The sequence below is a fragment of the Phaseolus vulgaris genome, unplaced genomic scaffold (assembly GCF_000499845.2).
Source record: "Phaseolus vulgaris cultivar G19833 unplaced genomic scaffold, P. vulgaris v2.0 scaffold_20, whole genome shotgun sequence".
Taxonomy (NCBI): domain Eukaryota; kingdom Viridiplantae; phylum Streptophyta; class Magnoliopsida; order Fabales; family Fabaceae; genus Phaseolus; species Phaseolus vulgaris.
Window position 1 is genome coordinate 195,400 of NW_027174089.1, and position 70,475 is coordinate 265,874.

The 70,475-nt window shown below is 48.1% G+C and overlaps 4 protein-coding genes across 4 annotated transcripts; 2 read left to right on the forward strand and 2 right to left on the reverse strand.

Annotated features, from left to right (window-relative positions):
• The first annotated feature begins 9,135 nt into the window (after positions 1-9,135).
• Positions 9,136-9,699, forward strand: LOC137817199 (uncharacterized). Its single transcript, XM_068620444.1, has one exon. It carries the CDS (start codon positions 9,136-9,138, stop codon positions 9,697-9,699), a length of 564 nt encoding a protein of 187 aa, XP_068476545.1.
• Positions 9,700-9,808: 109 nt separating this feature from the next.
• LOC137817200 (uncharacterized) lies at positions 9,809-16,278 on the reverse strand. Its single transcript, XM_068620445.1, has 3 exons — positions 15,946-16,278; positions 12,644-12,984; positions 9,809-9,818 (listed from the first exon to the last, which is right to left on the reverse strand). Exons 1-3 carry the CDS (start codon positions 16,276-16,278, stop codon positions 9,809-9,811), a joined length of 684 nt encoding a protein of 227 aa, XP_068476546.1.
• An 11,421-nt stretch (positions 16,279-27,699) lies between these two features.
• Positions 27,700-28,419, reverse strand: LOC137817201 (uncharacterized). The gene has a single exon (XM_068620446.1). The coding sequence runs from the start codon at positions 28,417-28,419 to the stop codon at positions 27,700-27,702; it is 720 nt and encodes a 239-aa protein (XP_068476547.1).
• Positions 28,420-58,901: 30,482 nt separating this feature from the next.
• Positions 58,902-59,897, forward strand: LOC137817202 (uncharacterized). Its single transcript, XM_068620447.1, has one exon. The coding sequence runs from the start codon at positions 58,902-58,904 to the stop codon at positions 59,895-59,897; it is 996 nt and encodes a 331-aa protein (XP_068476548.1).
• Positions 59,898-70,475: the final 10,578 nt, after the last annotated feature.

Below are 70,475 nucleotides of genomic sequence, written 5' to 3' on the forward strand. Positions count from 1 at the left end.
CTGGCGATGGACAACATGGTGAGACCGGTGCGACAAAGGAGAAGGAAATTCAACGAAGAGAGGAGGCAGGCGATCAGGGACGAAACACAGAAACTCCTCGCTGCAGACCACATTAGGGAAGTCCAGTACCCTGAATGGTTGGCAAATGTCGTACTGGTGAAGAAGAGTAACGGGAAATGGCGCATGTGCGTCGACTTCACCGATCTGAACAAAGCTTGCCCAAAGGATTCGTATCCTTTACCAAGCATTGATGCCCTGGTTGATAGTGCTGCAGGGTGCAAGCTGCTGAGTTTCCTGGATGCCTTCTCGGGCTATAATCAGATCAAGATGCATCCCATGGATGAAGAAAAAACAGCCTTCATGACGGAGAGGTCGTGCTACTGCTATAAGGTGATGCCGTTTGGGCTGAAGAACGCGGGGGCCACGTACCAGAGGTTGATGGATCGAGTACTTGCACCGATGCTGGGAAGGAACGTGCAAGCCTACGTCGATGACATGGTCGTGACCTCGCAGGAGAAAAGCAAGCACGTTGCAGACTTGGAAGAATTGTTCACGACGATCGCCGAGTTCAAGTTAATGCTCAACCCGGAGAAATGCATTTTCGGCGTGGAGGCTGGAAAGTTTTTGGGTTTTCTCTTGACTGAAAGGGGGATAGAAGCTAACCCAGACAAGTGCGCCGCCATCTTGGCGATGAGAAGCCCGGCTACAGTGAAAGAAGTCCAACAGCTGATAGGTCGAATGGCAGCCCTATCTCGCTTCGTGTCAGCTAGCGGAGAAAAGGGGCATCCCTATTTCCAATGCCTGCGGCGCAATAACAAGTTCGCTTGGACGAAAGAATGCGAGGAAGCTTTCGTCAAGCTAAAAGAGTATCTGGCGAGCCCGCCGGTTCTGTGCAAACCGCTGGCGGGAATCCCTCTCAGGTTGTATTTCGCTGTAACTGAGAGGGCGGTGAGTGCGGTGCTCGCCCAGGATCAAGATCAGGCTCAGAAGCCTATTTATTTTGTGAGCAAAGTATTGCAGGGCCCAGAAACGAGATATCAGGCCCTGGAGAAGGCTGCGCTAGCTGTGGTGTTTTCGGCGAGGAGGTTGCGCCACTACTTCCACAGTTTCACAATACTGGTGATGACTGACCTGCCCATCCAGAAGGTCTTGAAGAAACCTGACGTTGCGGGAAGAATGGTGAAGTGGGCAGTGGAGTTGTCAGAGTTTGACATTAAATATGAGCCCCGAGGCCCGATCAAGGGGCAAATCTTTGCGGATTTTGTGGTCGAGCTCTCATCAGAGGCGACGCGGGTTGAAGGAGACGGTTTCCGTTGGGTACTCTCGGTGGATGGATCGTCGAACCAGCAGGGTAGCGGTGCTGGAGTCATACTGGAAGGGCCCAACGGCGTGCTGATTGAGCAATCCTTGAGGTTTGCCTTTAAAGCCAGCAACAATCAAGCAGAGTATGAGGTGCTGATCGCCGGGATTTTGCTGGCCAAGGAAATGGGAGCTAGGGTGCTGATGGCTAAGAGTGACTCGCTGCTAGTCACAGGGCAAGTAACAGGCGAGTTCCAGGCTAAAGATCCACAAATGGCGGCTTACTTGGCGTATGTGCAGGAATTGAAGAGTTCCTTCGCCTCTTTTGAAGTAGTGCATGTGCCCCGAGAGCAGAATGCCCGAGCTGACTTGCTTTCTAAGCTCGCCAGCTCAGGCAAGGGGGGTAGGCAGAGGACGGTGATTCAAGAAACTCTAAAGACGCCAAGAGCATTTGTAGCAGATCACCTGGTCCTCCAGATAAGCAAGTCGACGGAGAGAACGGCGAGAAGCCATAAGTCTTTGACGCAAGAAACCCTGAGATCGCCGAGAGTTAGAGCATGTCGAGGAGAGGAGGTGGACGTGATGCAGGTCTGCGCCGCTCATGAGCCAGACACTTGGATAACACAGTACAAGCGGTGCTTGGCAGATGGCCTCCTCCCGCTAGATCCAACAGAAGCTAGGAAGGTAAAGAAAAATTCCAGCAAGTATACATTGATTGATGGCGATCTGTACAGGTTTGGGTTCACTCACCCGCTCCTAGAATGTATACACGGCGAGAAGTGCACGAGAGTTATGGCAGAGCTCCACGAAGGTATATGTGGAAGCCACGTCGGGGGTCGAGCTCTGGCCGCGAGGACTCTCCGTGCAGGCTACTATTGGCCATCTATGAGAGAAGATTGCAAGAAGTATGCCCAGTGCTGCAAACAATGCCAGCAGCACGCCGATTGGCATAAGGCACCTCCCGAGGAGTTGAAGTCGATCTATAGCCCTTGGCCGTTTCATACTTGGGGAATCGACATCCTGGGACCTTTCCCGCTGGCGATCAGGAAAATGAAGTACTTGGTGGTGGCGATTGAGTACTTCACCAAGTGGATTGAAGCAGAACCAGTGGCCCAGATCACCGCACACAAGATCGAAGGTTTTGTATGGAAGAACATCGTGTGCCGGTTTGGAGTGCCTAAGCGCCTGGTGTCAGATAATGGGACGCAGTTTGCAAGCCACCTGCTGAAGAAGCTTTGCGAAGGGGTGGGAATTCAACAAGTGTTTGCATCCGTCGAGCACCCTCAAACAAATGGCCAGGTGGAATCAGCTAATCGGGTGTTGTTGAGAGGTTTGAAGAGAAGGCTTGAGAAAGCCAAGGGAAGTTGGGCTGAGGAGGTGCCCCGTATAGTTTGGGCGTACCACACCACCGAGCAGTCAGGGACCCATGAGACCCCGTTTAGCTTGGTCTATGGGTGTGACGCCATGATTCCGGTGGAGATCCAGGAGAGCTCGCCGAGATTCCAGAACTTTGTAGAGGAAGACTCGAATGAAGAAAGAAGGCTGAACCTGGATCTGCTGGATGAAGTCAGGGAAGAGGCGAGGCTGAAGGCTGAGGCGGTGAAAAGGAGGATCGAGCGAAGATACAACTTAAAGGTGATGCCAAGGCAGTTTAGAGAAGGCGATCTGGTGATGAGGAAGGCCCACCAGTACGAGATGGAGAATAAACTATCACCCAAGTGGACTGGACCGTTCAGAATAACCGAGGCGCTCGGGAACGGAGCCTACCGCTTAGAGACGCTGGAAGGAGGGGCGATTCCCCGCACCTGGAACGCCACACACCTGAAGTTGTACTATAGTTAAGAGCTTTGTAAGTAAAGACAAACACAATGTTATATTACAATGTCTCTGTTAAAACAGTTTGAAGGGGGCGCTCTTTTTTCCCTAAGGAGGGTTTTTAATGAGGCCACCCAATAAAAGAAGAGTTTTCGAAGTATAAGGTGTTTTCAGATTGCATGTGTGCTATTTTCAAAAGTTTTGAAGAAAGACCTTGTCATTTGTACATGATTTAAGGCAAGAAAAGATATGTCGCGTGTTTTCTAAAAAGTTTTAAGTCCTCATCGTTTTTCGGCGATTAGAGGCACCAGTTAAGTTTTAATGTCCTCATCGTTTTTCGGCGATTAGAGGCACCAGTTAAGTTTTAAGTCCTCATCGTTTTCGGCGATTAGAGGCACCAGTTAAGTTTTAATGTCCTCATCGTTTTTCGGTGATTAGAGGCACTAGTTAAGTTTTAAGTCCTCATCGTTTTTCGGCGATTAGAGGCACCAGTTAAGTTTTAAGTCCTCATCGTTTTTCGGCGATCGGAGGCACCAGATGAAAGACCTCAACGCCCTCGCGCGTCCTGAGGCAAGTAAAAAACCTCCTCGCCGTCGAGCGAGTGCAAGCGAGAAAGAGGAAAAGTCCTCCGTGTTTCTGGGAGCGAGAAGATGTAACTCCCGGGGCAACGTAGAGGCAAGTTAAAGACCTCCTCGCCGTCGAGCGGGTGCAGGCGAGAAAGGTCCTCAGTGCATCCAGGGGGGAGGAGATGTACACCCTGGGCAAGTTGAGGCACCGGATAAAGTCCTTATCGCCGTTGTGCGAGCCAAGGCCAGTTAAAGACCTCCTCGCCGTTGAGCGAGTGCAGGCGAGAGAAAGAAAAGGTCCTCAGTGCATCCAGGGGGGAGGAGATGTACACCCTGGGCAAGTTGAGGCACCAAATAAAGTCCTTCTCGCCGTTGAGCGAGCTCAGGCGAGTTAAAGACCTTCTCGCTTATGTGCGAGCATAGGCAAGATAAAATCCTTCTCGTCTTGAACGAGTTCAGGTATGGCGAAGAGGGTGGAAGAAGCTTGAAAGGTGGCTAAGGTAGGTTCGAAGAGAACGCCTAGCCAGCCGGTCTTTAGCTCTGAAGTTCAGGGGGGCAAAGGAAGATCAAATGGCGTTTCTGCCCCAGATAAAGAAACGATTGCCAAAGCATGAGGCTAGGAAAAGCGGGTGTTACCAAGAGGTCTTGGCGATCGCGAAAAGTTCAAACACGGCGAGAAGATTGAAAGACTTGTTTGATAAAGCAGGTCGAGTGGGACGTCGTTTGAGCCAATGATTGAGTTACAGTTCGTTGCTTGGAAGGTATTCTTATGATAAGGTTAGTGCCTCAAGAGTACAAGTTGTTTAAAGTGGTTATTGCTTAAATTTGAAGTGGTTCGAAGCAGTTACAGTCAAAAGGTTGTGTTTGCGAAATTGTTAAGTTAAACTCGACAAAGTTAAACATACAAAGAAGGTGAAAGCGCTCGAAAGGAGTCAGAAGAAAGAATATCCAAGTTTTGCGATTGAAATAAGTAACTGTTCAAAACACATATGCACGAGTTTTGTTACAAGGTATATACAAGCAGAATTATAAAGTAGCAGATGAGGTGGAGTTGGTTGAGTCTTCGGCGGGAACGACCTTTCCATCTACTACTTCGTTGTTTAACGACACCATACTGAGGTCGAGATCAGGGAATAGGCATGCGAATTGTTCCCGAGCGGCTTCGAATCCAGCAACCAGAATCTGAGCAGAGCTTAACTTAAGTTCTTCAATTTGCCCTTGAAGTTCTTCAACCTGTTTCTTGAGCTCCTTGTTCTGCTGCTCCAGCTCTTCGACCTGTTTTCGGAGTTGTTCGTTGGTCTTTTGAGCATGGAGAAGGTCATCAGCAACCTTCTTGGATTCCGTTTGAGCTTGGGTCAACTCGGCAGCCATCTTCCCTTTTTCCTTGTTTGCCTCGGCGAGATCAGCCATGGCGTCGTCCCTCGCTTTCTCTACTTGCCCAAGTAGCTTCTCGCGATCGATTGACCTTTGCTCCAGTTTTTGTACCTTATCGGCATTAGCTTGAATGTGAGCCTCCAGGTCGCTCGCCTTGGTGCGCAGAGGCACGATTTTTCTTTCTAGCTCAACTTTCTCTTGGGCAAGATCATGAATTTTGCAGCGAAGGTCAGTGGCCTCTTGACGCGCCAATCTGAGCTCGGTGCTCATCGCGTCTTCTACTCGGGAGTGTTCCATCTCCGCGAGCGTCAGATTGGCAGACAATTTCTCCACCTCGAGCCTCATGGTGCTGTTGTCAGTCCTGAGGTTGAAGAGATCATCTTGAAGCCTCCTGGTGGAGCTCTCCACAGCCCTTGTTATAATCGATGGGATATCCTCTGCGATGGTTTTCAGTTTAGCAGTCAGAGGTTCCCACATCCTTGTGACCTCGAGGGAAAGGTTTGCGGCTTGGAGAGGCGCCAGGGGGGCTTGTTGAGGGTTCTCGTCGCCACCTTCCTTAGCAACATTTTCAGTGGTTGCTTCCTGGCGTGGCGACGCAATCGGGGATTCGGTGATTAGGATTGGAGAGGTGTGAGCGACCTCATCCCCGATTGGAACGATTCCTGCAGCTGAAGTGTTTGAAGGGGGGCCCCCTCCTGCTGACATATGTGGCGTAGAGGCGCTCGGGGGGTCCTCCAAGAAATTCGGCTCTTGGGCCTCAGTTGCAGGTGGCGCAGTGGCCAATGGAACTGCTTGGACTGGTGATGAAGGGGCTTGTGGTGTTGGCGATGAGGGAGGAGGAGCAGGTGTTGATGGTGGTGTTGAGGTTGGAAGAGGGGGTGGAGCAGGTGGGGAAGATGGTGCCACCCTCTTCCTTTTCGTGACAAGGCCATCCTCTGTGACCTCGTCGTCCTCTTCTTCCTCTTGGACGACTTGGGGGGCTTTCCGCTTAGGCCTCTTAAGGACCAGCTTCTTGCGTTGGGTGGGCTCCTTGGGCGGTGATCGCCCATGAATGATGGCCTTCTCGACCGCCGAGTTGGGCACCGTCTGGGAACCGGTCGCCAACCCGTGGTTTCGGGCGAGCGCCTTTAAGTCGGCGAGCATGTTCTTACCCAACATGGTGTCTGCATGAAACGAAAGTGCATGAGTTATCTCAAAGAAGAAAAGGATAAGTGTATGAGGTAATGAAACAGCAAAACAGGCATATGCAGAAAAGATAAAACCAAAGTCCTGTGCGTATCGCACAAGACGCCCAGAAACAGTATCAGAAGCAATATCAAGACAAGAGTGTAGCGTCCTAACCTATTTGGAATTCCAACTGGTCCTCAAAGAACTCGAAGGAGATCAGGGTGGGGGTCAGGAATGTTATGTTGGCATCTGCCACCCTCTTCCAGAATAGACAGAGGTCTCGGTCCAAAGCTCCCATGCTATCAGGACTTCTGGGCCTCCTGAAGCAGCTCTTGGACTCCTTTTTCCCCTTGTCCACCCAGTACAAGGGGAAGCCGTCGAGAAGGGAAGTGTCTTTATCGTTTGCGCGTATTTGGATGAACTTCCCCTTCCAATCTTTGTACGACTGCTGGAAGATGGTGAAAATGGATCTCCCAGCAATGGCATTCAGGCTGACCCACAGGCGGTCTCCTGGGTGTTTGGCCTCAAACAGGAACAAAAACACGTCCACCGACGCGGGCAACCCCAGGTGGGCGCACGTTATTTCGAAGGCTCGAACAAACGCCCAGCTGTTGGGGTGAAGCTGGGCGGCAGCGATGTTGAGCTCGGTCAGGAGTTCCCTCTCGAATCGAGTGAGAGGGAACCTGAGCTTGACCTTCTTGAAGAAAGTGGTGTAGACGAAGCAGAAGGGCCCATCGGCGCTCACTTTGTCATCGGCACACACTGGCAGAGCGGCGGGGCAAGGCAGCACCATCATTCTCTCGTCGTGCTCCTTGTGAAACGATTGATGGGCCTCGTCCCCATTAGTCAACCGCAGAACCGCTCCCGCAGTGTTCACCGACGAGGTCTCCTTTAGAAGGGTTGGGTTAGCCCATGGGTATAGAGTCTTGAAGTCTGGCAGAGGGATGGGGGCTCCTCCAGTGTTAGATGGAGTCGCCTGAGCCAGGGCAGTTTGGGAAGACGCAGGCCTCTCAGCCTGCGAAGAGGAAGCACCACGAACTTGTGTTGGGTCGTGTGCTTGAGAAGAAAGGTTTCGTGCTGAAGGAGGGGGGTTCGGGGTGATCTTTGTGCGAGTCATGATAGCAACTGCAAAGGAAGAAGAAAGAAAAAACGATCAGGGGATTACAGAGGCTGACTCGATCACAGACGGAAGGTGAAAAATGAACGAATGTATGTTCGTCGCAACGATCGACAAAGCCCTAAGTTACGCAGAAGGAGAAATGGAAAAACAACCCACAGCGTATGCACCAGGCAGTTATAGGATGATGCAAATCGGTGAAAATGCAAGGAAACCCAGCAGATGAAGGAAAGTAGTTACCTTTCGATGATCAGGAGAACGTTGAAGGGAGATGGTGATCTAGAGCGTCGAGGAACGTCGAGAGCTTTCGCAGAAGGAAGTGAGAGCGTATGCAAGTGTGAAGAAAGTGATGGAACAGTAGGAGCGTAAGGGGTTTAAGGGTTTTCGAAATAAGTTTTGGAAGCGCTAACGGCAGATGAAGAGAGCCGTTGATGAAGCCACGTGTCGAGCGATGGGTGAAGGGTTTGGTGGAGCGTCAGAGCAGCAGAAAGTACAATCGCTTGGAATTCTGCGTCAGTGCCACGTAGATCGGTGTTGACGAGGGCTCTTTCAGTCTTTTCGCTAGACAAGTCTTCGCTTAAGACTGGGGGGCTTGTGTACCGCCCTGGTGGACGGGTGTGATGACGTGGCATCCTGCTACAGTGTAGGCATGTTGACAAGGCGCCAGGTTGGCAGATAGGAAGGAAGTCGGGAGGCACGTGTGGTCGCCGATTGTTAAGTTGGCGTGTTCCGATTTCCAGTTTACCAGAATAGGCGATCGCCAGGTTGAAGATGAAGTCGCCAGATGTAGACTCAGGCGACCAAGCAGTCGGAGATCGCCAGAATAAGCACATCGCCGAAGACGAAGGAGAAGCAGATTATGAAGGCGGCCGGCGAGACCACAGGGAAGGTGTATGAAGGCCCTAACTCGCCAGTTTCAGTAGAGATCGCACTCCTAAGTTAGCTATGCACTGGGCAGTACCATGCATAAGTAACTTAGCCAAAATAAGAGTAGAAGCAGCGCCAAGTCAGGGAGCCTCCAGATGATGGCACGTGTACAGTTGGATGCGAGCCACGTGTCCAAGTCTGTAACTGCCAGGAGAGTGAAAACCACCAGGTATATAAGAGTTCTTAACAGACTTTCTGAGGTACGCACGTTCAGTTCATACACTTTACGCTTGCGAGTGAAAGAGGATTTGCACGGTTCTCGTTCTTAGTATTTGGTGATACCGTCACTGACTTGAGCGTCGGAGTGCGATCGGCCGCAGCGGCGCCGTATCCTTTCTTTGCAGGTTCTTGAGATAGATCCAGAGGAGGAGCGGAGGTGAGAAGCGGTGCGCACGTCGATCCTTTGACGAGGCATTCTCCAGCGCTCCGGTCAACAGGCAGGATCAGTATTTGTGGGAGCCACGTGGGAGGAAGATCCTTGGCATCCAAGGTAATACGTGCAGGGTTTTTCTGGCCAACAGTAAGAGAGGATTGCGTTCGATACGCCCAGCATTGCAAGCAGTGTCAGATGCACGCTGATTGGCATAAGGCGCTGCCAGAAGAACTAAGATCCATATATAACCCATGGCCTTTTCATACTTAGGGAATTGATATCTTAGGCCCGTTCCCGTTGGCGATAAGGCAGATGAAGTACTTGATCGTCGCCATCGAGTACTTCACCAAGTGGATAGAGGCCGAACCAGTGGCATAGATCACGGCGCACAAGGTACAACACTTTGTTTGGAAGAACATAGTGTGTCGTTTTGGGGTGTCAAGGCGTCTCATTTCAGACAATGGCACCCAGTTCGCGAGCCCACAATTGGGGAAGCTATGTACAGAAGTAGGAATCAAGCAAGTGTTTGCATCAGTCGAACACCCCCAGACAAATGGGTAGGTCGAGTCAGTAAACAGAGTTTTGTTGAGGGTTTGAAACGCAAATTAGATAAGGCTAAAGGGGCGTGGGCAGAAGAAGTACCAAGGATTGTATGGGCCTACCACACCACGCCTCAATCCTCCACCATGGAGACGCCTTTCATCCTGGTGTATGGATCGGACGCCATGATCCCAGTGGAGATCCACGAGAGTTCTCCCCGTTTCCTAGGTTTCGTGGCAGAAGAGTCCAACGAAGAAAGGAGGGTGAACATGGACCTAATAGATGAAGCCAGAGAAGACGCGAAAATTAAGGCTGAGGCTGTAAAGAGAAGAGTGGAGCGTCAGTACAGCTCTAAGGTGAAGCTACGACAGTTCCAGGTTGGTGATTTGGTCATGAGGAAGGCTCACCCGTACGAGTTAGAAAACAAGTTGTCTCCCAAGTGGACTGGACCATTCAGAGTAACAAAAGCTAAGGGGAATGGTTCGTACAAGTTAGAGATTCTAGAAGGAGGCGGAATTTAAAGTTTTATTTCAGTTGAAATTTTGTAAATGGAACACTCTTTTTCCCTCCTAAGGGTTTTTTAACGAGGTCACCCAAATAAAGAAAAGAAAAGTTTAAGATATCCTTGCCTTAGTTTTCCCTTTCATGTAAGATCAAAGATCAAAGAAACAAAAACAAAGACGAGGCGTCGCCAAGAGGAGGCGTCGCCAAGGTAAGGCGTCGCCAAGAGTAGGTACCGCCAAATAAAGAAGCGGAGGTCAGACACAATGATGTGATTCCACTAGCCATATAGAGAATGATTCTTGACATTCTTAGGAATCACCTTGAGTAGGACATTATAGAGGCACTTTTCTTAGAGTTGGATCATTGTTCTAAGACAAGAACTCACCAAAAACTAGTACCAAATCCCAAACTCATTTGGATGCTCCACATATTGTCAAATTGAATCAACAAAGAGAGGTAAAATTGAAAGGACTGAACAGAATTGAATTAGCAAACATATGAACCGAACAAAAGTGTAATTAAAAGACAAGAACAGAACATAGGTGCTGGAAAAAAATAGAAAAGCCGAACCAAACAACTCAAGAACACAAGACAACATGAACAATTGAAAGAGAAGGAAGGAAGGAGAAGAGAGTGCTCATGAAGATGGAAGAATGTTGGATGATCTCGCCACTAGAAGTGTGGAATGCTCCTAGATGAGAGTGATGCTGCCACTTGAGGACTCCAATGATCCATCAAGATAAGACTAGAGAAGAAGGCTCCAAAAGCTCTCCAAAGTTCACTCAAAATTTGAGTAGAGTTTTCTTAGATTAATTCCAATCTGAAAAATACAAAGAGAGCACCTCTATTTATAGCCTAAGGTGCTGAAATATAAGCTACACAAATTCAAAAACTCCCTCCCAAAAAGCTTCTAGAATTTGCGCCTAAAACAAAGCATGATGAAGGTGTGACCTCTTCCTTCACTTTGGCACCTCCTTTTCTACTCCTACACCTATCTACTAACACACCCCCCCTAAGACTCCTAACTAAAGACTAAAAGATGCTAAAACAAAAGAGGTTTCTAATGTTTCCCTCTAAGCACCTTCAACTAAAGAAATTACAAAAAGAGAAAATAAATGTCCTCTAGCTCCCAAAGCTTTGAACATGCTTCTTGTAATCCTTTGAGGTGGACTTTGACCTCCATGGGCGTCTTCTATTTGTGCCTCGACCTCCTCTTGATCTTGTTGATTGGCCCTACAATCCGAACACATTCGCCATGTGCCATCCTTTTTTGGCACTAAGATGATAGGCATAGCACAAGGACTCATGCTATCTTGCACCCACCCTTTCTCAATCAAAGCCTCAACTTGTTGGCGAATTTCCTTGGTTTCACTTGGATTGGTCCTATATGCTGGACAGTTTGGTATAGAAGAGCCCGGTATCAAATCAATTTGGTGCTCAATCCCTCTCAAAGGTGGAAGTCCATTTGGAGGATCTTGAAACACATCTTGGAACTCTTCTACCAAATTTTCCAAGCAATGAGGACTATCAACAAGTGATTCTACTCTAAGAGTTCTAGGGATGGCTAAGAAAAGAGGATGATGAGCCACTATTTCCCTTTCAATGTCACGCCTAGACACAAGGAGTGTAGGCTTAGAACTCTTATCTTTTTTATCTTTTTCACTCTCCCTCTTTTTCTTCATAATAACTTGGTCCTCATGAACTTCTCTTGGAGAGAGAGATTTTAAAGTAACCTTGTGACCATGGAATTCAAAAGATAGTTTGTTGGTAAAGCCATCATGTAAAACTTTTCTATCAAATTGCCAAGGCCTTCCCAAAAGAACATGAGTGGCTTCCATGGGCACAACATCACATAATACCTCATCTTTGTATTTTCCAATGGAGAAATGGATGAGGACTTGTTTATTAACAATTATTTCTCCTACTTCACTAAGCCATTGTAATTTGTAGGGCTTTGTATGAGAGATAGTAGGCAATCCAAGCTTATCTACTACTCTTGTACTAGCCACATTTGCACAACTACCCCCATCCACTATCAAGGAACAAATGTTGTTTTGAATAAGACATATTGTATGGAAAATATTTTCCCTTTGACTTTCATCAAAAGGTTGTGAAACTTGTCCAAGAAGTCTTCTCACAACTAACAAGTCCCCTTCAAGTGGACATTCGTTCTCTTCCTCACTAGATGCATGAGAATGCAATGAATGCTTAGGAGAATCCGAATCATGCTCACTAACTACAATGCCCTCATGCATGTACATACTTCGTTTGGAAGGACAATTTGCAGCAATATGACCATAACCCATACATTTAAAGCATTTAGTATTAGACGTTCTAGTGGGAGATTTAGGCCTAGAAGTAGATGGCTTAGATTCCTTGGGTTTGAAAGAAAAATCTTTGGAAGGATGTTTAGAAAAAGAAGTTTTGTTTCTCCAAGACTTGGAGTAGTATCCATCATTGGAAGCATTTTTAAAAGAGTTTTTCTTAGCAAGTTGGGCTTCCACCTTCATTGCAAGATGAACTAAAGAGCCCAATGATGTATACTCTTGTAACTCAACAATGTCTTGAATATCCTTCCTAAGACCACTTACAAACCTAGCAACCATGGCTTCTTCACTTTCTTCTAATTCAATTTTAAGCACAAGCGTCTCAAGCTCCTTATAATATTCATCCACATTTAGCGTGCCTTGTTGAAACCGTTGGAGTCTCAACATGAGGTCTTTCCTAAAATGTGGGGGCACAAACCTAGCGCGCATATGATCCTTTAAAGAGTTCCAAGAGTCCACGGGAGGACCCTTGTGATAGATAATGTCCTTTACAATTCCATGCCACCATTTCATGGCATAATCACTAATCTCTAGGGTGGCTAGCTTGAGCTTATGCTCATCTTGGATCTCATGGATCTCAAAAATTTGTTCACACTTAGCCTCCCAATCTAAATATACATTTGGATAACTAGAACCATTAAAACAAGGTAGCTTGACCGAAGGAAGCTTGGACTTTGCATCATGATAGAAGCCATTGCCGTAGTGAATTCTTTCCCCTTGGTGATGATGTCTTTGTCCATGGACTTGGGGTGGAGGTCTCCTTCTCCTATGCTCATCTTCACGACCAACATCATTTGAAGAAGCTCTTGAAGATGGTCTATGAGAATGATGTCCATCATGGATAGAAGGAGATGGTCTAGCTTGTTGGACCTCCATCTTTTGCATTTTCTCCTCCAACCGTCTAATTGTTCTTTGAGCTTCATGTAATTCACCAAGAATTGAAGCTTTGGAAGGAGAATTCTGCTTGTAGGATGCATCACTTGAAAATCCAGCCATTTGGAATTAAAAACAGCAAACACACAAAACAGCAAACAAGTTAAAAAAAATTAGCAAAAACAGTGAGCTTGGCAATTGAAACTGCCGAAGTGAAATGAGGTAGAAAAAGAGGTCACTCTCAAAGAAATAATGTTCTTGCACCAATCTGATCTTGAGGCCTTGGAATCCTCAAATGAAAGATGTCAAAGCAAGCACACCAATCTCAAAAGCAACCACCACAAAACCAATGAAACAATAAAGACAAACAAGAAAAGGTATAAGCAAGGAAAGGTAATTGCAAAAGGAATACTATATGTAAGACAAACTCAAAGAGTAAGAATGAAAGACAATCAAGAAAATAAAGAACTCAATGAGAAAAGTAGGCACACAAAAGAAAACTTAAGGAAAAGCTCTAGAGTAGATGAAGAAAACAAAAAATTAGCTACTGGAAATTTTTTTTTTTAAAAAGCAAACTGTGCTTGATATTCACTGATTTAACTGGAATGATGTAGAGCGAACTGGATTATGAAAATTAAACCACAGAAACTTCAAGATGTTAACTCAATAATGGCACTGGAATCAATTAAAAACAGTAAGCCAATTAATTGAGATAAATTTTTTAAAATCGCTGCCAAATTACCGTATTCTTTTCGGCAGAATTGTACACTTTTTTTATTTTATTTATCATTTTTTGTGTACTTTGAATTTTTGAATGATTCTTTTTTCTATTCTTTTATAAAACTTTGAATATCACAAATCCAGAATTTCAGAATTTTCCAGTGAGTAAATCAATTGCAATAAGGAAAAACAGTAAGCACTTTTTTTTCAGAAACAGAGGAATCCTAATAGGAATAAAAAACAGGATTATGAACTAGCAAAGACATAATAGAAAATGATGTATTGGAACTTGTATAGGTCTAGAATACAAGTATGAATTCAATTCTAAAAAGAAAAAAATGCACAAAGGATCAATATCAATTCAGAAAATAATAGACACTAAAGCAAGAAACAATCAAAACAAGAAAAGTACTACTAGAAGTAATGACAATTATGGAATAACATGACTTAGACAAAACTTGACATGATTACAAAATTAAAAGACACATCACAAATTTTAACAACAAGTGAAAGGAAGCTTAAGGTAAACTCTAGGAAGGATAATGCCATTCCAAAAGAGCAACAATACTCATAAGAAGAATGAGTGCCATAAACCTTTTCACAAGCACTTGGTGTAAAAGAAAAACAGCAAGAATACTCAAGTAAAATTCTAAAACAGAAACTTAAATTGCAAGAAATTAAAGAGCTCTTGAAATAAAGTGCACACAACTCAACAATTAAACAAGAATGAACCTAAGACTCATGATACCACATGATGTGATTCCACTAGCCATATAGAGAATGATTCTTGACATTCTTAGGAATCACCTTGAGCTGGACATTATAAAGGCACTTTTCTTAGAGTTGGATCATTGTTCTAAGACAAGAACTCACCAAAAACTAGTACCAAATCCCAAACTCATTTGGATGCTCCACATATTGTCAAATTGAATCAACAAAGAGAAGTAAAATTGAAAGGACCGAACAGAATTGAATTAGCAAACATATGAACCGAACAAAAGTGTAATTAAAAGACAAGAACAGAACATAGGTGCTGGAAAAATATAGAAAAGCCGAACCAAACAACTCAAGAACACAAGACAACATGAACAATTGAAAGAGAATGAAGGAAGGAGAAGAGAGTGCTCATGAAGATGGAAGAATGTTGGATGATCTCGCCACTAGAAGTGTGGAATGCTCCTAGATGAGAGTGATGCTGCCACTTGAGGACTCCAATGATCCATCAAGATAAGACTAGAGAAGAAGGCTCCAAAAGCTCTCCAAAGTTCACTCAAAATTTGAGTAGAGTTTTCTTAAATTAATTCCAATCTGAAAAATACAAAGAGAGCACCTCTATTTATAGCCTAAGGTGCTGAAATATAAGCTACACAAATTCAAAAACTCCCTCCAAAAAGCTTCTAGAATTTGCGCTTAAAACAAAGCATGAGGAAGGTGTGACCTCTTCCTTCACTTTGGCACCTCCTTTTCTACTCCTACACCTATCTACTAACACACCCCCCCTAAGACTCCTAACTAAAGACTAAAAGATGCTAAAACAAAAGAGGTTTCTAATGTTTCCCTCTAAGCACCTTCAACTAAAGAAATTATAAAAAGAGAAAATAAATGTCCTCTAGCTCCCAAAGCTTTGAACATGCTTCTTGTAATCCTTTGAGGTGGACTTTGACCTCCATGGGCGTCTTCTATTTGTGCCTCGACCTCCTCTTGATCTTGTTGATTGGCCTCCATGTCCTCTTGGGCTTGATCTCCATCACACAAAGCAAGATAACAGGTATGTCAATACAAGTTAAAATCCGGGAGCCTAGTCCTTGAGCAGGGGTTAAGGGATTCCTTCGGGACGCCCCCTCCTCAAGTATGAATAGCTAGCCCCAGTAACAGATGTCAGTAAAAGTTAAAGTAAGTGAAGAGCAAGAAGGAGACAAGAAAAATACACGAAGTCAAATTCTCCTTTGCCCTTGGGCAATAAGGAGGCAGGCGACGCCTTCAGGGGGAAGATTTCTCGCAGATGTGAAGGCCAAGTGAAGTTCTAAGTGAAAAGATCAGAAGAAGGGTACGCTCCGCTACTCAGAAGGGAAGAACGGAAAGAAAAAGTCACGTGCTACCTAAAGAGTTGAAGACATGGCGAAGAAGCGATGCATCGAAAGTAAGTACCAGTTACGCCCTTGATTTAGTAAAGCAAGCAGTAAAACAGAGAAGCTAAAGGTACACGAGGATGTAAAGCTAAAGCTCGAATAAACATTTAAATAAGGTTGAGTGTCAGAATTACAGGCCAAATGTTAGAAAATACGAATTTACAGTTGAAGACTAATTAAGCGAGTTTCAATCCCCAAGGTCGAGGGGAACAACCTTCCCATCAACAATATGGTTGAGAGGGTTGCAGTTGGAGGTGTCAACTCCTGGGTTTTCGCAGGCGGCTTGGGCTAAGGCCTCCTTGAATCCCTCTGTAAAGATATCAGCCATGTTGTCAATGAGCTCTCCCTTAGCTCGCTCCAGATTTTCAATGGTGGAGTCTCGGGCTTCCCTCTCGGCAATGAGCTCCTTCTTGGCCTTCTCCAGCTCTTTAATCGTGGAGTCGCCAGAGGCTAGCTGCTTCTCAAGAGCTTCCTTCTCCACTTGAAGCCTGTTCAGTTCAGTCTGAAACTGATCATGCTCGGTTTGAAGAAGGTTGAGCTTTTCCATCTTCTCAGCTAGCTCCCCCTCGGTCTTCTCCAGCGATTACCCCCGGGCAGCACATTGATCAGCAAGTAGTTTCCGTTGTGCCTCGGAGTTTCGCATCGCCGCTTCAAGGGCGACGATCTTGGATTGAAGAGAGGTTACCTGCTCAAGGAGCTCAGCGAGCCGTTTGCAGGCTTCAGCATTGGACTCTCGGGCATCTCTCAAAGAGGCGTTGTAGACCTCTTCCTAGCACGCCCAGCTGCGGCACAAGTTCTCCTTCTCTTCCTTCAGGGCAGCCAGTTCCTGTCAGAGGGATTGAAGCGCACGTGCCTCGACAACTTTGGACTTAGCTTGGGCACGCCACTTAAGGGCCACGGCCAAGAAGGCACCCATGTAGTAAGGCATGCCCTTTGATCGTGGGACCCCGAAAGGTTCACCTGGGGTGGTTGTTGGGGCGGTTGGTGTTAGAGTTGTTGTTGATGTTGGAGTTGGTGTTGATGGTGGAATTGGCGTTGGTATTGGTACTGATGAAGGCATAGACTCCACCACCCCTTCGTCTTGGGTTGTTTGGCATGGGGGAGATGTGGCGCTGGGGGGGTTGTCCCTCATAGACCCCCCGTGTGGAGGCGTAGAAGAGTGCGAGTGGACGACTCGATTGGTCCTCCTTCTCTTATAAGCAGGCCCCACATCAGAATCGTCGTCCTCAGAAGACACCACAAGCACCCTCTTGCCTTTGTCGGGAGGGGCTATGGAAGGTGCACTAGCTGCAGCCAGTGGGACTGCAGCAATGGGAAGAGGTGAGGAAGGTGTTTGAAGTGTTGGAGGAGAGTGGGGTGTTTGGGCTATGGAAGGTGTTTGTGATGTGAGGGGAGAGTTTGGTGTTTGGTGGGAATGGGGAGAATCGGCAGATTCGGCAGAGTGGGATGATAGTGATGATGTCGGTGGTGTTGGAGGCGTCGCCCTTTGCAGACTACGCACCAAGGCGAGCCTTCAAGGACCTAGCCAACTCAACCCTTGTTGCAGAATCCATCACCGATGCTGCACCAAGGCAAACAAGCAACAAAGGTTAGTTAGGGGGAAAGTATCAAATGTATATGACGATACATAAAAACATGGAATCAATATTTGAACTCAGAGCCAGGCACATGGTTCAATTCTACTACTAAAGTAAATTTCCAGAGCAACAACACGCATAAATATTAGGGCAGACAAACGTTGATCACAATAATTGGAGAGAAGCACGACCAAGAATCAGATACGAAGAAAACAAGTAAAGGACGAGACTCCCTACCAAAGTATGCAGAGAAGGCGTTGGCCTTAAATTCGCCTGAAATCAATGTTGGGGTGTGGAAGATGACTTTCAGGCCAACCAACGCCACGCAGACCTCCCTGTCAGCAGAGGCCAACTCATCCTGAGACTTAGGTTTGGTGGGATTGGGCTTCTCCGTCCAATATAGAGGAAAGCCATCCAGGGCAGTAGGGTCGTACTTGGCGCAACACACCCTAAAGAAGTTGCCCTTCCAACCTTTGAAGGAGTTTTTGAAGAGGGTGAAGAGGATCCAGCCAGCAACCCCGAAAAAGCTCACCCAGAGACTTTTCCCATGCTTTTTTACTTCAAAGAAGTGGAGGAAAACATCCACTGATGGTGGGATGCCCAGGTACCCACACAAGATTTGGAAGGCCCTTACGAAGGCCCAGCCATTCGGATGTAGTTGGGCAGGGGCTACGTTGACCTCTGTGAGCAGCTCCCTCTCGAAGGGTGTGAATGGGAGGCGCAAACCAATGCGTTTGAATACCGCTTGGTAGAGGAAAAAGAAAGGCTTTCCCCCATTGGACTTGTCGTCCACACAAACTGGCTCCCTAAGGGTGCCATGACGAATAGAGATATGAGAATCGTGGGTTTTGCAAAAGGAGTTAAAGTTGTACAACCGCAAGTCACCCATGTGATTCTCTACGTCTTCAACGGTGGTCAGTTTGGTGCATTCGTTCAATAGCTTTTCGGAAGCCCATGAATAGAGGGCCTTGTAGTGAGCACTTGGGGGAGGGGGATTGGGTGTTATTTTTGTTCGCGCCATGGATGGATGAAGAGCTGAAGAAAGAAGAAAAGGCAAAGGTTCAGCAAATAGGGCTCGAAGAAGCAAAGGGGGGAGAAAACCCTAGAAAAATCCTACCCACGCGAAAAAGAAAAGAACGGGGAAAAACGAAGAAATAAGAAAAACACAGAGAATGCAAAAATGAAAGCAGACCCAGGCAGTTATAAGGTTAAAGCAGCAACAAGCAAGAGTGAACGAGAAAGAAAAACCATACCTTTGAGGTTGGAACGTAGAAAGGCGAGAGCTTTCGCGGAGAAAAAGAACACGAGAATCGAGAGTTGTAGAAGAGAGCTCTGAGAGGATGAATAGTGGAAGCGAATGCGAATGAAACAGTGCCTCGAGCGCGCGTTTTCAAAAGTTATAACGTTAACTCAAGAAGCGCTAATGACGCGCACCCCCAGCCGTTGGATCGCACACGTGTCAAAGGATCGGGCGCTAACTTAGAGCGCAAAGGGCACCAAGCATTAACCGTGCGATTGAGCCACGTGTAAAGAGATTAGAGCATGACCCAAAGCGTCACCTTACTCGCTCAGAGAATGTCACATCGTCAGAGCACTCGAAGGTACGTCACATCAACGGTACGGAGAATGTCACGTCAGCTTATCAGAGAATGACACATCATCAGAATGCCACGTGGACAATAGGGCGAGGCCTTAGTCTTTTCGCTTAAAACAAGTTATCAGCTCAAGACTGGGGGGCTTGTGTACCGTCCCGCGGCGTTGACCAAAAGTCAAAGTCAAAGTCTTAGGTGTCGCCTAAGAAAGGCGTTGCCCAAGAAAGGCGTCAACAGGCTAAAGGCATTGCCAGGTTCAGGCGTCACCAAGTTAAGAAATAGTCAAGTTAAGACATCGACGGTACCCCCCGATACCCATGGGTAGGAAAGACCATGGAGGGGGCAACACCGTGAGGAAGTCTCGGGCCGCGATGGCTCAGAACAGCAATGAAGAGAAGATAAAGGTGGCTTCAAGGCCATAAGATCTAGTACCAGTAGGGGGTAACCTGGCTCGTGAAGTACCCACGCCACCACTGGGAGACCTTGGGACAGATACGACCCGTGAAGGGGCCACGCCCAGGGGAGAACCACGTGCATGGTACGAGAGAAGGGTAGATACACTCCCAAGGTGAGTGACTAGAAGTTGGGGTGCATGAGTTGGCACCCAGAAGGTCACCCCCTTGCGCCAAATGCACTTCGAGAAAGGAGGGTTTGCACGATGGATTAACCCTAAGTTGGGTTACGGCACTGTGGGGCCCTCCACGAAGAGTCGCGATCAAGTCAGAAGAACATGTGGCAATAAGCGCTGAAAACATCAAGGCTTTCTTAAATGTCTGCTAAGGTACGCGTTAATTCAGTTAAGATTCGAGTGTTCCAAGGAATATTTTTATACGCTTTTGTACCGCCCAGGTAGTCGGAAGTGATGACGTGGCAGCAAGCGATAATATAGGCGTGTTGAACGGAACACCTGGCTGACAGAAGGGAAGGAAGTCGGGGAGCTCGTGTAGTCGCCAATCGTTAAGTTGGCATGCTCCGATCTCTAGCAGACCTAAACCGGCGGTCACCAGGTTTGTGTCGTAGTCGCCGGATGCGAACCCAGGCGACCAAGTGATCAGAGATCGCCGAGAGGAGGACATCGCCGAAAGATCAGGAAAGCTTGTTCAAAGCTTTCAAAGGGCACGAGTGCGAAGGATGAAGTTATCAGATGGTCATTCCCTAGATAGCCAGAGGTTGAGGCCAGGGAACAGCTTACCAGGACATGCACGGTGAAGCAAGTGAAGCAGATTATGATGGTGGCCGGCAAGACCACAGGGAAGGTGTGCATGGTGACACGTCGTACTCGCCACACAGAAGATATCGCGCTCCAAGGCAGCTATACACCAAGTTACTCCTTGCATGGGTAACTTAGTCGAACAGCCTGAAGAGTAAGAAGTGACGCTCAAGCAGAGGACGCTCCAGATGGTGACACGTGTACAGCTGGATGCGAGCCACGTGTTGATATGTGCAACCGCTAGGAGAGAGAAAGTGCACTGGTATATAAGAGATTCTAACGAACTTCTGAGGTACGCGCGTTTAGAACACTTCTTTACGCTTGGAGAATACTTGAGTGATGGAGAGAGTTTCTGCATGGTTCCTTGAGTTCTTAGTTTTCTCTCTTAGAGTTTTGGTGGTTCCGTCACTGACTTGAGCGTCGGAGCGCGATCGGTGCAGCGGCGCCACTCTGTCTTTTGCAGGTTCTTGAGGTGAATCGAGGTGAATCGAGGTGAAGGACGGAAGTTAGCGTTGTGCAAAGCCGATCCAGAGGAAGAACACCTTTGACAAGGCGAGGCTCTTGCGTTCTGGTCAACCGGCAGGATCATCAGCCGCCCACCGTGGGGCCGTGTAAAACCTGTCCCCATCCACAGCGTGAGTTCTTGAAGTTTCTGTAGTTTCTGTGTGGTTGTGTGCTGGTGCAACCATTTTTCACCGTTCGTTCAAGCTTTTGTTCGGTGATTTCGAGTTTTCCACCGTTCGTTCGAGTTTTGTTCGATGAATTCGAGTTTTCCACTGTTCGTTCGAGTTTTGTTCGGTGAATTCGAGTTTTCTGCCGTTCGTTTGGGTTTTAATCGGTAGTGTGAATTTTTCCACCATTCGTTCGAGCTTTCGATCGGATTCTTGAAGTTTCTTGCTGTTTGTGCGGTTTTCAATCGGTTGTTCGGAGCTTTTTCCGTTCGATTGCGTTTCTGGTTAGTGAATCGGGAGCTTGCTGGAGAAGCGGTAGTTTCGTGGTGAAGTTGCAAGTTTCTGTGAAGGTTTCGACGTCCGAATCTACCAGCGCGCTATTGTGGTTGCGTTTTTGGAAGTTCTTGGGAGTTTCTAACCGATTGATTGCTGGATCGATCGTTTGCTGGAGAAGGCTTGTTCGTTGGAGCAAGGTCTGCTGGGTTTTCATGAGAAAGATGAGAAGCAACCGTTCAAGTCCCGTTGTGCCAGTTGCTACAGAAGGCGCCATGACCATGGCGCAGATGATGGAGATCATGCGTGCGCTGCAGGCGAATGTGGAGGCCTCGCGCATAGAGCAAGCGAAGACGCATGAGGACCTGGTCGCCTCTCAGGCCAGGAATGAAGAGCTCAGCAAAGTGACTGAGGAGTTGCGTCAAGCTCTTCAGGAGCAGAGAGGACGCCCAGTCGCTGAAGAGGTCGCGCCGTCGTCGCCACCTCGCGTTTTCCCTATGCCGTTTGCTCAGGCGATCACAGACACGCCTATCCCTGCGAGCGTAGTACCTGTGAAAGCTTCTTTCACCGACGTGGAGGACCCTGAGGCACACCTCACTATGTTCCACACGCAGATGATGCTGTCAGGGGGCTCGGATGCTGTATATTGCAAGATGTTTGTGAGCAAGCTCCAGGGAACAGCGCTGGAATGGTTTGTGAGCTTGCCTACAGGTCACATAACCAATTTCCAGCAGTTTTTGAAGCTTTTCGTCGAGCAGTACATTATGAACAAGGCGCCACCTAGGGTGTCTTATGACCTGTTCGACATAAGGCAGTACCAGGGAGAGTCCCTCAGGGACTACTTGAATCGCTTTGGAGCGCAGATGGTCCGCTCGCCAGCCAAAGACGAGGAGATGCTGGTATACGCCTTCAAAAAAGGGTGTGCTGCCGGGACTTTTCTGTGAGGCGCTGATTAGGGCTCACCCCGCCACTTTTGCTGAGGTTAGGCGACTTGCAGTGGCCCACATCGCCGATGAGAGTGAGGTCGCCGAGAAGAGAGGGAGCGTGGCCCCTGCTAGGCCACGTGCCGAGACTAGAATCCAGCCGCAGAGGGTGCTGGAGACGATGACAGCTAAGAAGGATCAAAGGACTCGCCATCCTTATGATCCGAGAAGGAACAAGGGAAGGGGCCCAGGACGCCCCAAGGAGTACAATCGCCCACCAAAGCACAAGTTTGTCATGGGATTGGCGGATCTGATCGCCATTCCCAATATAGCAGCCAGGCTTAAGGCACCTGAGAAAGTGGGCGACAAGGTGTTAAGACCAAAACCAGACGCCTGGTGCGAGTTCCACCAGAGTTTTGGTCACACCGTTGATTCGTGTTTGGCACTGGGGTACCAGCTCGACGACCTGGTCAAGAGCGGTTTCTTGAATGATTACCTGCTAGACAGGAGGACGGGGGGCGCGTCGAGCTCCCAGCCGGCGGGTGGTGAGGCTCAGCAGCACGAGATGCCCACTCATGGCGAGATCCATACCATCGCTGGAGGTTTCTCGGGTGGTGGATGCACTGCATCACAGAGGAAGAAATATGCAAGGTCTGTGATGACGGTGGACATGTTCGAGGACCACTCGCCAGATGTGGACATCACGTTCACAAAAGAAGATCTCAGGGACGTTGTGCCTCATGACAACGATCCCATAGTTATCTCGCTCGTCATAGCGGGAAGGAAAGTCCACCGGGTGCTGGTGGACCAAGGAAGCTCGGCGGATGTAATGTTCTGGCCGACTTTCACACAGCTGCAACTGCCCCTTGACCAGCTGAGACCCTATGGAGGGTGCTTGTATGGGTTTGCTGGCGATCAGGTGGAGGTCAGGGGGTACATCGAGCTAAGAACGACGTTCACGAATGAGGTGGCCTCGAGGACGGAGAAAATCAAGTACCTCGTTGTGAACGCCCCCTTAGCATATAACATTCTGTTGGGGAGACCAACCCTCAACGGAATAAGAGTTGTGCCCTCAACCAGGCACATGAAGGTTAAGTTACCATCGATGGAGGGGGTGGTGATCACCATCAAATCTGACCAGAAGGAAGCGAATAAATGCTATGAGAATAGCCTCAAGAATAAGGGGTCAGTAAGTTACATCACCACGACGCCGCCTCCTGGTGTGAAGCCCAAGCCAACAGAATGGCGAGTTGTTGATGCGGCGATGGAGGTGGCCGCCGGAGGCGATGTCACCATGCTGGATGTTGAGGTTGAGGGAGAGAGCGGGGGACGGGAGGAAGAGGTGAGGAACCTCCCAGAGGAAGCGAGGGAATTGGAATCGCCAGGGCGGTGATCGCCAGGGAAGCCAGACCCAAACCCGTCGAGGAGTGGCTCGAAAGGGAGATCGGGGGAAAGGTCTTCAAGCTGGGAAGATCTTTGGAGGCTGAGCTCCAAGACCAGATCGCCAAGGTGATAGAACGGCATCTAGATGCTTTTGCATGGTCTGCTTCAGACATGCCGGGAATTGACCTTGATTTCTTGTGTCACCATTTGGCAATGGACGCACAAGTTAGACCAGTGCGGCAGAGAAGAAGGAAATTTAACGAGGAGAGGAGGCAGGCGATCAGGGATGAAACACAGAAACTCCTCGCCGGAGGCCATATCAGGGAGGTCCAGTACCCTGAGTGGTTGGCTAATGTCGTGCTGGTAAAGAAGAGCAATGGGAAGTGGCGCATGTGCGTCGACTTCACTGACCTGAACAAGGCTTGCCCAAAGGATTTGTACCCTTTGCCAAGCATAGATGCCCTGGTTGACAGTGCAGCAGGGTGCAAGTTGCTGAGTTTTCTGGACGCCTCTTGGGGTATAATCAGATAAAGATGCATCCTATGGATGAAGAGAAAACTGCCTTCATGACTGAGAGGTCGTGCTACTGCTACAAGGTGATACCCTTTGGGATGAAGAATGCGGGGGCCACGTACCAAAGATTGATGGATAGGGTACTTGCACCAATGCTGGGAAGGAATGTGCAAGCGTACGTGGATGATATGGTCGTGACCTCGCCGGAAAAGAGCAAGCACGTTGCGGACCTGGAGGAGTTGTTCACCACAATCGCCAAGTTCAGATTAAAGCTGAACCCTGAGAAGTGCATTTTTGGCGTGGAGGCAGGGAAGTTCTTGGGATTCCTCTTAACTGAAAGAGGAATAGAGGCAAATCCTGATAAGTATGTTGCCATATTAGCGATGAGGAGCCTGGCTACCGTGAAGGAAGTACAGCAACTTACAGGTCGGATGGCCGCCTTGTCTCATTTCGTATCGGCTAGCGGAGAGAAAGGCCATCCGTACTTCCAGTGTTTAAGGCGAAACAATAAGTTTGTCTGGTCGAAGGAGTGTGAAGAAGCCTTCGTGAAGCTTAAAGAGTACTAGGCGAGCCCGCCGGTTTTGTGTAAACCCCTGGTAGGAACCCCTCTCAGGTTGTATTTTGCTGTGCCTGAGAGGGCGGTGAGTTCGGTGCTTGCCCAAGATCAAGACCAGGCTCAGAAGCCTATTTATTTCGTCAACAAGGTGTTGCAAGGCCCGGAGGTGAGGTATCAGGCCTTGGAGAAAGCTGCACTGGCTGTAGTATTTTCGGCGAGGAGGTTGCGCCACTATTTTCACAGTTTTACAGTGCTGGTGATGACCGACTTGCCCATCCAGAAAGTCCTGAAGAAGCCTGATGTAGCTGGGAGAATGGTGAAGTGGGCGGTGGAGCTGTCGGAGTTCGACATCAAGTATGAGCCCCGAGGTCCGATCAAGGGGCAGATTTTCGCCGATTTTGTGGTCGAGCTCTTGTCAGAAGCAGCACGAGTTGAAGGGGATGATTTTCGTTGGGTGCTCTCGGTGGACGGATCGTCGAACCAGCAGGGTAGCGGTGCTGGAGTCATTCTAGAAGGGCCCAACGGCGTGCTGATAGAACAGTCCCTGAGGTTTGCCTTCAAAGCCAGCAACAATCAAGCAGAGTATGAGGCGTTGATCGCCGGAATCTTGCTGGCCAAGGAGATGGGAGCTAGGGTGTTGATGGCTAAGAGTGACTCGTTATTAGTCACGGGACAAGTAACGGGCGAGTTCCAAGCCAAGGATCCACAAATGGCAGCTTACTTGGAGTATGTGCAGGAGTTGAAGAGTTCCTTTGTCTCGTTTGAAGTGGTGCATGTGCCCAGAGAGCAGAATGCCCGAGCAGACTTGCTAGCTAAGCTCGCCAGTTCGGGCAAGGGGGGTAGGCAGAGGACAGTGATCCAAGAAACTCTGAAGACGCCTAGAGCATTTGTGGCAGACCACCTAGTTCTTCAGATAAGCAAGTCGACGGAGAAAGCGGCGAGGAGTCTTTCCCATTGGCGATCAGGCAGATGAAGTACTTGGGGGTGGCGATTGAATACTTCACCAAGTGGATCGAAGAACTAGTAGCCCAGATCACCGCACACAAGATCGAGAGCTTTGTATGGAAGAACATCGTGTGCCGGTTTGGTGTGCCTAAGCGCCTGGTGTGCCTAAGCACCTGGTGTCAAACAACGGGACTCAGTTTGCAAGTCACCTACTGAAGAAGCTGTGCGAAGAGGTGGGAATTCAGCAGGTGTTTGCATCCGTCGAGCACCCTCAGGCAAATGGCCAAGTAGAGTCCGCCAATCGGGTGTTGCTAAGAGGCTTGAAGAGAAGGCTAGAGAAAGCCAAGGGATCATGGGCTGAGGAGGTACCCCGCATAGTTTGGGCGTACCACACCACCGAGCAGTCAGGAACCCATGAGACCCCGTTCAGCTTGGTCTATGGATGTGATGCAATGATTCCAGTGGAAATCCAGGAGAGCTCACCGAGATTCCAGAACTTTGTAGCGGAAGACTCAAATGAAGAAAGAAGGTTGAATCTGGATTTGCTGGATGAGGTCAGGGAGGAGGCGGGAGTAAAAGCCGAGGCAGTGAAAAGGAGGATTGAACGAAGGTATAACTCAAAGGTGATGCCAAGGCAATTTAGAGAGGGCGACCTGGTGATGAGGAAGGTCCACCAGTACGAGATGGAAAACAAGTTATCGCCTAAGTGGACAGGACCGTTCAGAATAACCGAGGCGCTCGAGAACGGCGCCTACCGCCTAGAGACATTGGAAGGAGGGGCGATTCCTCGCACTTGGAACGCCACACACCTCAAGTTATATTACAGTTAAAGCTTTGTAAGTAAAAACGAACATGAAAGGATTTGCAAGCTTTCTGTTAAAACAGTTTGAAGGGGGCACTCTTTTTCCGTAAGGAGGGTTTTTAATGAGGCCACCCAATAAAGAAGAGTTTTCAAAGTTTAAAGTTTCTAGGATTGCATGCTTGTTGTTTCGAGAGTTTTAGAAAAAGACCTTATCACTCGTACGTGATTCAAGGCAAGTTTAAAGTTATGCTGCATGCTTTCTAAAGAAAAGTTTTAAAGTCCCCTGGCGGCATCAGTTAAAGTTTTAAAGTCCTCATCATCTTTCGGCGATCGGAGGCACCAGCAATGACTAAAGACCCCAACGCTCTCGTGCGTTTGGAGTTGAGAAAAGAAAAGACCTCCTCGCCCTTGAGCGAGTGCAGGCGAGAAAGAGAAAAGGTCCTCAGTGCATCCAGGGGGGAGGAGATGTACACCCTGGGCAAGTTGAGGCACCAGATAAAGTCCTTCTCGCCGTCGAGCGAGTTCAGGCCAGATAAAGTCCTTCTCGCCGTCGAGCGAGTTCAGGCAAGATAAAGTCCTTCTCGTCGTTGAGCGAGTTCAGGCGAGAAAAAGTCCTTCTCACCTGAGAGTGAGTTCAGGCAAGATGAACTGAAAAGTCAGGGGTATTCGTGACCTTAAACGGCGGGAAAGGAAGGAAAAAGCCTTTCCCCCTTTAAGTGAAACATCAATATTGACTTAGTAAGACCAAAGAAGACTTCCACGCTTGTGGGCAGTGTGAAGGCAGATAAAATCCTTCTCGTCTTGAACGAGTTCAGGTATGGCGTGAAGGGTGAAAGAAGTTAAAGGACAGCTAAGGTAGGTTCAAAGAGAACACCTCGCTATCCGGCTTATTGTTCTGAAACTCAGGGAGGTAGAGAAGGATCCGAAAGGCGCCTCTACACTCCCCCCCCGGATGAGGGAACAATAGCCAAGTTATGAAGGCAAAGAAGGCTTACATCGCCAGAACCCTATGGGGATCAGAAGAATTCCAGGCGATGACAGGAGTAAAGGCTAACCTTGCCGGGCAGATCAGGTAAACTGTATTGTGATACCAGTTTAAGTTAAAACCTGCTGCCTAGTAAGTAGTTTATTGCCTTAAGTTTGCAAGTTACGTCAAATGTCATCGCTTGAAGGTTAATAAGTTGCTCAAGTTTTTACTTTGAGTTAACAGTTGATGAATTGATATAAGATTGATAGTTTGCTCGAGTTTAAAGCAGTGAGTAAACGGTTAAGCCCGAGGAATCGCTAAGTTAGTTTGTTTAAAGCGAGTTCTACAAGATAAGTTGATCAACCATACAGCGAGGGAGAAAGCAGATGAAGGTTAAAGAATGCGAAGTAAACAGAAAGACGAGGTGCAAAAGCGGAAGAAGTTATAATAAAAGCAGTGTCAGTTCAAATACATAACAAGAAAAAATACAAGCAAAGTTCGTACAAACAGAGATAAGCAACGAGCTTTCAAAGAGCAAAGTGATGGAGGGAAACAATTAATCTTCAGAAGGCACGATCTTCCCATCCACCACTTCGTTGCAAATCGACACCATGGAGAGGTCAAGCTCGGGGTACTGGCAAGCGATTTGCTCCAGGGCGGCGTCGAACCCGACGGCAAGGACTTGGGCGGAGCTTTGCTCAAGCTCTTCGGTTTGTTGCTTCAGCTCATCCGCTCGTTTCTTCAGTTCTTCAGTTTCCCCGCGAACTTGAGCAAGGTCTTCAGCAACCTTTTTGCCTTCGTCCCGCGCCTGAGCCAGCTCTGCAGCAGTTTTCTTGTTTTCCTCTTGAGCCTTGGCGAGCTCAGCCATGGCGTCGTCCCTCTCCTTCTCGACCTTTCCGAGGAGGACCTCCCGATCAGCTGACCTTTTTTCAAGGTTTTTCACCTTGGCCGCATCTGCTTTTATTGATGCCTCCAAGTTGGCCACCTTGAGCCTGTAGGGTACCAGCTTACTCTCCAGCTCGATTTTTTCTTGAGCTAGGAGGTGCAGTTTCTGGCGCAGATCGGAGGCCTCCTTGCGTGCGCCCCTTAACTCAGCGCTCATGGCGTCCTCCAGCCTTGAATGATCGATTTCTGCCATCATCAGGTTGCAAGACAGTTTTTCTGCCACAATCCTTATCAGGCGGTTCTCCTCCTGGAGTGCTAAGTTCTCGTCCTGAAGCCTCTTGTTCGAGTTCTTCACAACCTTCGTTATGATTGAGGGGAGGTCCTCTGCCATCATCTTTAGTTTACTTGTGAAGGGCCCCCAGACCTCTTCGATGGAGGGGGGAAGGCTTGCAGTTGTTGTTGGTGGAGGTGCTGAAGGAGCCTGGTGCTGACTTTCACCACCACCCTCTTGAGTTTGTAGAGCAAGGGGGGCTTCTTAGCGTGGTGGTGAAGTGGGAGATTCGGTTATAAGTATTGGCGAGTTGTGGGCACCTTCATCTCCACCTGGTGCGGCCCCAGCAATAGAGGTGGTTGAAGGAGGACCCTCTCCAGCAGATACAAACGGCGTGAAGGCGCTTGGAGGGTTCTCTATGAAGTTAGGCTCGCTGCCTTCAACCACAGGGAGCGCGACCGCCAAGGGTGTTGCTTGGACTGGCGGTGTTAGAGCTGGGGGAGAGGGCGGTGTTGGTGTTGGGAGAGCGGGCGGTGAAGAGGGTGCCACCCTTGTTCTTTTGGTGACGAGGCCGTCCTCAGTCGCCTCGTCATCCTCATCCTCTTGTACCAATTGAGGGGTTTTCCTCTTTGGCTTCCTCAAGACAAGCTTTTTTCGTTAGGGGCGGGCAGTGTCTCCGGAGGAGTTGGACCTTGGGGAGGAGATCTGCCCTGAGCAGCGGCGATCTCCACCACCGAGTTAGGCACGGTTTGGGAACCCGTCGCCAACTTATGAGTTCGGGCGATCGCCCTCAGTTCAGCTAGTTTGCCTTTGCCCAACATGAGGTCTGCACAGGCTAAAAAATATGAGTAAGCACAAAAGCAAAGGCAAAATATACGAGTATATGGACGAATAATGCAAACAAGTGGCACATGAATTAAAAACCAAGACCAGTACGCAACAAACAGGACGCCCAATGATAGATGACAGAAATGCGAAGTCAGTCCCAACACAAAACGAAAACCTTTGTGTCGAGGTAAGGGCTAACCTATATGAGCTTCAAGTTGGCCCTCGAGGAACTCGAAGGAGATTATTGAGGAGGTGGGGAAGGTGATGTTGGCGGCTGCTACACTCTTCCAGAAAAGGCAGAGATCTTTGTCTAGCTCGCCCATGGTGTCGGGACTTCTGGGCCTCCTAAAGCTTTCTTTGGCGTCTTTGTTCCCCTTGTGTACCCAGTACAAGGGGAAGCCGTCGAGCAGGGAGGGATCTTGGTCGTTGGCGCACACCTTCACGAATTTTCCCTTCCAATCTTTGTAAGATTGCTGGAAGATTGAGAGGATTGACCTCCCAGCAATCCCATTCAGGCTAATCCAGAGGCGGTCTCCTGGATTCTTAGCTTCGAACAGGAAGAGGAAAACGTCAACTGAAGCTGGTAGTCCCAAGTGTGCGCACATAATTTGGAACGCCCTTACGAACGCCCAGCTGTTGGGATGAAGCTGGGCGGGGGCGATACCGAGCTCGGTTAACAGCTCTCTCTCGAAGCGAGTGAAGGGAAGTCTGAGCTTCACCTTCTTGAAGAACGTCGCGTAGATGAAGCAGAACAGCTCGTTGTTGTTCGCTTTATCGTCCACACAGATCGGCTCACCCGGGAGGTAGGGAAGCACGGCCATTTTGCTGTCGGATGGGTCCCCTTTCCTTAGTCGGTGCACGCCCAACTCCGTGTTTATTGAAGAGGTTTCTTTCAACAAAGCTGAGGTGTCCCAAGGGTAGAGTTCCTTGTAGTCTTTTGGAGGTAGGGAAGCACCTCCGGCGACTGGCGGAGTTGCCTGAGCGGGATTGGCGTGAGAAGTTGCAGGCCTCTCATCCTGGGAAGAAGGAGCGCCAGATGCTCGTGGTGGGTTACGCGCTGGTGGAGGATTTACCCCAGGAGCAACCCTACGCGCTTGGGGTGGAGGGTTTCGCGACGAAGAAGGAGGGTTCGCGGTGGATTTTGTATGAGCCATCGCAGGAACTGCAAAGGGAAATGAAAGGGATGAACAAAGGTTACAGAGAACGACTTGATTGAGGACGAAGAAAGGAGAACGAACGAACGGGAGTTCGTTGGGACGAACGTAATGGAAGACGAAGCCCTAAGTTACGAGAGGGGAGAAAAGGAGAAAACAACCCACAACGTATGCACCAGACAGATAATGGATGATGCGAATCGGTTAAAATGCAGCAAACATCAACAGAAGAAGTAAAAGGGGTACCTTTTGATGATCGGATGAGCGTTGAAGGGAGTTGGAGATTGAGAGAGTTGAGGAGCGTCGTGGGTTCGCAGAGAAAAACTTAGAGCGTGTGAGAATACAGAAAAGTGATGAAACAGTGGAAACGAAAGGGTTTTTTCGAACGTTTCTGGGAGCGCAAATGTGAATTGAAGATAACCGTTGATGAAGCCACGTGTCGAGCGATGGGAAAGGGGTTTGGTGGAGCGTCAGAAAAGCAGAAGGTACGAACGTTTGGAATTCCGTGCCAGCGCCACGTAGATCGACAGTGATGTGACCTCTTAGTCTTTTCGCTGGACAAAGTCTTCGCTTAAGACTGGGGGGCTTGTGTTCCGCCCAGGTAGTCGGAAGTGATGACGTGGCAGCAAGCGATAATATAGGCGTGTTGAACGGAACACCTGACTGACAGAAGGGAAGGAAGTCGGGGAGCTCGTGTAGTAGCCAATCGTTAAGTTGGCATGCTCCGATCTCTAGCAGACCTAAACCGGCGATCACCAGGTTTGTGTCGTAGTCGCCAAATGCGAACCCAGGCGACCAAGTGATCAGAGATCGCCGAGAGGAGGACATCGCTGAAAGATCAGGAAAGCTTGTTCAAAGCTTTCAAAGGGCACGAGTGCGAAGGATGAAGTTATCATATGGTCATTCCCTAGATAGCCAGAGGTTGAGGCCAGGGAACAGCTTACCAGGACATGCACGGTGAAGCAAGTGAAGCAGATTATGATGGCGGCCGGCAAGACCACAGGGAAGGTGTGCATGGTGACACCCCATACTCGCCACACAGAAGAGATCGCGCTCCAAGGCAGCTATACACCAAGTTACTCCTTGCATGGGTAACTTAGTCGAACAGCCTGAAGAGTAAGAAGTGACGCTCAAGCAGAGGACACTCCAGATGGTGACACGTGTACAGCTGGATGCGAGCCACGTGTTCAGATGTGCAACCTTCAGGAGAGAGAAAGTGCACAGGTATATAAGAGATTCTAACGAACTTCTGAGGTACGCGCGTTTAGAACACTTCTTTACGCTTGGAGAATACTTGAGTGACGGAGAGAGTTTCTGCACGGTTCCTTGAGTTCTTAGTTTTCTCTCTTAGAGTTTTGGTGGTTCCGTCACTGACTTGAGCGTCGGAGCGCGATCGGTGCAGCGGCGCCACTCTGTCTTTTGCAGGTTCTTGAGGTGAATCGAGGTGAAGGACGGAAGCTAGCGTGGTGCAAAGCCGATCCAGAGGAAGAACACCTTTGACGAGGCGAGGCTCTTGCGTTCTGGTCAACCGGCAGGACCGCGCCACTCTGTCTTTTGCAGGTTCTTGAGGTGAATCGAGGTGAAGGACGGAAGCTAGCGTGGTGCAAAGCCGATCCAGAGGAAGAACACCTTTGACGAGGCGAGGCTCTTGCGTTCTGGTCAACCGGCAGGATCAGCTTTCAAAGCGCTTTAACGCGCTTTAAATGCAGAAGGTGTATAAAAAGGGGCCTTGGGACATTTGAAAGGGGATCCGAGTTTTGACCTAATTCTCGCAGCTTTACACAGAGCACAAACCCTAGTTGTTTCCGCTGCGCACACACTGTGTGCACAGGACGATTAGGGCAATATAGTTTCAGTCATTCAGCTATTTTTCGACAACCTTCAGAACATTCTTTACGGTGTTCTGATACGGAGGTGCGTCCCCTTTGATGTTTCTCGCTAGCTGACTTGATCGTCGGAGTGCAAACGTCCGCGAGGGCGCCCCTTTGTCCACTTCTTTTCAGGTATCATAGACGAAGCATAATGAAGGTGCCCTAGCTCGCAAAGACAAGCCACGCGCAAAGACGACCCTGGTCAACCGGCAATAACAAAAAGGATTTGTCCTCAAATCCAATTCTTTTTCTTCAGCTAGGGGGATGGTTGTGGCTGGACGGTGTCCATCATCTCCTCCTTCTTGAGAAGATCTATCCTCAGATCTACAGACTTGATCTCGAATAGCAGCCTCTTGCTTCGTCAATGTGTGTCCTCCCGGATCAAATGTCAATCTATGGGAATCTTGAAACAAAGCAAAGGAGTTAGTGTGAGCATTTGGAGAAAACTTAATTGTGTGAAGTTGCCATTTTTGTTTTTCTTTTGTTTTTGGCAACTTCTCACAATATTTCCCTTTTGATGATTGTATGTGTCCTCTAATCCTCTTATGTTTTCTAAAAATTCCAATAGTAGTTACTTTTCCCTTAGGCATAATTCCTTTAGGAGGTGGTAACAACTTTAAAAGGGCAAGAGGACTATGTTCACATACAACTTCAAATGTAGAAATATGAGTAATCTTGTGGACTACTCCATTGAATGCATGCTCAATAGGAAAAGGATTCTTATCCCAAGAATTGTGGATGTCCCTCATGATTTCGTGAAGCATAGAAGGAAGAGCTATGTTTTCAAATTTTGGAGCTCTATCCATCACTATTTTTGAAGATAAATCATGGAGACATGTCACTTTTTCTTAGGAAGAGTTTATCCACATCCATGAAAAAGGAATCAAAACCTTTTATTGTCCTAGGAAGCTCTATTATGAAATTTGAACTTCCCAAGGATCATTTACAAAAGGTGAAGGAGTATAGAGTTCTTGAGACTTTGCCTTAGGTGTAGTTTGAAAACAAGAATTGTACCTAAAGTAATGTCTTTGAACCTCTTTTCTCATGGGGGACTAAAGTTTTCCTTTTAAAAGCTCTAGAGGTTTATCAACTCTAATTTGGCCCATGAGTTCTCCTTCATGAAGACTTTTTCTCTTATGTGTAAAGATAGTCTCGTTGTTACAACCATTGTTTATGAAAATTTGTACACTTTGCAATGGTTGTCTCAATAAGACATGACAAGTTTCTTTAGGTACTACTTCACACAAAAATTTGTTTTTGTATATGCTTATAGATAACTTGACATTCTCTTGGTGATATCCTAGCACATATGAGAAATAGTCTTTATCTATGCAAGCTTCTTTTAAAGACTTTTCTTTTTTGCTTATGCTTGCAAGTGTTCATTTACAAGAGGTAAGGCTAGGTTGTTCAACAAGAAGCATGTTTTCAAGGGTATTTTCAATGTGCTTGCCTTGTTGAATGACCTTGTGGGAAGGAACACTCTTCTCCCACGCCTTTTGTTTCCCAAAAGTTTTCTCTTTTTCTATTTTCTCTTCATCCCTCTTATGTTTCATTTGTATTTGGTCTTTTACCACTTGGGAATGTGGTAAAGGGCTAAGTACAAACTTTTTGTGCTTGTGGATGAAGGAAATCTCGTTAGTTAGACCATCATGCAAGGTTTTCTTATCAAATTGCCATGGTCTACCTAATAAGATGTGGCAAGCTTCCATAGGTACTACGTCACATAGCACTTTGTCTTTGTAGTTACCTATAGAAAACTTGATTTCCACTTGTTTGTCTACACATAGTTCCCCATTCTCATTGATCCATTGTAAATTGTAAGGTTTTGATGAGGAACTACTTGTAGATTTAGTTTCTCAATCAATCTAGTGCTACAACAATTGCAACATGATCCACCATCCACAATGAGAGAGCATATATTTTCTAAAACATTGCATCTAGTATGAAAGATGTTCTCTCGTTGTGTCTCGATGGATGCACTAGGTTGATTGTGGAGGATCCTTTGAATCATCAATAAGTCCCCCTCCAAAGGATTTATCCTCTCTCCTTCCCCATTTTCTTGTGTACTAGGTTCATCCTCACCACTAGTGTACTCATCTTTTCCTTTTAAGAACAAAGCCCTTTGGTTTGGACATTGTGCTTGCACATGCCCTCTTCCAAAACACTTAAAACACTTGGTGTCCCTAGCACGGATGGGTGGGGTGGAGGCATCTTTTACTAAAGGTTTGGTAGTTTCTTTGGGTTCTTCTCTAGATGTTCTACCTTCCCTATTAAATTCTTTCTTGGGATAAAAGTTGGAGTATGAACCCACCCTTTGACTTGAAGTTTTGCGCAAATTTTGTTGTTCAACTTTTGATCCTGCCTGTTGACCAGAACGCTGGAAACTGCCTCGTCAAAGGATCGACGTGTGCACCGCTTCACACCTCCGTTCCTCTTCGAGATCCACCTCAAGAACCTGCAAAGAAACAGAGCGGCGCCGCTGCGGCCGATCGCACTCCAACGCCCAAGTCAGTGACCGAATCACCAAATACTAAGAGAACAAGAACCGTGCAAATCCTCTCTCACAGTCAGCTCTATAACTCGCAAGCGTAGAGAGTATAATCTGAACATGCGTACCTTAGAAAGTTCGTTGAAAACTCTTATATACCTGGTTACTTTCTCTCTCCTGGCAGTTACAGACTTGGACACGTGGCTCGTATCCAACTGTACACGTGCCATCATCTGGAGCCTCCTTGACTTGGGCGCTGCTTCTATTCTTGTTTCACTAAGTTACCCATGCGTGGTACTACCCAGTACATAGCCAACTTGGGAGTGCGATCTCTACTGGAACTGGCGAGTTAGGGTGCCTTCATACACCTTCCCTGTGGTCTCGCCGGCCGCCTTCATAATCTGCTTCTCCTTCATCTTCGGCGATGTGCTTTCTCTGGCGATCTCCAACCGCTTGGTCGCCTGAGTTTACATCTGGCGACTTCATCTTTAACCCGGTGATCGCCTATTCTGGCATGCTGGAGATCGGAACACGCCAACTTAATAACTGGCGACTTCACGAGCCCCCCGACTTCCTTCCCTTCTGCCAACCTGGCGCCTTGCCAACACGCCTATACTGTAGCAGGATGCCACGTCATCACTCCCGACTACCAGGGCGATACAACTTTAATGCAAAGTTGAACCAAGTCATTCAAGTCTTGGTAGGGTAGAATTTCAACTCTATCCCTTATCTCAAGGTTGAGCCCACTTAGAAACCTAGATATGGTGGTGATCTCTTCCTCTCTAATGGATGCTCTCATCATGTAGAGCTCCATTTTCTGCCTATACTCTTCCACACTCATGTTCTTTTGTTGGAGTCTTTGGAGCTTGTCCATTAACTCCCTAAGGTAGTAGGAAGGTATGTGGCGACGTCTTAAGGTTCCCCTAAGGTCATTCCAATATTCTATGGGAGGCTCCCTATGAAGACGTCGGTCTCTCTCTAGAGAGGTCCACCAATACATGGCATTACTTTGGAAACTAAGGGTTGCTAAGGGTACCTTCCTTTCTTCAGTCACCCTATGGCAAGCAAAGAGTTGCTCTACTTTCATCTCCCAATCTAGGTATACCTCTACATCTTCCTTACCATAGAAATGGGGTAGGTCTACCCTTACTTCCCTTGGGCTCTCTTCCTCTCTTCTTCTATTTCTCCTAGGGGGTGGTTGGTAGTAATCATGGATTCTAAGGCTTCTCTCCCCTAGAGACTCATCTTATTTTGATTGAGATGCATGAGTATGAGATTTTTTTGAATTTTGTGATTTCTCTTCCTTTGCTCTAGTTAGTTCATTGATTTTAGACTCGTTCTCCAATTGTCTATAGGAAATTAATTGAACATCCTTGGCAAGTTGTTTTAAAAGGGATTTGATGGATTTCACATCACTTTCCATAGACATTGAAGAATGAGAAGACATGACTAGAGTTTTGTGTCTAGAAATGTTTTACCTTGAGAAAAATGAGGAAAGTTAAAGAAGGTAGTTTTCCAAATAAGAGAGGTGAGTCACAATGGACTACTTAAATACCAAGTCTTGCCTTAGCCAAAAACTATCCCTCAATGTCTTCACACAAATCTTTCTCTTGGTAAACCACTTAAACACAATTAAGTTGGAGAAATCAAACTTTTAATGCAAGAAAAGAATGCAAACTATCTAATCAACCAAGCAAAATTAACAAAGCTTAAACAAGACAAAACAGTTTGATAAGCGTAGCTAATTAAGGCAAAAAGATGCAATTAAAACAATTAACAAAAGCTAAGCTAGATAGTTCTAAACTAGTCGGTCCTAGGTGAGGCTTCTTGGACACTTGGAGCCCCTGAAGACACACTCACCGTCTAATTACGTAATTGAACAAGTAATTAACAAAAGTTAAGTTGCAAAGAAATTAGATGAAACTCCCTTTGTTGATTTTCTATTAGCACTTCCTTTGTTGTCTCCTCTTTATTGGGCCCTCCAATGTATGTGGTGTATTTAGAAAGTGTTTGTTTCTGCCCCTTGCCTTTGTTCTTCCTGGAATTAGGTAATTAATTCTTCAATCCAGCACCTATTAAGCAAACTAGACTCTCCTCAAGTCAATTCCCACTCAATCAAGTACCAATTGATAATTAATCCACCACCAAGCTTAGAAGTCAAAGAATTAAAGCAAGAAACAAATTAATTTGAAAAACAGTACCACACAAATGGAATTAAATGTGACAACTACAAAGAGTTTCAATGAAATATTAGACAAGAAAATAAAAGGTACTCAAAGAACGGATGGCACACAAAATGGAACCTAAGGAATAGCACTAGATTTGATTTCAAAATCAAAAACAGCACAACTGAAACAAGTTGTTGTGGTCCAGAAAGCGTGATTTTCACAGATTTATGCTGAGCTGGAATTTTAATATTCACTTCTGAAAATTGATATTCAAACAGATCAAGATCTCAACAAATTTTTGGCTTTGGTTTCACTCCAAACGCATGCACCATTTTTTTTAATAAATTTTCTAAAATCAGTGCTCAGATTCTCCAGTTGTAGCGTCAGGATTGCATACTGTTTTTGTAATATTTATCATTTTTTTTCTATTTGTTTTTTTGAACTGATTCTTTTTTTGTCCTCTTGCTAACACCTCAATCTTACAAAATCCAGAGGCTCAGAAATTTCTTATGTGTATTTTAATTTTCATAAGCAAAATCAGTCAAAACAGAATGGTGTAAAACAGAGGATTCTATAAATCTGGAAATAAAAACATAATGATATACCAAAAGAAACACAATGGAATTAGTGAAAGGAATTTGTGTGGATCTAACACACAATAATGAACTCAAACTAAAAATAAAAAGCACCAAAGGATCAAAAACACAACAGATTCATATCAAGCATTTATACCAAAAACAAGAAACAAATAAGCCAAAAAAAGTACTACTAGGATTTGATGACATTTTTGGAAGAAACATAGACAAAACACATATAGATTCAGAAATTAAAAGACTTGAACACAATATGAACCAACTAAAATTGCAATAAGGACTCAAATACCTAAAATAAAAAATAGCAACACAAACTATATGGAATCCTACCAAAAATTGCACAAAGATTGCTCAAGAACAATTGAACAAGATGCACCGATTGGAAAATTCCAAACAGCACACCAATTCAAAACGAAAATTAAAACAGCAAGACAATATGGAAACAAGATGAAGAACTAGGAAATAAGAAGAACTCAAAAGAAAAGACACAAAGAGATACTCATCTTTGAAGAACCATAGCTCATGATACCAAATGATGGCATTTCTATGAGCTCTTCTTGGATTTTTGTTGATGATGGTGCAGAAGCTTAATGGATGAGAGTGGAACAAGGTCCTCCTAAGAGGTGTGGTGACCTTGAAGGTGCATGAGAGGTAGTGAAGGTTGGAGTGGTTCGGCCATCTCCATTTGGGGGTGAAGTTTGAAGACTGTACCGCCCTGGTGGTCGGGTGCGATGACGTGGCACCCTGCTACAGTGTAGGCGTGTTGACAAGGCGCCAGGTTGGCAGATGGGAAGGAAGTCGGGAGGCGCGTGTGGTCGCCGATTGTTAAGATGGCGTGTTCCGAGTTCCGGCTTACCAGAATAGGCGATCGCCAGGTTAAAGATGAAGTCGCCAGATGTAGACTCAGGCGACCAGGCAATCGGAGATCGCCAGGATAAGCACATCGCCGAAAGACGAAGGAGAAGCAGATTATGAAGGCGGCCGGCGAGACCACAGGGAAGGTGTATGAAGGCCCTAACTCGCCCGTTTCAGTAGAGATCGCACTCCTAAGTTAGCCATGCACTGGGTCGTACCATGCATAGGTAACTTAGCCAAAATAAGAGTAGAAGCAGCGCCAAGTCAGGGAGCCTCCAGATGATGGCACGTGTACGGTTGGATACGAGCCACGTGTTCAAGTCTGTAACTGCCAGGAGAGAGAAAATCACCAGGTATATAAGAGTTCTTAACAGATTTCCTAAGGTACGCGCGTTCAGTTCATACACTTTACGCTTGCGAGTGACAGAGCTGTTTGTGAGAGAGAGTTTGCACGGTTCCAGTTCTTAGTATTTGGTGATACCGTCACTGACTTGAGCGTCGGAGTGCGATCGGCCGCTGCGGCGCCGTGTCGTTTCTTTGCAGGTTCTTGAGATAGATCCAGAGGAGGAACGGAAGTGAGAAGCGGCGCGCACGTCGATCCTTTGACGAGGCATTCTCCAGCGCTCCGGTCAACAGGCAGGATCATCAGGCGCCCACCGTGGGGCCGTGTAAAACGTGCTCCCATCCACAGCGTGAGTTCGTGGAAGTTTTCGAGGTTTTTTGCGCGGTTGTGTGCTGGTGCAACCATCGTTTGCAGTTTCTTTGAGTTTCGTTCGGTGAGTTTGTGTTTTGTGCCGTTTGTTTGTCTTTCAATCGGTGGAGTGAGGTTTTTTGTTGCTTGCGCGCAATCTGTCTGGTGGAAGTTCGAGTTCTTTGGTGGTTTTCTGCGAAGGTTTGCGGTGTTCTTGGGTTCTTGCATGGTTTCTTGAATCTTCTCCGATCGATCGCTGATTCGTTCGCGGTTGAAGTGTTATTTGCTGTATTTCTGTGGTTCGCTGAAGTTAATGAGAAAGATGAGAAGCAATCGTTCCAGTCCCGTGGCTCCCGTCGCTGCTGAAGGCGACGCCGCCATGACCATGGCGCAGATGGCAAAAATGATGCGCTCGTTGCAGGCCACTGTAGAAGCCTCGCGCGTCGAGCAGGCAAGGATACATGAAGACCTGGTCGCCTCTCGCGCCAGGAATGAGGAACTCAACAAGGTAGCTGAGGAGCTGCGTCGAGCTCTTCAGGAGCAGCAGGTTCGTTCTTCTGCTGAAGAGGTGGCACCGTCGACACCACCTCGTGTTTTCCCAATGCCTTTCATTCAGGCTATTACCGACACGCCAATTCCCACGAGCGTGGTCCCGGTTAAAGCTGTTTTTACTGGCGTGGAGGATCCAGAGGCTCATCTGACCACGTTCCACACACAGATGATGCTGTCAGGAGGGTCGGACGCCGTCTATTGTAAGATGTTCGTAAGCACGCTCCAGGGAACGGCGATGGAGTGGTTTGTGAGCCTGCCTAATGGCCACATAACCAATTTTCAACAATTCTCGAAAATCTTTGTCGAGCAGTATATTGTGAACAAGGCACCGCCCAGGGTGTCCTATGATCTGTTTGATATCAGGCAGTACCATGGGGAGTCCCTCAGAGACTACCTCAATCGCTTTGGAGCGCAGATGGTCAGATCGCCGGCCAAGGATGAAGAAATGCTGGTCTATGCCTTCAAGAAGGGCGTGCAGCCAGGGCCATTCTGCGAGGCCTTGATCAGGGCTCATCCAGCGACGTTTGCTGAAGTCAGGCGACTTGCGGTGGCCCACATCGCCGACGAGAGTGAAGTCGCCGAGAAGAGAGGCAGCGTGGCTCCCGCCAGGCCACGCGCCCAGACCAGGATCCAGCCACAGAGGGTGCTGGAAACGGCAGCGGCGGCCAGAAAAGACCAAAGGACTCGCTATCCTTACGATAGGAGAAATAAGGGAAGAAGCCAAGTGCGCCAACCGCCAGCACGCCAACAACCAGCACGCCGGGAACACAATCGCCCGCCTAAGCACAAATTCGTCATGGGACTAGCGGACCTGATCGCTATCCCTAACATATCTGCTCGGTTGAAGGCGCCCGAGAAGGTGGGCGACAAGGTGCTGGGGTCAAAGCCGGACGTCTGGTGCGAGTTTCACCAGTGCTTTGGCCACAACCTGGACTCGTGTTTGTCTTTAGGATACCAGCTCGACGATCTGGTTAAGAGCGGGTTCCTAAACGACTATCTGCTGGACAGAAGGACCGGAGGAGCATCGAGTTCCCAGCCGGCAGGTGGAGAAGCCCAGCAACACGAGATGCCTATCCATGGGGGGATCCACACCATTGCAGGGGGTTTCTCAGGTGGTGGATGCACCGCATCGCAGAGGAAAAAGTACGCGCGATCGGTGATGTCAGTGGACATGTTTGAAGATCACTCGCCGGAAGTGGACATTACGTTCACCAAGCAGGATCTTCGGGACGTTGTGCCTCATGACAACGATCCCATTGTTATTTCATTGATCACGGCGGGAAGGAAGGTCCATAGAGTTCTGGTGGACCAAGGAAGCTCGGCAGACGTAATGTTCTGGCCGACTTTCACGCAGCTGGAATTGCCCCTTGACCAGCTAAGACCCTATGGAGGGTGCTTATATGGGTTCGCTGGCGACCAGGTGGAGGTCAGGGGGTACATTGAGCTGAGAACCACGTTTACCGATGAGGCTGGGTCGAGGACGGAGAAAATCAAGTACCTCATCGTAAACGCCCCTTCAGCATATAACATCCTGTTGGGAAGGCCCACTCTTAACAGGATAGGCGCAATTCCATCGACTCGGCACATGAAGGTGAAGCTGCCGTCCATGGAAGGGGTGGTGATCACGATAAAGTCTGATCAGAAAGAAGCGAAAAAGTGCTATGAAAATAGCCTGAAAAATAAAAGATCAGTGAGTTATGTAACGACCACCCCGCCTCCCGGTGTGAAGCCCAGACCGCCGGTAATAGAGGAGGCCGCCGGAAGGGATGTAGAGATGATAGATGCTGAACTGAGGGAGAGGGATGCTGGCCTGGAGGAGGAAGAGGCGCGGAATCGCCCTGAGGAAGCAAGAGAACTGGGGATCGCCAAGGCGGTGATCGCCAGAGAATCCAGGCCCAAACCTGTCGAGCAGTGGCTCGAAAAGGAGATCGGAGGGAAAATCTTCAAGCTGGGAAGATCTCTGGAAGTCGATCTCCAAGACCAGATCGCCAAGGTGATTGAGCGGCATCTGGACGCGTTTGCTTGGTCCGCTTCGGACATGCCCGGGATCGATCCCGACTTTTTGTGCCATCATCTGGCGATGGACAACATGGTGAGACCGGTGCGACAAAGAAGAAGGAAATTTAATGAAGAGAGGAGGCAGGCAATTAAGGACGAGACCCAGAAACTCCTCGCTGCAGGCCACATCAGGGAAGTCCAGTACCCTGAGTGGTTGGCAAATGTCGTGTTGGTAAAGAAGAGTAACGGGAAATGGCGCATGTGCGTCGATTTCACCGATCTGAACAAAGCTTGCCCAAAGGATTCGTATCCTTTGCCAAGCATTGACGCCCTGGTCGATAGTGCTGCAGGGTGCAAGCTGCTGAGTTTCCTGGACGCCTTCTCGGGCTATAATCAAATCAAGATGCATCCCATGGATGAAGAAAAAACAGCCTTCATGACGGAGAGGTCGTGCTACTGCTATAAGGTGATGCCGTTCGGGTTGAAGAACGCGGGGGCCACGTACCAGAGGTTGATGGATCGAGTACTTGCACCGATGCTGGGAAGGAACGTGCAAGCCTACGTCGATGACATGGTCGTGACCTCGCAGGAGAAGAGCAGGCACGTAGCAGACTTGGAAGAATTGTTCACGACGATCGCCAAATTTAAGTTGAAGCTCAACCCGGAGAAATGCATTTTCGGCGTGGAGGCTGGAAAATTTTTGGGTTTTCTCTTGACTGAAAGAGGAATAGAGGCCAACCCGGACAAGTGTGCCGCCATCTTGGCGATGAGAAGCCCGGCTACAGTAAAAGAAGTCCAGCAGCTGACAGGTCGGATGGCAGCCCTATCTCGCTTCGTGTCAGTAAGCGGAGAAAAGGGACATCCCTATTTCCAGTGTCTGCGGCGCAATAACAAGTTCGTTTGGACGAAAGAGTGCGAGGAAGCTTTCGTCAAGCTGAAGGAATATTTGGCGAGCCCGCCGGTCCTGTGCAAACCACTGGCGGGAATCCCTCTCAGGTTGTATTTCGCTGTGACTGAGAGGGCGGTGAGTGCGGTGCTCGCCCAGGACCAGGATCAGGCTCAGAAGCCTATTTATTTCGTGAGTAAAGTGTTGCAGGGCCCAGAAACGAGATATCAGGCCCTGGAGAAGGCTGCGTTGGCTGTGGTGTTTTCGGCGAGGAGGTTGCGCCACTACTTCCACAGTTTCACAATACTGGTGATGACTGACCTGCCCATCCAGAAGGTCTTGAAGAAACCTGACGTTGCAGGAAGAATGGTGAAGTGGGCAGTGGAATTGTCAGAGTTTGACATTAAATATGAACCTCGAGGCCCGATCAAGGGGCAAATCTTTGCAGATTTTGTAGTCGAGCTCTCATCCGAGGCAACGCGGGTTGAAGGTGACGACTTCCGTTGGGTACTCTCGGTAGATGGATCGTCGAACCAGCAGGGTAGCGGTGCTGGAGTCATATTGGAAGGACCCAACGGTGTGCTGATTGAACAATCTTTGAGGTTTGCCTTTAAAGCCAGCAATAATCAAGCAGAGTATGAGGCGCTGATCGCCGGTATTTTGCTGGCCAAAGAAATGGGGGCTAGGGTGCTGATGGCTAAGAGTGACTCGCTGCTAGTCACAGGGCAAGTAACAGGCGAGTTCCAGGCTAAAGATCCACAAATGGCGGCTTACTTGGCGTATGTGCAGGAATTGAAGAGTTCCTTTGCCTCTTTTGAAGTAGTGCACGTGCCCCGAGAGCAGAATGCCCGAGCTGACTTGCTTGCTAAGCTCGCCAGTTCAGGCAAGGGGGGTAGGCAGAGGACGGTGATTCAAGAAACTCTGAAGACGCCGAGGGCATTTGTAGCAGATCACCTGGTCCTTCAGATAAGCAAGTCGACGGAGAGGGCAGCGAGAAGCCATAAGTCTTTGACGCAAGAAACTCTGAGATCGCCAAGAATTAGAGCATGCCGAGGAGAGAAGGTGGACGTGATGCAGGTCTGCGCCACCCATGAGCCAGATACTTGGATAACACAGTACAAGCGGTGCTTGGCAGATGGTCTCCTCCCGCTAGATCCAACAGAAGCTAGGAAGGTAAAGAAAAATTCCAGCAAGTATACATTGATTGATGGCGATCTGTACAGGTTTGGATTCACTCACCCACTCCTGGAATGTATACACGGCGAGAAGTGCACGAGAATTATGGCAGAGCTCCACGAAGGAATATGTGGAAGTCACGTCGGGGGTCGAGCTCTGGCCGCGAGGACTCTCCGTGCAGGCTACTATTGGCCATCCATGAGAGAAGATTGCAAGAAGTATGCCCAGTGCTGCAAACAATGCCAGCAGCACGCCGATTGGCACAAGGCACCTCCCGAGGAGTTGAAGTCGATCTATAGCCCTTGGCCGTTTCATACTTGGGGAATCGACATCCTGGGACCTTTTCCACTGGCGATCAGGCAGATGAAGTACTTGGTGGTGGCGATCGAGTACTTCACCAAGTGGATTGAAGCAGAACCAGTGGCCCAGATCACCGCGCACAAGATCGAAGGTTTTGTATGGAAGAACATCGTGTGTCGGTTTGGAGTGCCTAAGCGCCTGGTATCAGATAATGGGACTCAGTTTGCAAGCCACCTGTTGAAGAAGCTTTGTGAAGGGGTTGGAATTCAGCAAGTGTTTGCATCCGTCGAGCACCCTCAAACTAATGGCCAGGTGGAATCGGCTAATCGGGTGTTGCTGAGAGGTTTGAAGAGAAGGCTCGAGAAAGCCAAGGGAAGTTGGGCCGAGGAGGTGCCCCGTATAGTCTGGGCGTACCACACCACCGAGCAGTCCGGAACCCATGAGACCCCGTTTAGCTTGGTCTATGGGTGTGACGCCATGATTCCAGTGGAGATCCAGGAAAGCTCGCCGAGATTCCAGAACTTCGTAGAGGAAGACTCGAATGAAGAGAGAAGGCTGAACCTGGACCTGCTGGATGTGGTCAGGGAGGAAGCAAGGCTGAAGGCTGAGGCGGTGAAGAGAAGGGTCGAGCGAAGGTACAATTCTAAGGTGATGCCAAGGCAGTTTAGAGAAGGCGATCTGGTGATGAGAAAGGCCCACCAGTACGAGATGGAGAATAAGCTATCACCCAAGTGGACTGGACCGTTCAGAATAACCGAGGCACTCGGGAACGGAGCCTACCGCTTAGAGACGCTGGAAGGAGGGGCGATCCCTCGTACCTGGAACGCCACACACCTGAAGTTGTACTATAGCTAAGAGCTTTGTAAGTAAAGACAAACACAAATGTTATATTGCAATTTCTCTGTTAAAACAGTTTCAAGGGGGCACTCTTTTTTCCCTAAGGAGGGTTTTTAATGAGGCCACCCAATAAAAGAAGAGTTTTCGAAGTATAAGGTGTTTTCAGATTGCATATATGTTATTTCCAAAAGTTTCGAAGAAAGACCTTGTCATTCGTACATGATTTAAGGCACGAAAAGATATGTCGCGTGTTTTCTAAAGTTTTAAAGTCCTCATCGTTTTTCGGCGATTGGAGGCACCAGTTAAGTTTTAAAGTCCTCATCGTCTTTCGGCGATTGGAGGCACCAGTTAAGTTTTTAAGTCCTCATCGTCTTTCGGCGATCGGAGGCACCAGATGGAAGACCTCAACGCCCTCGCGCGTTTTGAGGCAAGTCAAAAAGACCTCCTCGCCGTTAGCGAGTGCAGGCGAGAAGGAGAAAAAGTCCTCCGTGTTTCTGGGAGCGAGAAGATGTAACTCCTGGGGCAATGTTGAGGCAAGGTAAAGACCTCCTCGCCGTTGAGCGAGTGCAGGCGAGAAAGAGAAAAAGTCCTCCGTGTTTCTGGGAGCGAGAAGATGTAACTCCTGGGGCAATGTTAGGGCAGGGTAAAGACCTCCTCGCCGTTGAGCGAGTGCAGGCGAGAAAAGAAAAGGTCCTCAGTGCATCGGGGGGGGAGGAGATGTACACCCTGGGCAAGTTGAGGCACCATTCAAAGTCCTTCTCGCCGTCGAGCGAGTTAAGGCCATTTAAAGTCCTTCTCGCCGATGAGCGAGTTCAGGCGAGTAAAAGTCCTTCTCGCCGATGAGCGAGTTCAGGCGAGTTAAAAGACCTTCCCGCTTGTGTGCGGGTATAGGCGAGATAAAATCCTTCTCGTCTTGGACGAGTTCGGGTATGGCGAAGAGGGTGGAAGAAGCGTGAGGGGTGGCTAAGGTGGGTTCGAAGAGAACGCCTAGCCAGCCAGTCTTTAGCTCTGAAGTTCAGGGGGGTGAAGGAAGATCCCAAAGGGCATTTCTGCCCCAGATAAAGAAATGACTGCCAAAGCCTGAGGCTAAGAAACGCTGGTGTTACCAAGAGGCATTGGTGATCGCGAAAATTTCAAACACGGCGAGAAGGTTGAAAGGCCTGTTTGATAAAGCAGGTCGAGTGGGACGTTGTTTGAGCCAATGATTAAGTTACAGTTTGTTGCTTGGAAGCTTTTCTTATAATCAGTTAAACTCGGCAAAGTTAAACATACAAAGAGATTGAAAGCGCTCAAAAGGAGTCAGAAAGAAGAATATCCAAGTTTCGCCATTTGAAATAAGTAGCTGTTCAAAACACATGTGCTAGAGTTTTTACAAGGTAAATACAGGTGAATTTATAAAGAAGCAGATGGGGTGGAATTGGTTGAGCCTTCGGCGGGAACGACCTTTCCATCTACTACTTCATTGTTTAATGACACCATGCTGAGGTCGAGATCAGGGAATAGGCATGCGAATTGCTCCCGAGCGGCTTCGAATCCAGCAGTCAGAATCTGAGCAGAATTTAGCTTAAGTTCTTCAAATTGTCCTTGAAGCTCTTCAACCTGTTTCTTGAGCTCCTCGTTCTGCTGTCCCAGCTCTTCAGCTCGTTTCTTGAGCTCCTTGTTCCGCTGCCCCTGCTCTTCAATCTGTTTTTGGAGTTGTTTGTTAGTCTCTTGAGCATGGAGAAGGTCGTCAGTAACCTTCTTGGATTCTGTTCGAGCTTGGGTCAACTCGGCAGCCATCTTCTCTTTTTCCTTGTTCGCATCGGTGAGATCAGCCATGGCGTCATCCCTTGCTTTTTCTACTTGCCCAAGCAGCTTCTCGCGGTCGATTGACCTTTGCTCCAGTTTTTGTACCTTATCGGCATTAGCTTGAATTTGAGCCTCCAGGTCGCTCGCCTTGGTGCGTAGAGGCACGATTCTGCTTTCAAGTTCAACTTTTTCTTAGGCAAGTTCATGGACATTGCGGCGAAGGTCAGCAGCTTCCTTGCGCGCAAGCCTAAGCTCGGTACTTAGGGCATCCTCTACTCGGGAATGTTCCATTTCCGCGAGCGTTAGGCTGAAGGCCACCTTCTCCACCTCAACCTTCATTGTGCTGTTCTCGGTCTTGAGGTTGTAGATATCATCCTGTAGCCGCCTGGTGGAGCTCTCCACAGCTCTCGTTATGATCGATGGGATATCCTCTGCAATGGTTTTGAGTTTAGCAGTCAGAGGTTCCCACATCCTCGTGACCTCGAGGGAAAGATTTGCAGCTTGGAGAGGCGCCAGGGGGGCTTGTTGAGGGTTCTCGTCGCCACCTTCCTTAGCAATATTTTCGGTGGTTGCTTCTTGGCGTGGCGACGCAATCGGGGACTCGGTGATTAGTATTGGAGAGGTGTGAGCGACCTCATCCCCGATTGGAACGATTCCTGCAGCTGAAGTGTTGGAAGGAGGGCCCCCTCCTGCTGATATATGTGGTGTAGAGGCGCTCGGGGGGTCCTCCAAGAAGTTTGGCTCCGGGGCCTCAGTTGCAGGTGGCGCAGTGGCCAATGGAACTGCTTGGACTGATGGTGAAGGGGCTCGTGGTGTTGGCGATGAGGGAGGAGGGGCAGGTGTTGATGGTGGTGTTGAAGCTGGAAGAGGGGGTGGGGCAGGTGGAGAAGGTGGTGCCACCCTTTTCCTCTTTGTAACGAGGCCATCCTCAATGACCTCGTCGTCCTCTTCCTCATCCTCTTGGACAACTTGGGGGGCTTTTCGCTTTGGCCTCTTCAGGACCAGTTTCTTTCGTTGGGCGGGCTCCTTCGGCGGTGATCGCCCGTGAATGATGGCCTTCTCGACCGCCGAGTTGGGCACCGTCTGGGAACCACTCGCCAACCCGTGGTTGCGGGCGAGCGCCTTCAAGTCAGCGAGCATATTCTTACCCAACATGGTGTCTGCATAAAATGAAAGTGCATAAGTTAGCTCAAAGGAGAATGGAGTAAGTGTACAAGGCAATGAAACAGCAAAAGCAGGCATATGCAGAAAAGATAAAACCAAAGTCTTGTGTGTGTCGCACAAGACGCCCAGAAACAATATCAGAAGCAATGTTAAGACAAGGGTGTAGCGTCCTAACCTATTTGGAATTCCAACTGGTCCTCAAAGAACTCGAAGGAAATCAGGGTGGGGGTCAAGAATGTTATGTGGGCATCTGCCACCCTCTTCCAGAATAGGCAGAGGTCTCGATCCAAAGCTCCCATGCTATCAGGACTTCTGGGCCTCCTGAAGCAGCTCTTGGACTCCTTTTTCCCCTTGTCCACCCAGTACAAGGGGAAACCGTCGAGAAGGGAAGTGTCTTTGTCATTTGCGCGAACCTGGATGAACTTTCCCTTCCAATCCTTGTACGACTGCTGGAAGATGGTGAAAATGGATCTCCCAGCAATGGCATTCAGGCTGACCCACAGGCGGTCTCCTGGGTGTTTGGCCTCAAACAGGAACAGAAACACGTCCACCGACGCGGGCAACCCCAGGTGGGCGCACGTTATCTCGAAAGCTCGGACAAACGCCCAGCTGTTGGGGTGAAGCTGGGCGGCAGCGATGTTGAGCTCGGTTAAGAGCTCCCTCTCAAATCGGGTAAGAGGGAACCTGAGTTTGACCTTCTTGAAGAAGGTGGTGTAGACGAAGCAGAAGGGCCCATCGGCGCTCACTTTGTCATCGGCGCACACTGGCAGAGCGGCGGGGCAAGGCAGCACCATCATTCTCTCATCATGCTCCTTGTGAAACGATTGGTGGACCTCGTCCCCGTTGGTCAATCGCAGAACCGCACCCGCAGTGTTTACCGACGAGGTTTCCTTTAAGAGAGTTGGGCTAGCCCATGGGTATAAAGCCTTGAAGTCTGGCAGAGGGATGGGGGCTCCTCCAGCGTTTGGTGGAGTCGCCTGGGCCAGAGCGGTTTGGGAAGACGCAGGCCTCACAGCCTGCGAAGAGGGAGCACCACGAACTTGCACTGAGTCGTGTGCTTGTGAAGGAGGGTTTCGCGCTGATGGAGGGGGGTTCGGGGTGATCTTCGTGCGAGTCATGATAGCAACTGCAAACGAAGAAGAAAGAAAAAAATAATCAGGAGGGTTACAGAGGCTGACTCGATCATAGAGGGAAGGTGAAAGACGAACGAATGTAAGTTCGTTGCGACGATCGACAAAGCCCTAAGTTACGCAGAAGGAGAAATGGAAAAACAGCCCACAGCGTATGCACCAGACAGTTACAGGATGATGCAAATCGGTGAAAATGCAAGGAAACCCACCAGATGAAGGAAAGTAGTTACCTTTCGATGATCAGGAGAACGTTGAAGGGAGGTGGTGATCTGGAGCGTCGAGGAACGTCGAGAGTTTTTGCAGAAGGAAATAAGAGCGTATGCAAGTGTGAAGAAAGTGATGGAACAGTAGGAGCGTAAGGGGTTAAGGGGTTTTCGAAATAAGTTTGGAAGCGCTAACGGCAGATGAAGAGAGCCGTTGATGAAGCCACGTGTCGAACGATGCGCGAAGGGTTTGGTGGAGCGTCAGAGCAGCAGAAAGTACTATCGCTTGGAATTCTGCGTCCATTCCACGTAGACCGGTGTTGACGGAGGCTTTTTCAGTCTTTTCGCTAGACAAGTCTTCGCTTAAGACTGGGGGGCTTGTGTACCGCCCTGGTGGTCGGGTGCGATGACGTGGCACCCTGCTACAGTGTAGGCGTGTTGACAAGGCGCCAGGTTGGCAGATGGGAAGGAAGTCGGGAGGCGCGTGTGGTCGCCGATTGTTAAGATGGCGTGTTCCGAGTTCCGGCTTACCAGAATAGGCGATCGCCAGGTTAAAGATGAAGTCGCCAGATGTAGACTCAGGCGACCAGGCAATCGGAGATCGCCAGGATAAGCACATCGCCGAAAGACGAAGGAGAAGCAGATTATGAAGGCGGCCGGCGAGACCACAGGGAAGGTGTATAAAGGCCCTAACTCGCCCGTTTCAGTAGAGATCGCACTCCTAAGTTAGCCATGCACTGGGCCGTACCATGCATAGGTAACTTAGCCAAAATAAGAGTAGAAGCAGCGCCAAGTCAGGGAGCCTCCAGATGATGGCACGTGTACGGTTGGATACGAGCCACGTGTTCAAGTCTGTAACTGCCAGGAGAGAGAAAATCACCAGGTATATAAGAGTTCTTAACAGATTTCCTAAGGTACGCGCGTTCAGTTCATACACTTTACGCTTGCGAGTGACAGAGCTGTTTGTGAGAGAGAGTTTGCACGGTTCCAGTTCTTAGTATTTGGTGATACCGTCACTGACTTGAGCGTCGGAGTGCGATCGGCCGCTGCGGCGCCGTGTCGTTTCTTTGCAGGTTCTTGAGATAGATCCAGAGGAGGAACGGAAGTGAGAAGCGGCGCGCACGTCGATCCTTTGACGAGGCATTCTCCAGCGCTCCGGTCAACAGGCAGGATCAAAGACTAAAGACCTAATTCTAGAGAGAATTTGGCAAGGGAGTAATTTGAATGGCACAATTTTGGCAGCATTTCATTACTCAAAAATAGTCTTGAAAATACAAGGTGTAGGCTCCTCCTTTTATAGGCTAAGGAGGACCATAATGCAACCCTAATGCTAATCAAAATGAAATGCAAATTTACATCACATGGAGCACATGGCCATGTGGAGAATCCTTTTAGAAAGTGACCAAATCTTTAGCAAATCTAGGTCAAGTCTCATGAAATCAAGTTTGTGCTATTTACACCACAACTAATACTAAGCTATCCTTAATGGGCCTTCATGTAGCTTATACAAGTTGCTTTCTCTCCCATCCACAGCTTGGCCCAAGTCTCACATCCGTAGCTTGGTCATGGACCTAGTAATAGGTCTTAGACGCTCTACCCTTCCTCCTAGACGCTCTCCTTTTAGACACTCCACCTTGTGCTAGACGTTCTTCACTTTGGCCTAGACGGTCTTGGTTTGGCTTTGGATGCTCATGTCTTGGCTCTTGTCTTTATATGAGATTGTGCTTGGCCCTCTTCCATCAGATTCAACCCCATGGGAGGAGGAAGTGACGAAGGGGGCAGTTTGAAGGGCAGACTGGGGAGTAGACTGAGTCGTCCTTCGTCGCTTGAAGACTTGCCCTTCAGCGGAATCCTCCTCATCATCATCGGAAGGCACCACTACCACCCGCTTTCCTTTGTCAAGGGGGGCTGGTGGGGCAGCAACCTCGGCGAGCGCAAGAGGCATGGCCGTGATAGGAGGTGGTGAGTTTGGAGGGTGGTTAGGAGAAGGAAGGGCTGGCGGTGATGATGGAGGTGAGTTCTGGGGGTTGGGGGTAGAGAATCCCCAAACCCTTTCGCTAAAGTCTCACCTTTGGACTTTAGGATCTGAGTGAGCCTCAGCCTACGTTGTTTGTCCATCATCGAATCTGCACCAGTGAAATTAACACATTAGAGATAAGAAAGCAGATAGATCATTCACACAGCAAAGAACAAGCAGAAACAGGGGAGGCATGAACAAGTTAAAAAATGAGGTGGTTGCTATACTTATATAGCGAGTGAGCCCTTCAGCGTCGTGCTCACGGCTGATTAGGATGGAGGTATCAAAGCCGCCCACACTGCCTAAGACTTGGCAAATCTTTCGATCCGCCGAAGGAAGCTCATCCAGAGACTTGGGTTTGGTCAGTTTGACCTCCTCCACCCAGTAGAGAGGAAAGTCGTCCAAGGCCGTTTGGTCATACTCTGAGCAGCATACCTTGAAGAACTTCCCTTTCCAGCCCTTGTAGGATTGCTGGAACAGGGAGAGGATGACCCTCCCTGCAATGCCTCTTAGGCTCGCCCACAGGCTCTTCCCCTGTTTCTTCACTTCAAAGAAATGAAGGAAGATATCAACTGAAGGTGGCTGGCCAAAGTACCCCCATAAGATGCCAAACGCCTTGATGAAGGCCCAACTGTTGGGGTGTAGTTGGGCTGGGGCGACGCTGATTTCGGTAACCAGTTCTCGTTCGAACCTCGAAAAAGGCAAGCGCACCCCAATGCACTTGAACACAGTCTAGTAAAAGTAAAAGAAGGGGACTCCATTGTTGGCTCGCTCGTCCCAACATACAAGGTCCCCTGGGTATAAGGGAGCACTGATATGTCCTCGTCATGCCTTTTAGCGAAGGCGCGATAGTCGTAGACGCTCGACTCTCCGATGTGATCCCTTCAGGCCTTCGTGGAGGTCAGGCTCGAGTACTCGTCGAGCAGCTCGTCGGGAGCCCAAGGGTAAAGGGCCCTATAGTTGACTTTTGGGAGTGGAGGGTTGGACGTCATTTTTGTACGCGCCATAGTTTGATGAAAAAGCTGAATAAGGAAGAAAGGAAAAAGGTTTAGCAGACGGGGTTAAGGCAGAAAGGGGAAGAGAAAACCCCTACCCACGCGAGAAGTTCAGAAGGGAGAAGAACATAGAAATGCAGAAGTTTAAACAGACCCAGACAAGTATAAGAGAAATACAAAAAAAGAAAGAGTCATCGGAGTAGAAAAACCATACCTTTTGTGGTTGGAGGTTGAAAAAATGTGAGCTTTCATGAAGAGGAAGAGCGCAAGAGTCGCAAAGATCGCAGGGAAGATGAACAGTGCAGAGAGTATGAAAAATGATGGAACAGTGCCTTGAGCGCGCGTTTTCGAAAGGTTATAACGTTAACTTGAGAAGCGCTAACGACACTCATCCCCAGCCATAGGATCGTGCCACGTGTCGAGAGATTAGCGCGCAACTCAAAGTGTCACATCTTCAGCGCAGAGAATGTCGAGTCAGACGCTCAGAAAAGGTCACGTCAGCTGCTCAAGGGAATGTCACTTAAGCAAGAATGACACGTGCATGATAGAGCGAGGCCTTAGTCTTTTTGCTGAAACAAGTGTCAGCTCAAGACTGGGGGGCTTGTGTACCGTCCCGTCCCCGGGCGTTGACCAAAGTCAGAGTCAAAGTCAAAGTCAACGTATGGTGGGGCCCCTCAAAGGGGGGCCCAAGGGAAGAAAGTCAACAGGTTGACCGCTTAAAGCATCGCTAGGCGTAGGCGTCGCCAAGGTGAGGCGTCACCAGGTGTAGGCGTCGCCAGGATGAGACATCGATGGAGTCACCCCCGATACCCACGGGTAGGAAAGAACGTGAAGGGGACGACACCGCGAGAGGCCTCAGTACCTCAGAACAGTAATAAAGAGAATAGAAAGGTGGCCTCAAGGCCATAGTTCTAGTACCAGTAGGGGGTAACCTGACTCGTGAAGTACACACGCCACCGTTGGGAGCCCCCTAGGACAGATACGACCCATGAGAGGGCCACGCCCGGGGGAGAACCACGTGCATGGTACGAGAGAAAGGTAGATACACTCCCAGGGCGAGTGACAAGAGGTTGGGGCGCATGAGTTGGCACCCAGAAAGACACCCCTTGCGCCAGATACACTCCGAGAAGGAGGACTTGCACGATGGATTATCCCTAAGTTGGGTTACGGCGCTGTAAGGCCCTCCACGAAGAGTAGCGATCAAGTCAGAAAATACGTGGCAGTAAGCACTGAAACATCAATGTTTTCTTGAAAGTTCGTTAAGGTACGCATTAATTTAGTTTACGTTTCGAACGCTTTAAAGCACTTTAAATGCTTTAAACGTTTTAAGCGCGTTGAACGTTTTTATATGCTTTGAATGCACTTTAAGACTCTTTAAATGCTTTAGACGTTTAAAAGGGGCTTTAGACGTTTGAGACAGGGATCGCGAGTTTCAGTTTTACACACACAAACCCTAGTTATTTTGCTCGTGCACCCACTGTACGCACAGGCAATTAGGGAGAAAACCAGTCACTCAGTTATCTGACCACCTTCAGAGCATCCATTCACGGTGTTCCGATACGGAGGTGTGTCACCTTTGATGTTTCTCGCTTGCTGACTTGATCGTCGGAGTGAAAACGGTCGCGAGGGCGCCCCTTTGTCCACTTCTTTTCAGGTACTCACAGACGGTGCAGAACGAAGGTGCCCTAGCTCACGAGGATAAGCCATGCACAAAGACGTCCCTGGTCAACCGGCGGGAACAATCTCATTTAGTCGTGCCTTGGAGCTTCGTTTGGGCCCTTCGACTTACGTCAACCACCAAGCCGAATTGTTTAAACTATGTCAAAATAGCATAATTATCGATTATTAAAAGTCTTTTGAAAAATTGTGCAATCGAATTTTGGGCTACACCCTAGAGATTTTACTCAACTATTTCTTTTTAGGCCTGGTCCCATAAATTCGACGAGAGTTAGTTGTTCTTCAACCTACCTCCATCACCCAAGCTATGGGTCTCACCAAGCTTTTGGAATCTAAAATATATGATTCAAAGAAATATAACTGATCGTTTACTCTTATTCCCCAACCATGCCCACATTTATTACCACCGCAATGCACCCATTCCAATCGCAAACAACGACCACCACACACATCTCTCTGCCTATGAAAAACATTTTCTCGACCCAGTAACAAGAGCCTATGTGATGTGAATGTAACTACAAGAACACATGATTCTTGACATTCTTAGGAACAACTTGAGCTGGATTTGAAAGGCACTTTACTTTAGAATTGGATCAATGTTCTAAATTCAAGAACTCACCAAAACTAAGCACCAACCAAGACTCATATTGAAGTTCATGTATTGTTAAATTGAATCAAAACAAAAGGAAAGAAGAACAAGAATTAAAACTGGACAGAATTAAGAAACTAGCTACTGAACCGAAAAAGAAACAAAGAACAAAGCTAGAAAACAGAATGTAAACGGTAGAAAATGAAGGAAACACATTAGGAAATGAAACTACCAAATGGAAAATTTAAGAAAGGAAAGAAGACACTTATATGAAGATGCTTGCTGGATTTTGAGGATTGGAAGAAGCCATTCACGCCACTTGGAACCTTGAACCAAGATAAGTGATGGAGTGCCACCACTTGAAGCTCACCATAGCTCACAAGATAAGGCAAAGAAGAGGAAGACTCAAAACTCAAATTCTCTCCCAAATTGAGTATAGTCTCTCTACTATAAAATTCCAATCTGAATTGTACAAGCTAAGCACCTTTATTTATAGCCTAGAGGTGCTGAAAATGTAAGCCAAATGGCACACAAATGACATGAAATTCGGCGCCAATCTAGTCAATGGAGGAAGTCTGACTTTCCTTCCTAGATTGGCACCCCCTAGGCTCCTATCTACACTCCCCCCTAGACTCCCTTACTACTTACACCTTTTTATTACATCCACACCCCTATTCTACAAAAGAAATAAGAAGAACCATTTTATTATACTCTTGTCCCAAAGCTCTTGCCATGCTCCTAGTAATTCGTTGGGCTTGGGCCCCTTGTTGGGCTTGGACCCCTTGATGGGCTTGGGCCCCTTGTTGGGCTTGGGCTTCATGGCCTTGAGCATCCTCTACTTGGTTTCCATCACTATGTTACTGTACCGACCAGTCCTCGGGTGTGGGGCCACATAAGCTGGGTCCCACGAACGGCAGGGGCCAACGCCTTGTAGACAGCATGCCTAGGGCGTCGAGGAGAGGTCAGGCCTCGGTCATGTAAGGTGGGTCCCACAAACGGTGTGCCCAGAGCGCCTCACAGACAATACGCCTAGACGGTCGAGGAGTGGTTAAACATCGGTCATCAGGATATGCTGACGTGTCCTCGAACCTCGACGAGTTAAACAACAAAGATGGGCCACGAGAAGTGAATCCCAGAGAACACACTAGTTACTAGCAAGGGAGAAGCCTAGATCACGAGGGCTCCATGCGTATGGTGTGGATGACGCGTTCAGGCGTAACACAAGCGAGAGCCGCTAGAAGAGATACGACCTGCGAATGTCACGTTCTAGGGGTGAATCTGCATGCATGGCATGTGAATAGCTAGGACACTCCCAGGATGGATGGCCCCAGAGATTAGGTGCACAAGTTGGTACCCAGGTGGTCATCCCGTTAGAGGTTGCACTCTAGTAAGGGGTCTTACACGTTAGATTGCCTTAAGAGTGGGTGATAGCGGTGCTAAGGCACACCCTCAATAAACCTAATTATGGTTAGCGGAAACAGTGGAAACCCTAGAGTATATAAATGGTAGTATCAAACCTAATAAGTTACGCATAGTTTTACGCGAGTTCTTACGCATCTTTATGCTACACACAGAGAGATACACGAAAGCTTTTTACATCTTACCTTTGGTGTTTCCTAGCCCTACACTGACTTGAGCGTCAGAGTGCAAACGGCCTTTAGGGCGCCCTTTGTCTTTGAATTTTCAGGTGCTTGATCGAAGAAAGGCTCGAACGAAAGCAAGGATAACTGGGCGTGTGATCGATGTAGACGCACAAAGATAATCGAGTCAACCTGAAGGAACATTCGGCGCCCACCGTGGGGCACGATTTAAAACATTGTCCTATCCGCAAGAACAAGAAAGATGAGAAACACGAGGCAAGGATCCGTTGCACCGAACGGAGGCGAACGCCTCACCCTGCAACAGATCATGGAAATGATGTAGGCTCTGCAAGAAACGGTGGTTGTATCAAGAGCAGATCAAGAACGCATCCAAATTGATCTGGCTGCGTCGCCGGCAAGGAATGAAGAATTGCAAAGAACCAACGAGGAATTGTGCAGGGGGTTGCGAAATCAAGGGGGGAATGTGAGGCTGAAGATCAAGAACCCATGACACCACCCAGGGATATCCCAATGCCTTTCTCGCAGGCGATCATGGACGCTGTGATACCAGCCACGTTCGTAGGGCCCAAAGCCACCTTAACAGGGGTGGAGGACCCATAGGCTCATCTCACGGCCTTCCATACGCAGATGATGTTGGTTGGAGGCTCTGACGCGGTGCGATGCAAGCAGTTCATGAGCACACTAGTGGGATTGGTGATGGATTGGTTCATCAGCCTCCCTGATGGCCACGTGACGTCGTTCTCGCAACTGACCAAGCTATTCAGATAGCAGTACATCGCGAATCGGGCCCCTCCACCCATTTCTTACGATCTCTTTGACGTAAGACAGTATCAGGGAGAGTCCCAGAATGAATTCCTCAACCATTTTGGGGGCACAGGTGGTGAGGCTGAACACCAAGGATGAAACCATGATGGTGCGTGCGTTCAGGAAGGGAATCGTGTCTGGATCCTTCAGCGAATCACTCATCAGGAACCATCCCAAAACTTTCGGCGAAATAAGGCGTCGAGCAGTGGCTCACATTGCCGCGGAGGGAGAAGTCAATGAGAAGCGCACATGCGTTGTCCCTACGCGCCCACGAGCACCAAGCCGACCTCAACCCTTGAGGGTGCATGAGGCAACAACAGAGAACAGGGCTGCAACGAAGCAGTAGCCTTACGACCCCAGGAAGCCCCAAACTAGGGGGCGTGCAAGGGAGAATGTGCTACCTAGGCACAACTTCGTGGTAGAGTTGAAGGACCTGATCACCGTCCCCAACATAGCGGAGAGATTGAAGATACACACTAAGACTGATAAGAAGTTGGGGCCCGACAAGAATACCTGGTGCGAGTTCCACCAAGCGTTTGGCCACCCCATACGCAACTGCTTAGCGTTGGGACACCAGTTAGATGAGCTGGTGAAGAATGGTTTCCTGAAGGACTACTTGGCGAAGTTGCAGGGAGCCTAGAACTCGACAGCATTAGGAGAAGATCAGGGGCACGAGATACATGTACATGGTGAAATCCACACTATTGCGAGGGGTTTCTCAGGAGGTGGGTGCACTGCTTCTCAGCTGAAGAAGTATGCACGACCTCCGAGATGTCGTCCCCCACGACAATGACCCGGTGGTGATCTTAGTAGTAACCGCAGGGAGAAAGGTACACCGTGTACTGGTGGACCAGGGAAGCTCGGCAGACGTGATGTTCTGGACAACCTTCTAGAAGTTGCAGTTGTCCCTAATCAACTGAGGCCTTATACTGGTTGTTTGTACGGTTTTGCGGGAGACCGGGTGGAACTGCATGGGCACCTAGAGCTGAGGACCACCTTCACAGAGGGTGTCGCTTCCCGCACGGAGAATATCATGTACCTCGTCGTCAATGCCCCCTCTGCATATAACGTGCTATTGGGTAGACCTACGCTGAACAGGCTGAGGGCGGTGGCGTCAACGAGGCACATGAAGATGAAGCTGCCTAACTTGGGGGGAAAAATGATTATCATCAAGTCAGATCAAAAGGAGGCTAAGAGATATTATGAGAACAACCTCAAGATGAAGAGAGGGGTGTTCATGGTTACCACCAGGGCACCAAGTGATGAAGAGGTCGCCCCATCAGATATAGCTCGAGCAGAGATCGCCCGGGAGAGGTGACCCGAACCAGCAGGGGAAGTCTTGGAGAGGGAGATTGAAGGTAGGACGTTCAAGCTTGGCAAATCGCTAGGCCAAGCAGCACATGACTAGATCGTCGAGGTCATAGCACGACATCTGAATGTCTTCGCATGGTCCGCCTCAGACATGTCAGGCATAGACCTAGACTTCCTGTGCCACCGCCTCACCATGGATCCCAAGGTCAGGCCTGTCCGCCAGAGAAGAAGGAAGTTCAACGAAGAAAGGCGACAGGTCATTAAACAAGAAATAAAGAAGTTGCTGAGCACTGGCCACAAAAGGGAGATCTAGTACCCTGAGTGGTTGGCCAACGTGTTCTGGGGTGAAGAAGACCAACGGGAGGTGGAGGATAAGCGTTGACTTCACCAACCTCAACAAAGCATGCCCGAAGGACTCCAATCCTCTACCAAGCATTGACGCCTTGGTGGACAGTGCTTCGGGCTGTATGATGCTCAGCTTCCTGGATGCTTTTTCTGGGTACAACCAGATCAAGATGCACCCCAGGGACGAGTGCAAGACAGCGTTCATAAGAGAGTTTTCTTGCTACTGTTACACAGTGATGTCTTTTAGGCTGAAAAACGCAGGCGCCACCTACCAGAGGCTAATGGACATAGTGCTCGCGCCCATGATAGGACGAAACGTGCAAGCCTATGTGGACGACATAGTGGTTACCTCACAGGTGAAAGATCAACATGTGGCTGATTTGGAAGAGTTATTTACGATAATAGCTAAGTATAGGCTGAAGCTAAACCCCGAGAAGTGCGTGTTCGGGGTGGAAACGGGTAAATTCTTGGGTTTCTTACTCACCGAGCATGGGATAGAGGCGAACCCCGAGAAGTACACTGCAATCCTTGCGATGAGAAGCCCAATCTCAGTAAAGGAGGTGTAGCAGTTGACAGGGCGGATGACCGCTCTGTCCAGATTTGTATCAGCTAGAGGAGACAAGGGTCACCCTTACTTCCAGTGTCTGAGGAGGAACAACAGGTTCATCTGGACCAGAGAATGCGAAGAGGTGTTCCTCAAGTTGAAAGAGTACCTGGCCAGTCCCCCAGTGTTGTGTAAGCCACAACTGGGTACTCCACTTCGACTGTATTTCGCTGTGACGGAGCGGGCGATCAGTTTGGTCCTTGTAAAAGAGCAGGAACAGGTGCAGAAACCCATATACTTTGTAAGCAAAGTATTGCAAGGGCCCGAGATAAGATACCAGGCCCTGGAAAAGGCAACCTTAGCCATGGTATTCTCAGCCAGGAGACTCCGCCATTATTTCCAGAGCTTTACAGTAATGGTGATGACAGACCTACCTATCCGCAAGGTGCTACAGAAACCGGACGTGGCAGGAAGGATGGTACGATGGACAATGGAACTTTCGGAGTTAGATGTCCAGTACGAGCCCCGAGGACCTATCAAGGGCCAAGTTTACGCAGATTTTGTGGTAGAGCTCTCCTCGGCAGATGCACCCCAAGAGGAAGCCAACTTCCGGTGGGTGCTCTCTGTAGACGGGTCCTCTAACCAACAAGGCGGTGGGGCAGGTATCATCTTGGAGGGACCGAACGGGCTTTTAATTGAGAAAACCCTACGGTTCGCCTTCAAGGCCAACAACAATCAGGCAGAGTACAAGGCCCTCATCGCGGGCATGCTGTTGGCGAAGGAGATAGGAGCACAGAGCCTGTTGGCAAAGAGCGACTCCCTATTAGTCACAAGTCAGGTGACTGGAGAGTACCAGGCCAAGGACCCTCAGATGGCCGCATACCTAGGGTACGTCCAAATTTTGAAGAGGTCATTCGCGGTGTTCGAGCTGGTGCATGTCCCAAAAGAACAGAATGCCCGAGTTGACTTGCTAGCTAAGCTCGCCAGTTCAGGCAAGGGGGTAGGCAGAGGACCGTCATGCAAGAAACCCTGAAGACACCTCGAACTTTCACCGCAGACAACTGGGTGGGGGTGCACCAGGTCAGCACTACAAGAGGAGGGGCGATGAGTCATCAGTCATTGACCTAGGAGACACTACAGACCCCCAAGGTAAGCATATATCCAGTCCTGGGGGAGGAATCAATGCAGGTTTGCCTGGTCGAAGGGGGAGAAACCTGGATGACGCCCTACAAAGGCTACCTGGCTGATGGGATACTCCCATTGGAATCCGTAGAGGCCAGAAAAATCAAGAAAAATTCTGCCAAGCACACTCTCATTGACGGAGAGTTGTTCAGACACGGGTTCACTCACCCAATCTTGGTATGTGTAAACGGAGACCAATGCGCACGTATAATGGTGGAGCTCCACGAAGGGATATGTGGGAGTCATATCGGTGGTTGATCTCTAGCATTGAAGGCCATTCGTGCGGGATATTATTGGCCAACCGTAAGGGAAGACTGCACGAGATACGCACAGTAGTGCAAGCAGTGTCAGCAACACGCTGACTGGCACAAGGCGCCACTAGAGGAGCTAAGGTCGATTTACAGCACTTGGCCATTCCATACATGGGGGATCGACATCCTGGGACCCTTTCCTTTGGCGATAAGGCAGATGAAGTACCTCGTGGTCGCTATAGAGTACTTCACGAAGTGGATCGAGGCTGAGCTAGTGGCGCAAATCACAATCCACAAGATCACGCACTTCGTGTGGAAGAATATAGTGTACCACTTCGGGGTGCCGAAGCGTTTGGTATCTGATAATGGCACACAGTTTTGTTCCTTTCGCTTGACTGAGAAAGTCTTTGTGCGGGCTCTAACTCGCGAACAAGGACTCCTTCGTCTTCAACTCAGATCTCCGCCTTACGCTGCCGTGAGTACCTGAAATGAAGTGCGCAAAGGGCGCCCTCGCGGTCGTTTGCACTCTGACGATCAAGTCAGCAAGCAAGAAACATCAAAACCTCCGTATCGGAGCACCGTAACTGAATCGTAACTAACTTCTCTCTCTCCAACCACTCGTGCATACAATCAGTAAGTGAGCAAGCAATTAGAGTGTGTGTGTAAACTGAGTAAAACGTGCAACTGATAAAACGTACCTTACTAAACTTTCAGAGAAGCTTATATACCTTGATGTTTCAGTGCTTACTGCCACGTGTCCTTCTGACTTAACCACGATTCCACGTGGAAGGCCTTACAACGCTGTAACCCAACTTAGGGAAACTCCAACGTGTAAGTCTTCCTTCCCCGGAGTGCATCTGGCGCGAGGGGTGACCACCTGGGTACCAACTCATGCGCCCAGCTTCTAGTCACTCGCCCTGGGAGTGTATCTGCCTTCCTCTCGTACCATGCACATGGTTCACCCCTGGGCATGGCCCTCTCCTGGGTCGTATTTTTCCCAGGGATTCTCCAGAGGTGGCGTGGGTACTTCACGAGTCAGGTTACCCCCTACTGGTACTGGGACTATGGCCTTGAAGCCACCTTTCTCTTCTCTTTATTACTGCTCTGAGGTACCGGGGCCCGAGGCCTCTTCACCCGTACCGTGACCTCTGACTGTGTCGCCCCCTCCACGGTCTTCCCTACCCGTGGGTATCGGGGGGTGACATCAACGACGCCTCAACATGGCATCGCCCACACCTGGCGACGCCTACCTCTGGCGACGCCCACTTCTGGCGACGCCCAAAGTGGTCAACCTATTGACTTTCTGATGGAGATCAAGCTCAAGTGGACATGGAGGCCAATCATCAAGAGCAAGAAGAGGTTGAGGCTCAAATGGGGGACGCTCATGGAGGTCAAAGCCCACCTCAAAGGCTTACAAGGAGCATGTTCAAGGCTTTAGGAGCTAATGGACGTTTGTTTTCTCTTTTTATAATTTCTTTGTTTGAAGGTGCTTAGAGGGAAACATAAGAAACCTCTTTTGTCAAAGCATCTTTAGGTCTTTAGTATAGGAGTCTTAAGGGGGTGTGCGTTTAGTAGAGAGGTCTAGAAATAATAGGGAGGTGCCAAAGTGAGAGAGGAAGTCACACTTCCCTCATGACTTAGGATTGGAGCCACTTTCATTTTATTTGGGGGGAATTAGCATTTGTTTTAGTTTACATTTCAGCACCTCCTAGCCTATAAATTAAGGTGCTGCCTTTGTATTTTTCAGATCTGAATTTTGATTAGAGAAACTATGCTCCATTTTTGAGAGAATTGGAGAGCTTTGTGCCTTCCTCACTTAGTCTTATCTTGAGAGTTCTATGGTTACCTCAAGTAGCGGCTTGCACACTCATCTTGGAGTCACCATCCTGTAAGTGGCGTGATCATCCAACCATTCCTCCATCTTCATGAGCTTTCTCTTCTCCTTCCTTCCTTCTCTTTTTATGTTCATGTCTTAGCTTGCTTCCATTATTTTTCAATTCGGCATTTTTCAGTACATTTGTGTTTTGCTTCGGTACTTTTTCTACTTTGCTGTTCTTCTTTGTTTCTTCTTCATTTCTAGTCTATTTGATCGATGCAATTCTGTTCTTGTGCTTTTTGTTCGGTGCCTTTGCCTTTTCTTCCATTTTGTTCGGTTCAATTTGACAATACATGGAACTTCCATATGAGTTTGGGTTTTGGTACTAGTCTTGGTGAGTTCTTGATCATAGAACCTTGATCCAATTCTATTTTAAAGTGCCTATCTCATATCCAACTCAAGATGATTCCTAAGAATGTCAAGCATCATTCATAGTGTGCTATTGGAATCATATCATGTGGTATCATGAGTTTAGGTGTGTTCTTGTTTAATTTTTGAGTTGTGTTGCACTTTATTTCAAGAGCTCTTTAATTTCTTGCAATTTACGTTTCTGTTTTAGGCTTATTTGAGTTTTCTTGCTGTTTTCTTTATGTTTCCTATCATATGTTTGAGTATTTTCCTTTTTGAATCCATACAAGTTTTGTCTTAGTCTTGTTTTTTCCATAATTGTCATCACTTCTTGTAGTACTTTTATTGAATTTTTTTGTTTCTTGCTTTGGTGTCATATAATTTTTCTGAGTTTGATATTTGATCCTTTGTGCTTTTTCTGTTTTAGAATTGAGTTCATACTTGTATTCTAGACCTATACAAGTTCCTATACATCATTTCCCATTATGTCTTTGCTAGTTCATAATTCTGTTTTTCATTCCTATTAGGATTCCTCTGTTTTCTGAAAACATGCTTATTGTTTTTCCTTATTGCAATTGATTTACTCACTGAAAAATTCTGAAATTCTGGATTTGTGTTCTTCAAAGTGTTAGAAAAGAGTAGAAAAAAGAAGTAATAAAAAATTCAAAGTACACAAAAAATGATAAATAAAATACAAAAAGTGTACAATTCTGCCGAAAAAAATACGGTAATCTGGCAGCGATTTTGAAAAATTTATCTGAATTAATTGGCTTACTTTTTTTGCGTAATTCCAGTGCCATTGTTGAGCTAAGATCTTGAAGTTTCGTTGGTTAAAATTTCATAATCCATTTCGCTTTATATCATTCTAGTTAAATCCGTGAACATCAAGCACAGTTTGCATAAAAAATATTTTCCAGTAGTTCTGTTTTTTTGTTTTCTTCATCTACTCTAGTGCTTTTCTTTAAGTATTCTTTTGTGTGCCTATTTTTTCATTGAGTTCCTTATTTTCTTGCTTTTCTTTTATTCATTACTCTTTGAGTTTGTCATACATCTAGTATTCCTTTTGTTATAGCCTTTCATTGCTTATACCTTTTCTTGTTTGTCTTTATTGCTTCATTGGTTTTGTTGTGGTTGGCTTTGAGATTGGTGTGCCTTGCTTTGACATCTTTCATTTGAGGATTCCTAAGGCCTCAAGATCAGCTTTGTGCAGGGATATTATTTCTTTGAGAGTGACTTTTTTCTTGCCAGATTCACTTCGGCAATTTGGTTTCCATATTCATTTTTCCTAACTTTGTTTCTTAACTTGTTTGCTTTTTTTGTGTTTGCTGTTTTTATTTGCAAATGACTGGCTATTCAAGTGGTGAATCTTACAAGCATCACTCTCCTTCCGAAGCTTCAGTCCTTAGTGAATTACATGAAGCTCAACGCACCATTAGGCGTTTGGAAGAAAAATTGCAAAAGATGGAGGTGCAACAAGCTAGGTCATCTCACTCTATCCATGGTGGACATCATTCACATAGACCTTCATCAAGGGGTTCTTCAAATGACTTTGGCCGTGAGGAGAACCATAGGAGAAGGCAAACTCCACCTCAATTCCATGGCCATAGACATCACAACCAAGGGGAGAGACATCACCGTGGAGATGGATACTATCAAGATGCAAAGGCTAGGCTACCTTCGGTCAAGCTTCCTTGTTTTAATGGTTCTAGTGATCCTAATGTGTATTTAGATTGGAAGGCTAAGTGTGAACAAATATTTGAGATCCATGAGATCCAAGATGAGCACAAGCTTAAGCTAGCCACCTTAGAGTTTAGTGATTATGCCATGAAATGGTGGCATGGTGTTGTAAAGGACATTATCTATCACAAGGGTCCTCCCGTGGACTCTTGGAACTCTTTAAAGGATCAAATGCGCACTAGGTTTGTGCCCCCACATTTTAGGAAAGACCTCATGTTGAGATTCCAACGGTTTCAACAAGGCATGCTAAATGTGGATGAATATTACAAAGAGTTGGAAACGCTTTTGCTTAAAATTGAATTAGAAGAAAGTGAGGAAGCTATGATTGCTAGGTTTGTGAGTGGTCTAAGGAAGGATATTCAAGATGTTGTTGAGTTACAAGAGTATTCATCATTGGGTTCTTTAGTTCATCTTGCAATGAAGGTGGAAGCCCAACTTACTAAGAAAAATTCTTTCAAAAATGCTCCCAATGATGGTTACTACAACAATTCTTGGAGGAACAAAAAGTCTTTTTCAAAATTTCCTTCTAAAGATTCTTCTTTCAAACCCAAGGAACCTAAGCCATCTACTTCTAGGCCTAAATCCCCAATTAGATCGTCTAGTAAGAAATGCTTTAAGTCAGGGTGGAAGCAAGAATTAAAGTCGAAGCATTTAAGAGAAGGGTGGAGTATAAGCACAGCTCGAAGCTGAAGCCTCGCCAGTTCCAGGTTGCTGACCTAGTGATGCGAAAGGCCCACCCATATCAGCTAGAGAACAAGTTCTCCCCCAAGTGGACTGGTCCTTTCAGAGTGACAGAGGCCCGTAGGAATGGGGCACACAGGCTTGAGACGTTGGAAGGAGGCGCGATTCCTCTTACATGGAATGCGACCAACCTCAAGTTTTATTTCAGTTGAATTGTAGCATTGTACATATATTTTAAGGGGACGCTCTTTTTCCATAAGGGTTTTTTAATGAGGTCACCCAATAAATATCGATTGAAGTAACTTCTCGAATTTTTGTACAATGCAGTTATGAACCTGTTTACTTGCGTTAGAGGTCTCGAGAGCGGGAAATGTATGTTCGTAGAGAACACCTCCCCCTCGAGTGAGAGCACCAAGGTTGAACGAAATGGTTCACTAGAGAAATCCTCCTTCGCCTTTGAGCGAAGATGAGATCAGATACGAACCCGTTCCCTTGTGTTAGAGGTCTCGAGAATGGGAAGGTAGGTTCGTAGAGAACACCTCCCCCTCGAGTGAGAGCGCCAAGGTTGAACGAAATGGTTCACCAGTGAAATCCTCCTTTGCCTTTGAGCGAGGATGAGGTCAGATACGAACTGTTTCCTTGCGTTAGAGGTTTCGAGTGCGGGAAAGATAAGTTCACAGAGAACGCCTCCCCCTCGAGTGAGAATGCCAAGGTTGAACGAAATGGTTCACCAGTAAAATCCTCTTTCGTCTTTGGGCAGAGATGAGGTCAGTTATAAGTTGTCCCTTGGGTTAGAAGTATTGGGAGAGGGAAAGGTAGGTTCACAAATAACACCTCCCCTTCGAGTGAGAACGCCAAGGACAAACAACGTTGTTTACAGTTAAATCCTCCCCTGACCTTAAGAAAGGGCGAGGTCAGTTCAGAACCTTCCCCATGAGTTAGAAGTCTCAAGGGTGGGCAGGATGGTTTGCAGAGAACGCCTCCTTCCTCCTTTGAGTGAGAACACCAGAGGAAAGAGGTGAGGTTCGCCATTTAAATCTTCTCTCGACTTTATACAGCAAGGACGAGGTCAGTCATGAGCTTCTCCTCGGGCTAGAAGTCTCGAGACTGGACAGGTTGGTTCGTAGAGAACACCCCCTCTCTCGAGTGAGAGCACTATAATGGAGACAGTGCGGTCCAGAAGGACAACACGACTCGGCAACAACATCAGTAAAGCACCTCCTTGCCTAGTAAGATAGGAGCAGAGTCAGTTAGAAGGTCTATCTCTACCGTGCCTTATGAAGCAGGTTCGAAGAGTGACCACCAGAAGTTCCCTCACCTATGCGTATGAGGGCGAGTTCAGTTGCAGGTTAGTGTGCGCACCCCCGCTGCCCAAGGAAGAGCATACGGTAGGGCGGGGGTAGGTAAGCGTGCTACCTAAGGTTCAAGTGTTCGTCGAAGGCAGTGTTAGAAGTGTTAACGTGAGCCACGACAGTGAACAATCAAACACGAAGAATGCAAGGTAAAGCGAGATAGAAAAGTAACATTCAACAAAGTCAAAGACCAAGGAAACAGTTCAAGCAGTTAACAGTTCAGGCAGTGAAAACAAACCAAGCATTTATAAATATGAAGAAGATTGTTCGTTGAAAGACCAAGTACAAGCCAAGATAGGGGTGCCCTAGGCACAACTTGCCCATCTACGACGTGGTTCGACGTTGCGAAGGTGAGGTGTCCATCTCAGGATGCTCGTAGACAACCTAAGCAAGGGCATCCTCGAACCCTGCAGCGTAAAAGTCGGCAACGTCCTCGATGAGTTCTGCCTAAATCTTCTTGAAAGCTTCAACTTGTTGGGCGAGTTCAGCCTTCACCCGGCCAAGTTGCACCTCCTAGTTAGTGGCCCTCTCCTCCAGTTTGGCCATCTTAGCCTTAGTCGCTTCAGGCTCTTCTTCCTGGCGGAGGTTGCTTATCTCTTGATCCATAGCAGTTTCACGATTGGTGAAGATCAGAACCAGTTGGGCCAGTTCCTCCTTCTTCTTCTCCTCCGCCAGAGCCAGGTCTTCCTTGGCCTTCGCCTTCACCAAGGCCAGATCTTCCTAAGCTTTAGCCTCCACCAGGGCCAGCTGCTCCTTGATCCTTACTTTAGTCTTGCTTGTGAGGGTGTTTGATTGGGCAATGAATTCTTCAGGATTAAGGCCTAGGCGTTCTCTTATTGCGTCCTCCTCCAAGTCCTCCACTGCCCCTCACTCGAAGCCTTTGAAGGCATGCTGAAGGACAACGGGCAGCTCGGGGGCGGATGGAGTTTGCTCATCTCCAGGGGCGCTCTCGCCGCCACCTTCCAGCGCAAGGAGGCCGTGGGGGGAAGAAGCACTTGGCGGATGGTCCCTAAACGATGCAGGGCGACCCATGGTGGTGGAGTGGGAGGTCGCCGCCACCACCGTCCTTCACCTCTTGAAGATGGGTCCTTCGGCAGTTTCCTCGTCCTCATCAGACTTAATCTCCACTACCCCTTTGTCCTTCTCAAGGGGGGCTGGAGTAGGCGAGGCATGGACAATGGCAAGGGGGACCGCGGCGATGGGAGCAGAAGGGGCTGGGGCAGGAGCGGAAGGAGCTAAGGCACCCGCGGCACCAGGCGCCCCTTGGCGACGAGCAAGGGCATTAGCTAGCCTAGCTCTCTTCTCTTTGTTGAGTACCATGCCTACACCAAGATAAGAAAACATGAGAAGACAATAACAGGAAAACAGAACACTCAATAACAGGAGAAGACAATAATGAGGGTTAGCAAATACATAAGTATGAAGAAGCAGAACACTCAATAACAGGAAGACACAGTGAAGTAAAGGAACAGTAGTAGAGACGAACTGATGTAGCCCTTGAGGTCAGAGGCGCTGAATTCATGTTTGATCAGTTGGGCAGTACACTGCCCCTAGGCTCGAGAGAACCTGACACACTTCGCGATCGGGAAGGGCCAGTTCCTCGAGGGTTTTGGGCTTCTTAAGTTTCAGTTCCCTCACCTAGTATAGGGGGAACCCGTGCAGCAGAGTAGGGTCGTGCTCGATGCAGCACACCCTAAAGAACTTCCCTTTGAAACCCTTATAGGATTACTGGAAAAGCGTGAGGAGGAATCTCCCTGCCACGCCGCTAAAGCTCACCCAGAGGTTCTTCCCAAGGCTCTTAACTTCAAAGAAGTGGAGGAAGACGTCGACTGAAAGGGGGTGCCCAAAATGGTTGCACAGTATGGAGAACGCCCTCATGAAGGCCCAACTGTTGGGATGCAGCTAGGCGGGAGCCACGTTGATCTCCGTCAACAACGCCCTCCCGAAGCCGGTGAGGGGGGCGCAGCTTGATCCGTTTAAAGACCATTTGATAGAGGAAGAAGAAGGGCTCTCCTTCATTGGCCTGATCGTCGGCGCACACTGGTTCGCCCTTGGCACAGGGGTGAACAGAGACATAGGCGTCGCTTTCTCGCCTAAAGACACGCCCTTTTAGGTCGACCTCACCTTCCCGATGTTTCCTCATGTCCTCGCTAGAGTTGAGAGTAGAGGTTTCAACGAGAAGCTCAGCGGAGGCCCAAGGATACAAGGCCATGTAATCTACGTTGGGTGGAGAGTTGGAAGTGGTTTTCGTTCAAGCCATCTCGAAGAAAGTTAAAAAAGCAAGAAAAGAAAAGAAGAAAACGAAGGTTCAGAGGACGGTGATGGTGTAACTTAGCAAAAACCAGAAAACTCCACACTCGAAGAAGAAACCCAAAAAATAGAGGAACAGAGGAAAAAGCAGAGAAAACCTAAAATGCAGAAATTTAAACAGTTCCAGGCAGTTATCAAGCAGCGAAATCAAAAAACAAGGGCAATCAATGGATAAAAATCATACCTTTGGTTGTTGAGAGTTGAAAGTTCTGGTTTTTCGCAAGAGAGAAGTGAGAGCGTTCGAAGAAGAAGATGAAGCAATCGCAAGAGTTTCTGAAAGTGATGGAACAGTGATCGAAGCGCGCGTTTTTTAATGCTTAACGTAAACTAAGAAGCGCAAGCGGCGTTAAGTCCTGGCCGTTGGATCAAGACACGTGTGCACAGGTTAAAACGGGAACAAGGAAGTGTCACTTCGGTGCACTGTTCACGTCCTGTCACACATAGCCACGTAGGTTGCCAGTGGCGAGGACTTAGTCTCTTCGCTGAACAAGTTAATAGCTCGAGACTGGGGGCTTGTGTACCGACCAATCCTCGGGCGTCGTTGACTGCTAGTAGACGTGGGGCCACGTAAGTTGGGACCCACGAGCGGCATGAGCTAGCGCCTTGCAGACGGCACGCCAAGGGTGTCGAGGAGTGGTAAGGCCTCGGTCATGTAAGCTGGATCCCACAAGCAGTACGCCCAGAGTGACTTGCGAACGGTACACCCAGAGGGTCAAGGAGTGGTCAAGCCTCGGTCATCAAGATGTGTTGACGTGTCCTCGGACCTCGACGAGTCAAACAGCAGAGCTAGGCCATGAGAGGTGGATCCCAGACAACACACCAGTTATCAGTTAGGGAAAAGCCTAGACCACGAGGGGCCCATGCATGTGGTGTGGATGACGCGTTCAGGCGTAACACAAGTAAATAGCCACTGGAAGCGATAAAGCCCGAGAGGGTTACGTTCCAGGGGTAAACTACATGCATGGCATGTGAACATCTAGGGCACTCCCAAGACGGATGGCCCCAGAGATTAGGTGCACAAGTTGGTACCTAGGTGGTCATCCCGTTAGAGGTTACACTCCAGTAGGGGAGCCTTACGCGCTAGATTGCCCTAAGAGTAAGGATAGCGGCGCTAAGGCACACCTTCAGTAGCCCTAATTGCGGTTAGTGGAAATAGCGGAAACCCTAGAGTATATAAAGGGTAGTATCAAACCTAATAAGGTACGCAAATTTTTACACAACACTTACGCAAATACACACATAGTTTTTTATGGCAAATTCATGAAGTTCTTCTTTGAATCATGTGAAGAAAGGTGCGGAAGCTATGGATGTGTATGAGCAAGATCCTCCTAAGAGCTATGGTGATCTTGAAGGTGCATGATATGTATGGAAGTAGGGAGGTTCGGCCATCCCTATGGTAAGTGAGGAAGATGAAGATTAGAGCCTAGAAACTAGGTAGAAGCAAAGCTTGGCACAAAGTTGGCAGCATAACTTTACTATCAATAATCTTGGTAAATACAAGAGATGGCCTTCCTTTATATAGGCTATAGGGCCGTGAAAGCTAAGCTAATTCCAAATGAAATGAGAGCCAAATGAAATGCAAAATGACAAGGCACATGGCACATGTGCTCATGACCGGCCAAGTAAACAAGTTTCTAGAATGTTCACTCATTTATGCTTTCTAGCACTACTCTAATTACTAAGCACCCCTAATGGGCCTCCATGTAACATGTGCAAGGCTTTCTCTCTTCCATCCGTGGCTTCATCCAATTGGGCGTGAATGTGCTTAGCCATTGACCTTGTAATAGGGCCTAGACGGTCTAGGTCTCCTCCTAGACGCTCCATGTGTAGCCTTCCCTCATCACGTCCTAGACGCTCCTTTCTTGAGTCTAGAC

Bases quoted from the DNA above. Each gene is read 5' to 3' on its own strand.
- LOC137817201 (XM_068620446.1), bottom strand. From the start codon at position 28,419: ATGGCAGAGGACCTCCCCTCAATCATAACGAAGGTTGTGAAGAACTCG.
- LOC137817199 (XM_068620444.1), top strand. From the start codon at position 9,136: ATGTACAGAAGTAGGAATCAAGCAAGTGTTTGCATCAGTCGAACACCC.
- LOC137817202 (XM_068620447.1), top strand. From the start codon at position 58,902: ATGACCGCTCTGTCCAGATTTGTATCAGCTAGAGGAGACAAGGGTCAC.
- LOC137817200 (XM_068620445.1), bottom strand. From the start codon at position 16,278: ATGGAAAAGCTCAACCTTCTTCAAACCGAGCATGATCAGTTTCAGACT. The intron at 12,985-15,945 runs GTTGTTCCCCTC...TTTTCAAGTGAT, and splicing joins ACCATATTGTTGATGGGAAG to GCATCCTACAAGCAGAATTC.